Source organism: Lissotriton helveticus, chromosome 5_1 (assembly GCF_964261635.1).
Source record: "Lissotriton helveticus chromosome 5_1, aLisHel1.1, whole genome shotgun sequence".
NCBI lineage: Eukaryota > Metazoa > Chordata > Amphibia > Caudata > Salamandridae > Lissotriton > Lissotriton helveticus.
The window spans coordinates 1,500,942,824-1,501,014,912 of record NC_136065.1 but is presented as its reverse complement, the minus strand read 5'-3'; positions in this window follow the sequence as shown (position 1 = coordinate 1,501,014,912).

Here is a 72,089-nt window from a genome sequence, read left to right as displayed (position 1 = left end):
TCCAGCCCTCCGGAAGTCGTAGGGTGACTTACCCACAGACAAAACATGTGTTGGTCGGCAGAATAACTATTTTTCAACTAAAGCAAAGACTTGGAGAACATGAGGACTACTAGATGATATTTGCTAATATGTGATTGTGTGTGCTCAGAGATTTGTTCCATTGATTGACATTATAATTTAGGATGCAGAGTTGACATTCCTCCTCTATAGAGCACCGCACAGATATTACAAAATCGTATTAGTTTTAAGAGTCCACTTCTCAGTCCTAGGTGGAGTGGAAGCATACCCTGCCCTAAAGAGTCTTTTACAGGTTACAAAAGCAGGTGCAGTCCATCTTCTGTCTTCCACAGGTCCAGTGGTGTTCAGGAGAGGGTACTCAGGTACCCCATTGCTGCCTAGTGTTGACTTGTGGGATGGGGAAACTCCTGGCTACTCCATAAGCAACAGTGCAAACAGAACAGGGGTTTCTCTGCCCACTTTGGCAGCACTTGCTGTGTGTTTTACTATAAACTATCCCACTGTACTCTTCTCTACCTAAAGCCAAGATGCCAGAACTATTTTTCTCCGGTGCAGAGGCATGGCTTTGAGAATCGGCAAACCCTTCCTTGTGGTCTCTCCAAAAAAGTTCTGGGGACAGCTTCTCTCAAACTAGGATTGAAGCCTGGCTGGCTAACATGACAATATTCGGTGTCCTTGGTGTGCGTTACATCTGCCTGTGATAGGGTAGGCACCATTTGAAGATAATTAGCCTCCTTGGCACAATCTAGATGGACATTCTGTAAGAAGAAGGTCAACTAGTCCCCCTTTCTCTCAGCATCGGGAGCCACTTTACACCTAATCAAGGAACCATTCAGCTCCTGTGTGAGAGTGAACAGTGGCTTGAAGGACACACAGTAACACAGTGAAAACACTACAAAAGGACTCCAAATCAGTTTAGAACAGTAGCCAATATTTATCTGAGTAAAACAAGACCAAACAACAAAACTCCAAAATACACAAGTCAAGCTATGAATTTTCAAAGAGTAAATAAAGTTATAGCTCTAAAAGAAATCAATGGTTGCACTTGACCAGGACTAAGTACCTTAGATGCATCCTTACTCTTACTGGGGAAGTGATGCGTTGGTTTCTAACTGCTAGGCAGGGGAGGTCATGTGTCGCTTCCTTACTGGCACAGGGTAGATAATGCATAATTTTCGGGCAGGCGGCTTGAGTTCCTTACTATAGTGTGGTGTCAAAGAAGACATTGGCTCCCAGGAACGATGCATCAAAAGTCAAGTTGCACTGCTTCGATTCCACAGCGTTGAAGTAGGTACTGCATCAGAGTCAGGCACATGCATCATGGACATCGATTGTGCAGTGCTCGATATTCACACAGTAGCATTTCTTTGGAGGCACTACTCTGAAAAAGATGGGGCCAGTGTTGTAAGCCGATGTCAATGCATCAAGCGGGAACCACGATCCCGTGCACCAGCAGTAATGCGTCTAGTTTGGAAGTGCTGCACCAATTTCGAATGACACTTGGTGTCCATGAATGGATATTCTTCTTTGTATCACCTAAACTCACTCCAAGGACCCAGGAACTGGATTTGACACCACTTGGCCAGACAGGACTCTCAGGAGAAGAGCCCAGGTGCTGGTCGGGGAAGTCTTTGATGGCCCTGAGATTTCTTAACAGGAGTCAAGCTCAACTCAAGACCTTTGAGAACCTTAGAAGCAGGATGTAGAAAGCAAAACTTCAGTCCATTCACTCCAAGGACAGAAGAAGCAGGTCAGCACAGCCAATCAAACAGCAAAGTGGCTGTATCTCTTGACAGCCACCCTGCTCTTCTTTCTGGCTGAATGTCCTCAACATAGAAGTGTTCCGAGTATATAGTGTTACAGATCCAGTACTCATATCCATTTCAGCCTTTGAAGTAGGCAGACATCAAAGGAAAGTATTTGTAGTGCACATGACACTGACTTTCCCTGCCCTGACCCTGGCACATTACAGGGGTAGAGACTTTTTTGTGTGAGGACAGGCACACCCTGTTCAGGTGTCAGTGTCAACTCCTCTCACCACTCCAGCTCAGGAAGGCCCATCAGCCCGGTGATGAGCCATCAGGATATGCAGGGCACACCTCATCTCCCTTTGTGTGACTGTCTAGAGTGAATGCACAAACAGCACAACTGTCATTCTGACCCAGACATGTGTTCAGAGACAGGCAGAGGCAGGGAATGATTAAAGTATGACAATGCCAACTTTCTGAAAGTGGCATTTTCAGACCTGCAATTAAAAAAACAGTTTCGCTAAAATATGTTTTTTTAATGGCGAGTCCTGGGACACCAAACCCCAATTTTTTATCAGCTTCCAATTGGCATATACACATGCAAGATGTTACAAGGCTATGGGAGAGATAGGCCTTGCAGTAGTGAAAAACCAAATTAGCAGTATTTCACTACCAGGACATGTAAAACATAATAGTACATGCCCTTCCTTTACAATTCAATGCACACTGCCCTAGGGGCTACCTTGGGCCTAACTTAGGAGAAATTTGTATGTAATAAAAGGAAAGGTTGGCCCTGGAAAGTGGGTACACTTGCAAGGTTGAAATGACTGATTAAAACTCCATCAAAAACATAGGGGGGAGGTAGAGCCAATCGCTGGATTCGTGCTCCAAAGGTACATGAATAAACAAAAGAAATCCAACTAAGGTTGTGGAGGTTGAGTGTTCACAAGGATAATGAAACACTCATTGTTTGTAAAAATACCCCTCACACACCAACAGGCCCCTTGGTGTCATGCTTCATCATCGGGGTCTTCGCACCCCTCTATCGGGATGCGGCGTGCTGCGACCTACGGCTACGCGGGAGCACTACAGGTGTTGGCTATGTGTGGTGTTCAGTGTATGGGATATGTTTATAAGTGAGTAGGGTGTGCAGTGAAAGTTAAAAAGTACCTGGCGCTAGAGTGAAAAGAAAAATTTTTATTCTGTGCTCTGGCTGGTACTGTTAAAAGAAAGTGCAGGGTGAGGTCTGACCTGTTATGTTGATGAACAGGACCTCTAGTGTGCTAGTTGTGTCGACATGTTTCGGAGACAAGCTCCTTCTTCAGGACAGGGGCACAAACTCCCTTCCCTACTCACGTCTGTTTTACATAAAAAGTGTATTTACATAAAAAGTGAAAAGTTTTAAATTGGCTAAGTGTGCCTACAGCGGTCTGCTAGAGGCACAATGACCTGTAGAAAGACAAAAAAGACAAAAAATGTGTCACCTAATGGTTACCCATGTAGCGGGTAGTTCAAGCAGGTGCAATCACCTGGAACCTAACCATTTTGCTTATATTAAGCTTTGAAAATAAAATAACCGACTCACAACACAAACAACATAAAACACATAGGATACTAGGTTTTTACTGTGAGTTCTTTCATACTTCTGAAGCTTAATTTGCTGGTTTCATGAGCAAGTAGGACGTCGGGGTGTGGCATCAATGGCTTTAGACTCAGGACGCTCTGGTCACCGTCTTTCCCCGCACGCTGCTCCGCTGATGTGGAGGCAGGTAGCGGTGATCGTGTATTTATAGCCCAATGCGTTAATTAGGCGGAAGCAAAAGATCGTTCCATGTATGGGTATTCCGTCCTGTGGCCATACAGGGCGTCTGTATGTTCCAAGCAGGATAGCATGCGATCAGTGTCTGCGAGTGCCCCTGGTCAGTAGTGAGCATGCGCAGCCTCGTCACACTGATCTGAACAACATGCTTGTTTCTGGAGTTTGTCTCTGTTTCGCGCATGCGCTGTTCGTATGAGCGCGTTAGGCTAGGTGGCCACAGTGCGCTTCTGAGTAATATAGAGTCCCGATCTTGTAAACGGTTGGACGAAAGGACTGATTATTGGTCTCATACTGCTTGGTAGAGTCCAGGTTCGTAACAGCAAAGTCATGATGGGCAAATTACCCTTGATCATCCCAGTGTGCGTGGTACGATTGGGGTTCCGGTGGCTCGGTTAGATTCCGGAAAAAAGGACGATCGTCTATTTGAGTGTGTACCTAGACAGCGGACCATATTTTATAGGGTGTCAAATATTGAAAAAATGGTCCTGTTGTATCTGACCCACCAAAACAAACTGTTATTTTTGCCAAATCATTATTCAATGGTCTCATTATACAGATAATTGGCTCCATGGGACGTCATCATTAAGCCCATGTAGATGGGTGCCCAGACGGAACACCCAACGTTGTTCCTTTTGGAAAAGGCCCACATCAGTTGGTAGCTGTTCAATAATGGTCCAATTCAGATCGTTAACGCAATGTTGGGAGGTGAGGAAATGCGTAGCCATTTTGGTAGTGCTTTTTTTACACCGCACATTACTCTTGTGTTCGTTTATTCGTGTTTTTATGGCTCGTGTGGTCATGCCCACATATTCCAGATTGCATGGACATTTTATGAGATAGATTACATTCCTTGAATTACAATTGGTGAACCTCCTTTGTTCCCATGTGGAGCCATTGCTGAAGTTGAGTCTGGTACTTTTGGTGGTGAGATGGCAGCTACTGCAATTGCCACATGGGTAATGTCCTTGGATACTCATTGTTGGTTGTGTTGGTGCCATTGTTGTTCTAGGTCGGGTATTGACCAGAATGTCTTTGAGATTGCGTCCCCTACGGTGTGCGAACATCGGTTTTTCCAGGTTTAGTTCGCCGCACGTAAGTATTTTCCAATGCCTGTTCACCAATTTGGACACCTCATTTGACACCGTATTGTACGTTGTAATACAGATGGGTCGTTTATTTTCTGTAGGATCCTTGATTCGTTCCTCCAATAACGCCTCTCTGTTATTGTTTTTCGCCCTTTTGAACGCTTTGTTGATAATCCTGTTCGGGTATTCACGTGATTTGAGTTTCTCTTTCAAATCTTCCGCCTGTCTCTTAAATTGGCACAAGTCTGTACAGTTACGCCTTAGGCGTAAAAACTGCCCATAAGGCAAGTTTTCACGCAGGTGTCGGGGGTGAAAACTGTCGTACCTCAATAAACAGTTCCTAGAGGTTGGCTTGAAATGAGTCGTTGTTTTCAACATCCCTGCCTCTGCATAAATGTTGAGGTCCAGGAATACCAAGGATTGGTTTGAAATAGTGATAGTAAATTTCAAAAAAGCGTTCTGGTTATTGAGCCATTCCAAAAAAGTCATTGCGGACAGGTGATCACCTTCCCATATCACCAGGATGTCGTCTATGTACCTCTTCCAGCATTTTATCCTCGATCTGTGCGGATTTTGTTCATGCAAGATTTTGCTTGTCTCCAGGTGGTGCACATAGAGACCAGCCAGGCTGGGAGCAAATGTGCTTCCCATGCTGGTCCCATGGCATTGTTGGTAAATGGTGGTCTTATACTGAAAAAAGTTTTTTTGCAGTGCCAAGGAGATGCACTCCAAAACTAATCCTCGAGGAGTTTGATATTTCCACGGTGTGGAGAAAAGCACCTCCTCAATTATTAGTAGTGTTTCGTCATGAGGGAGGCTGGTGTACAGGCTCTCCACATCGAATGAAAGTAGTAGCTGTGTATTTGGATCAAAAGTTGTATCTTGTAGGAGTTGTAAGACGGCCTTGGTGTCTTTTAAATAAGTGCTGGTAGATTGCACCAGAGGTCTCAAAAAAGCGTCCGCGAACTTGGACAGAGGTTCCAATATTGACCCGATGCCTGAGACTATTGGTCGGCCCGGTGGGTGGTTCAGGTCCTTGTGTATTTTGGGAATGCTGTAGAAATAAGGGATGCGTGGTTTTTTCTGTATTAGGAATTCTCCTTCCTTCTTGCTTAACCAATCATGCGTTACGCCTTCCTCTACCATCCCACCAATTTTGATACGAATGCTCTCCGTGGGGTCTTGTTGCAGTACCATGTAATTCAGTCTGTCTGATAGTAGTCTCAGACACTCGTTGTCATAGTATTCTGTGGATTGTAACACAATGGCACCTCCCTTATCTGCTGGCTTAATGACTATACTAGCATCTTCCGCGAGGGTTCTCAAGGCAAGTTGTTCTTCTTTTGTTGTATTGTGGAAGGTGCGTATGGATGAAACATCCAGTTTGTTAACATCCGTTAGCACCGCTTTCTCAAAAGCCAGTAACTCGATAGGGAGTGCTGAGTCGGGAGGGGTAAAGGTCGACTTTGGTCTCAAACCTGTATCGGTTGTCATAGCTGGTGTCGGTTTGTCCATAAAAAATGCCTGAAGTTTCAGTTTTCGGACAAATTCCTTCATTTCCAGGTTTACTTTGAATATATCCGGTCTCTGTGTCGGTACAAAACCCAGCCCTTTGTTCAGTACTTGTTGTTCGATATTCGTTAGGGGTTTAGATGTTAAATTCACAACTAGGTCCCTCTCTGGTTGCTGGTCGATGCTTGGTTGGGCAGGGAGCCTGTCATGCTCCTGGTTTGTCGGGGGTTTCCTTGGTCTGTCTCTTCCCATGTCACATTGTGAATTTTTCTTTATCCTTAGCCAGTTTATTGAGCTTACTTTGTTTTAGTGTGAACTCGAACTCTGTCATTTGTTGGTTAAGTTCGTCTAGTCTGTTTTTGAGCTCGTCAGTTGACATATATGTGTTGAGTTTGACCTCAATCTTGCCAATTCACACCTGAAGGGACTTATCCATACACCAAAGCTGATTATGTCGCTACAAGAAATGACACAGATAGTGATGCATCTGACACTAGTACCACCAGTTCAAATTCCGGCGGAGGCAGAAAGAATCGCCAAAACCGAGGAGGTTGGAGACAGAGGAGACAACAGTTTCCGAGACAACGTGGGTGGAGAGGTTATCAACAGCAGTACCCACCATACATGGGACCATCACCATTCCAGCCATTCCAGTTCAATCACCCTACGGATGACCAAGGTTTCCCACAATGGAACCAGGACTTCAATGGAGCATTCTACGGCCAACAGCCTTTTTTAGGCTCCCGCCCGGGGACACGGGGGAGGAACCGGAAAGGCAACAATGTGACATGGGAAGAGACAGACCAAGGAAACCCCCGACAAACCAGGAGCATGACAGGCTCCCTGCCCAACCAAGCATCGACCAGCAACCAGAGAGGGACCTAGTTGTGAATTTAACATCTAAACCCCTAACGAATATCGAACAACAAGTACTGAACAAAGGGCTGGGTTTTGTACCGACACAGAGACCGGATATATTCAAAGTAAACCTGGAAATGAAGGAATTTGTCCGAAAACTGAAACTTCAGGCATTTTTTATGGACAAACCGACACCAGCTATGACAACCGATACAGGTTTGAGACCAAAGTCGACCTTTACCCCTCCCGACTCAGCACTCCCTATCGAGTTACTGGCTTTTGAGAAAGCGGTGCTAACGGATGTTAACAAACTGGATGTTTCATCCATACGCACCTTCCACAATACAACAAAAGAAGAACAACTTGCCTTGAGAACCCTAGCGGAAGATGCTAGTATAGTCATTAAGCCAGCAGATAAGGGAGGTGCCATTGTGTTACAATCCACAGAATACTATGACAACGAGTGTCTGAGACTACTATCAGACAGACGGAATTACATGGTACTGCAACAAGACCCCACGGAGAGCATTCGTATCAAAATTGGTGGGATGGTAGAGGAAGGCGTAACGCATGATTGGTTAAGCAAGAAGGAAGGAGAATTCCTAATACAGAAAAAACCACGCATCCCTTATTTCTACAGCATTCCCAAAATACACAAGGACCTGAACCACCCACCGGGCCGACCAATAGTCTCAGGCATCGGGTCAATATTGGAACCTCTGTCCAAGTTCGCGGACGCTTTTTTGAGACCTCTGGTGCAATCTACCAGCACTTATTTAAAAGACACCAAGGCCGTCTTACAACTCCTACAAGATACAACTTTTGATCCAAATACACAGCTACTACTTTCATTCGATGTGGAGAGCCTGTACACCAGCCTCCCTCATGACGAAACACTACTAATAATTGAGGAGGTGCTTTTCTCCACACCGTGGAAATATCAAACTCCTCGAGGATTAGTTTTGGAGTGCATCTCCTTGGCACTGCAAAAAAACTTTTTTCAGTATAAGACCACCATTTACCAACAATGCCATGGGACCAGCATGGGAAGGACATTTGCTCCCAGCCTGGCTGGTCTCTATGTGCACCACCTGGAGACAAGCAAAATCTTGCATGAACAAAATCCGCACAGATCGAGGATAAAATGCTGGAAGAGGTACATAGACGACATCCTGGTGATATGGGAAGGTGATCACCTGTCCGCAATGACTTTTTTGGAATGGCTCAATAACCAGAACGCTTTTTTGAAATTTACTATCACTATTTCAAACCAATCCTTGGTATTCCTGGACCTCAACATTTATGCAGAGGCAGGGATGTTGAAAACAACGACTCATTTCAAGCCAACCTCTAGGAACTGTTTATTGAGGTACGACAGTTTTCACCCCCGACACCTGCGTGAAAACTTGCCTTATGGGCAGTTTTTACGCCTAAGGCGTAACTGTACAGACTTGTGCCAATTTAAGAGACAGGCGGAAGATTTGAAAGAGAAACTCAAATCACGTGAATACCCGAACAGGATTATCAACAAAGCGTTCAAAAGGGCGAAAAACAATAACAGAGAGGCGTTATTGGAGGAACGAATCAAGGATCCTACAGAAAATAAACGACCCATCTGTATTACAACGTACAATACGGTGTCAAATGAGGTGTCCAAATTGGTGAACAGGCATTGGAAAATACTTACGTGCGGCGAACTAAACCTGGAAAAACCGATGTTCGCACACCGTAGGGGACGCAATCTCAAAGACATTCTGGTCAATACCCGACCTAGAACAACAATGGCACCAACACAACCAACAATGAGTATCCAAGGACATTACCCATGTGGCAATTGCAGTAGCTGCCATCTCACCACCAAAAGTACCAGACTCAACTTCAGCAATGGCTCCACATGGGAACAAAGGAGGTTCACCAATTGTAATTCAAGGAATGTAATCTATCTCATAAAATGTCCATGCAATCTGGAATATGTGGGCATGACCACACGAGCCATAAAAACACGAATAAACGAACACAAGAGTAATGTGCGGTGTAAAAAAAGCACTACCAAAATGGCTACGCATTTCCTCACCTCCCAACATTGCGTTAACGATCTGAATTGGACCATTATTGAACAGCTACCAACTGATGTGGGCCTTTTCCAAAAGGAACAACGTTGGGTGTTCCGTCTGGGCACCCATCTACATGGGCTTAATGATGACGTCCCATGGAGCCAATTATCTGTATAATGAGACCATTGAATAATGATTGGGCAAAAATAACAGTTTGTTTTGGTGGGTCAGATACAACAGGACCATTTTTTCAATATTTGACACCCTATAAAATATGGTCCGCTGTCTAGGTACACACTCAAATAGACGATCGTCCTTTTTTCCGGAATCTAACCGAGCCACCGGAACCCCAATCGTACCACGCACACTGGGATGATCAAGGGTAATTTGCCCATCATGACTTTGCTGTTACGAACCTGGACTCTACCAAGCAGTATGAGACCAATAATCAGTCCTTTCGTCCAACCGTTTACAAGATCGGGACTCTATATTACTCAGAAGCGCACTGTGGCCACCTAGCCTAACGCGCTCATACGAACAGCGCATGCGCGAAACAGAGACAAACTCCAGAAACAAGCATGTTGTTCAGATCAGTGTGACGAGGCTGCGCATGCTCACTACTGACCAGCGGCACTCGCAGACACTGATCGCATGCTATCCTGCTTGGAACATACAGACGCCCTGTATGGCCACAGGACGGAATACCCATACATGGAACGATCTTTTGCTTCCGCCTAATTAACGCATTGGGCTATAAATACACGATCACCGCTACCTGCCTCCACATCAGCGGAGCAGCGTGCGGGGAAAGACGGTGACCAGAGCGTCCTGAGTCTAAAGCCATTGATGCCACACCCCGACGTCCTACTTGCTCATGAAACCAGCAAATTAAGCTTCAGAAGTATGAAAGAACTCACAGTAAAAACCTAGTATCCTATGTGTTTTATGTTGTTTGTGTTGTGAGTCGGTTATTTTATTTTCAAAGCTTAATATAAGCAAAATGGTTAGGTTCCAGGTGATTGCACCTGCTTGAACTACCCGCTACATGGGTAACCATTAGGTGACACATTTTTTGTCTTTTTTGTCTTTCTACAGGTCATTGTGCCTCTAGCAGACCGCTGTAGGCACACTTAGCCAATTTAAAACTTTTCACTTTTTATGTAAATACACTTTTTATGTAAAACAGACGTGAGTAGGGAAGGGAGTTTGTGCCCCTGTCCTGAAGAAGGAGCTTGTCTCCGAAACATGTCGACACAACTAGCACACTAGAGGTCCTGTTCATCAACATAACAGGTCAGACCTCACCCTGCACTTTCTTTTAACAGTACCAGCCAGAGCACAGAATAAAAAAATTTCTTTTCACTCTAGCGCCAGGTACTTTTTAACTTTCACTGCACACCCTACTCACTTATAAACATATCCCATACACTGAACACCACACATAGCCAACACCTGTAGTGCTCCCGCGTAGCCGTAGGTCGCAGCACGCCGCATCCCGATAGAGGGGTGCGAAGACCCCGATGATGAAGCATGACACCAAGGGGCCTGTTGGTGTGTGAGGGGTATTTTTACAAACAATGAGTGTTTCATTATCCTTGTGAACACTCAACCTCCACAACCTTAGTTGGATTTCTTTTGTTTATTCATGATTAAAACTCCACACACAGACACTGCAGGGGCAGGCCTCAGTCATGTTTGTAGGGCTACTCATGTGGGTGGCTCAATCAGTCCTGCAGGCCCACTAGTAGCATTTGATTTACAGGGCCTGGGCACAAACAGTGCACTATACTAGGGACTTACTAGTAAATCAAACATGCTAATCGTGGAGAAACCAAATACCGTTATGTGTTATGGAGAGAGCATATGCACTATAGCACGTATTCTCAGGGGAAAAGTCGTAAAGCCTACAAAAAGAAGGTCAAAAAAGTAGGAAGAAGTTCAAACGTTTGGGGATAACACTGCAAAAAGGGCCAGGCCCAACAATTATTAAAAAATAAAGTTTAGGCCTAGCAAAAACTTTAGTTTGCCAAGTCCAATTGCTTGTTTTAAAGTTGCCTGCCCAATCTGCAGGGGTAAGCCTTGAGTCATGCTTTGCATTAACACTTTAGTGATGGCACAATATGTGTTGCAGTGCACTAGTGGCATTTAACTTACAGGCCCTTGGTATTCTTTGTACCATATACAAGGAACTTATAGGTAAGTTACATATGCCACTCAAGATTAAAACCAATTTCAACATGCTTTAGAGGGCAAAACACCAGTGGTGTAACAATAGCCCCCCGCCCCCAGCCCCCATGGTGTGGGGGACCCTGAGCTCAGGGGGCTCCCTCCAGCACTGTGAACAGGTGATGGTACCTTGGCTTTAAAGCTCCTGACTGAGTCCAGGGGCCCCTGTAAAGTTTTGTTATGCCACTGCTGAGCACTTGCACAGGGCCTTGTTAGCAGTGCCCCATTGCGCAGAGGGAAAAAAAACAGCAGCATCAGTCCAAAAAAACTGGGATGACCATACAAACAGAGGAATTTTCCTACTGCATGAAAAAAAAATTACTGGCTGATAGCAGGAACAGGAGCTGATTTAAAGTAATGTCTTGTCATGTCTACACAAACTGATCAAGCAGTAAACCATTCAGACATGGACCAGAAGTAGTTCCTATGTCAGTATTATCAGCACTGGCAGGCTATGGCCCAGTACACCCCATAAATTCATAACAGAGGCAGACTATGGCTCAGTACGTCCCCTAAATTCAGGTAAAGAAATTGGCTGTGGCAAGACCACAAGAACACCCACATTTCCCAAGTGAGACACAGGAGAGAAGAAATTACGTAGGCAGATGGCATTAGACATATCCAAGAGTGGAGTCCGATAGATGGCCAACAAACACACAGATTAATGTGATGAAAGAAGGATTTCAGAATTTAGCTTTTATCATATTAACATGCAACTGTTAAAGAGTGGCAAACTCGTCTGGGTTTTGAAAATGGTCTTCTGACAATCAAAACAGAATAAATGTCCATCGACCATTGTGGTTACCTCTAGCATCACCTTCTAGTTGTTTTCTTCTTTATTATTTTCAAGTTGCTCCCGTTGCATCGCATAGAACAAGAGCATATCTGCCTAACAGTGTAATATTTTTGAAACTGCTAATTTACATCTGTTTGAGTACTAAAAGAGGTATAATTAGTGTTAGAAATGGGAATTTCTGGCTGGCTGAAGCTTGCGCCAAAGCCAGGCAAAAACCACCACTCTAGTCAGGGCAAGGAAGTTACCCGCCAAGATAACCTCTGCTCACCCCCTTGGTAGCTTGGCATGAGCAGTCAGGTTTATCCCAGAGGCAATGTGTAAAGCGTTTGCGCGCGCACCCAGCAACAACACCCAAGGCCCACCACAAAGGAAACTCCACACAAGGGTATATATAAAAATTAGTCTTTGTATTATACCACAAACATTAGATAATAAACATATACTTTACAAGGTGCCATGGGCACAGACAGAATTTACAGGGGATATATGTACAGGACAGGGCCACATGGACCACTGCAAGGAATAATCACTTTTAGAATTAACACGTAGAACATAATCATACTGTAGTACCAGAACAGCACATATAGCACACAACCAGTGCTCCCTGGTAACAGTTAAACACCACCTACGTAATCCTAAAACACCTTAGGTAAATATCACGCAGGGCACCATGACCTCACTAGCATCACTCTTCTAGGGCAAACAACCTCCTAGGCATAAAAACACATATTCAGAGGCATGGGCAAAAGCATTGCATCAATCACATTAGGCAGGAAATCACATCTGCGCAAAAACACATAGGGCCAAACATGTACCCCCCACAAGGGGCACAACACAAGAACTGTCTCCCAGGCCAACTGGCCTCTCTGGGGCTGAAATGCCCTGTGTCCCAAACGTCAGGGTGGCTGCGCAGGCAGCCAAGGGAAGATTTCACAGAACCTAAACGTGGCAGCTGCCCACTAAGTGCTGGGCAGCTGTAGAACTCCTCTGGGCTTCCACAGGGACAAGGGGCCCAAAACAACGTGGGAACCTGGAGCCTCTCGTGGGCTCTGCAGCAAATGTGGCCCCAACATTGGAGTCCCCCCTCTGGGGACTCAAAATCAATAAATGTCCCTTGAGCCTCTCGTGGGCTCTAAATAACAAAATGCCCCCGAGCCTCGCAGGCTCCAAATAACCAAGAATGCCCCCGTAGATGTTGGAGTCCCTCTCGGGGGACTCGAGAACAAATGCAGCACCCAAGGGCCTCGGGGGCTCTAGAACGAAAATGCCGCCTTGAGCCTCTCGTGGGCTCAAAAACAAAGCAATGCCCCTGAGCCTCTCTGGGCTCTAAATACACAACTGGAGCCTCAGGAGCCTCGTGGGCCCGAATTGCGCAATGGCCTTGAAGGGGGAGCGGCCCGCTTCAAGCCGGGGCCGCTCTACCACCAACCAAATGCCCCCAACTCAAGTGGAGCCTCGTGGGCTCTTAGTAAACTGCGCCCCGACACGTAGGTGCGGCCCGCTGCCAAGTGGGGCCGCTCTGGGCAGGGGCACTGGCGGGGTGGGCGACCTCCCCCCCAGCCGGCTTCCACTCACCGGCTTTGTGGATGCTCCCTCGGTCTTGCGGCGGCTCTGCGGTGCGGCGGGGCTTGGGCGAGCCTCCCGGGCTTCGAGGGGGTGGGGGCACTCCGGTCTCTGGGTTTCCGTCGCGGGTCTCCTGCGGCTCAGCCTTGCCTCGGGGGAAGCTTCACCGGCTTGAGGGGCAGGCTGGGTTCTCCAATAGCGGTGCGGCCCTTAAGGCAAGCCTCCAAGCTCAGGGGCGCGCCAGCCAATCACACTGCAGCTCTTGCGACGAGCTTCTACGCTCAGAACCGCTTCAGCCAACCACTGCGCGGCCCTTTCCCGGGAGCACCCCGGGCCGGCGGCGGTGTTTTCCTTCGTACCGCGGCAATGATGGGTAGGCTCCCTCGCTCTTACCTAAACACAGGCCCAAGGTCAACCTAAAGGGCAAGGTACGGGGTGGGCACCCGTTAGGATCAGCAATCTTGGGCAAATGCCGGGTGGGCACCGGCTTGGAAGTACAGCGAACAAAAGGGGGATCCACATGCCGGTAATCCCTCGGGGAAAAAAAGTGGATTGCAGCCCCGGGATGTAGCTGGAGACAATAGCGCTCCCCTGGAGGAGAAAGCCAGCGCTCCTGGGGGGACAATCCAGAGCTCCCAGGTGCTGCAGGAACCAGGAAATAGGGGCAAAGCGCTACCAAGCGCTAGGGGAAAAATAAAGCGCTCCCAGGCGCTGGAGGAAAAATAAAGCGGTCCCAGGCGCTAGAGTTCACACATGTCCCATAAAAGTCCTTTAGGAGGTAGGGAGGGGCAAGTGCTGGGCCCAGGCAGGCCAGCTCACAGGGCCCTCCAAGCAGGGAGGCAGTCCCAGTGGCGGTTCCTCCTGGGGCCCAGCAGCAGCAGCAGGCCCCCCTCAAATTAGGATCAGCAAGATAACCCCTTGTAAGGGGACGCAGTCCCTTTTTATACAGTGAAAACCTTTGTGTGGGTGCAGGGTGGGAATGAAACCAGTCGCAGCTGGTTTTGGAGCACTCTTGATGTGCTCAGCCACCCTTCCTATTCACTAGTTAGGCTAGGGTCATCAGTCGCACCACCGGGGGCGGAGCCAGCATTGTGTGGGGAAAGCCCAGCCCTATTCATGTCCCAGGTGCACCCCTCCCTCACATCAGCATGCTAATATCTTCATTCACCACCGGGGCAGACCCATCCAGACTCCTGGAGCCAGGCTCACCAGCCAGCTCCAGCCAATCACATGCCAGCGCACTCACTGCACACGCACACCCATGTCTAGAAGTGGCACTTCCACACTAGACACATTCACGCCGCACACATCATTGCACAGCATTCAATCTCACGAGTCCGCACATACCAAACTCGAGCCTGCACTCCCCACACATCAGGAACTAACATGGTCACATACATTCCCCATGCATTCCTATGGGAGGGCAGGCCAAGCTCACTACATGCAAACACTTTACCCTGGGACACAGGGAAAAGGTGCGCCAAGCCAGAAATCACGAATGCCAGGTCACTATCAAAAGCAAAAAGTTCATGGGTGAACCAGCCAAAAAGGCCCGGGTCCAACAATCAGCAGTAGCAAAAGTGTCCACCCAAGGCAAATGAATTGTCCAATCAAGTATTTAGGCATGAAAATGAGAGCAAATATAACTGTAACCAAAATTAGAAGATCTCTCGCAGACTTCTGCTTTAGATCCTCTACCAACCAAGACACTAATTGACTTGTCTACTCAGATCCATGGTGCTGGGAGCACCATGGATTTGATTCGTTTCCATCAAGAGATTTCAGCTCTAGAAAGCAGGTGAAGTCTCTGGGTGAAAGCCCAGGAGGAAAAGACTACTGCGGCGGATGACTTTTGGAAAGCAGTGCACCACACAAGAATGAATTTACCAACAGCTGAGTGACCTGTCCCTGCCACTCCCCATGAGGCTACTAATCTATACAAGTGAGGATTTTTCTAGGAATAAATTAATAGGGCAGAAGACAGCTGTAATAAGTATGTGTGCCATTTATTTCCTGCACACTGTAATGACGAACTATAAATTATAAAATCAAGTGGTAGGTTTTTTGTCAAATGACCTTGGTCCTGATGAACTACCACTGACCCTGAATTGGGCATTCAAGGTAAGCAACATGTTAGCTTAGAAGATATGAAGGATCATGGCACTAGTCGGCAAACAGTAACTTTGCAAATATGGAACATTTCTGCTCTCTCAATCTCATGCAAAACAGTGCTGCAAATTTACTTGCTTTACTTTCCTGAAAGATTAGTAAATATGCCCCTTGATTTTTTTAAATTTGCCATGCAAAGACATGAGTGAGGACTTTTACAAGGTTTACAACCTGAAATTTTAACTGAGGCCACTTTCTTTACCAATATAAAATTGTTACTAGAACAACATTCATGGACATCACCTCAGGGTCGAGCCCACCTCGAAGATAGATGCAAACCTTGAATAAGGAGCAAACATTCACTGATGAATATGCCAAGTTAGGCTGGTTTGGGTTTTACGTCCTTTCAATAGGGAAGCTAAACTATGTCAAAAATAATACTGCCTAGGGACCTCTTGTCAAATATTCTATACATCTTATTGGTACACATACATAAACATAACAGGCGTTTTACTGCATAAATGGGGCCTTACCACAAATAATAATTCCAGTGTTAAAGACTTCCCTGTAAATTCCTAAAGTCTCTGGGATTTCCGGTGTTCAATAGGAATCATTGTTAGTCTGACACCCTACTAGTTAACTGGACCACTGCTATTGGTGACTCTTGGCATGCAGAATTAGCCTGTGAGCTCAAGTGCTTCTAAACACTACACTACTGGTGCATCTGGAGGGTCCGGAGGCTGTGATGAGTTTATCTGGAACTAAATAAGGTGTGCAACGCCCATAGGCCTAAAAGGGCTTCATCACCCCCAGCCCCCCCACCCCTCGTCGTGTGTCTCAGCCCAGGCTGCTGCAGCTTGAGCTGCTGTGGGCTTGGCTGGGCAGTGTCTGGATTCTTATCTACAGCACGCCCAACTTTTTCACAGGTCTTTGAAAGACCATTTGCATATTTGCGTACCTTTGTAAACTGTTTAACAAGGTTTAGTGTTTTTTCTGGTTCCAGCTCTGCCTTTTCCTTACATTTGGATTTTACTTTTACTGCCCTAGTGTAAGAATGCATTTCATGCAAACAAATATAAAGTAGGGTTGCCAAAAGAAAAATGCCAGCCCTTTGTTGTTTAAAGAGCTTGCAAAGGCCTCGTTTTGACACTAAACAGGATTAGAAATAAAATCATATGTATTCATTTGTAATTAAGCCTGGGCAAAGCATTACGCTACGCTTGCGTAGTTTTTTAAGTTTGCGCTACTTCGCACTACGCAAATTGCACGTAGCACAGTGCAAACACGCTTAGTGTAGCGTAGTGCAGCGGTCATTTTTTGCTTGTTCACGGTCCTCAATGTCAAGTTGGCAACCGCGAGCAAGCAAAATGAAATCCCAGCGAGACTTTTTCCTCGTTCGCGATCAGCAACATCAAGTTGCCGATCACAAGCGTGGAAAATAAACCTCCTGGCGAGCTTCTCAATGCGAGGAGGTCAGGTTTCTCATTGCGAGTGGTTGTATATTCTCATGACTGCTCGCGATGAGAAGCTACCAGTCCACGTTGAGAAAGCTGCCGCTCGAGTAAAAATGCACTCGAGCGGCAGTAAAAGACAGCTTGCACTGTGCAAGATGCCATTTTCAATGATTGCACAGTGCAGACAAGCATCCGGCACAGTGCAATCATCGCGAACAGCGCACTATGCAGGTGACGTAGTGCTAAGCGTAGCTCGCGTAGTGCAAAGTGCACTTCGCATAGCTACGTGTAGCGCTACTTCGCGAACTACACCCAGGATTATTTGTAATGCGACTTTCCTATCTTTGTTCCCTTTAATTATCAGTCATGGATCATTCAGGCAGCCCTAAAACACAATTTAAAATGCTTTCTATTTATATTTGCTGTTCCAAATATACACAGATAAGTGCTGAAAATAGGCTTTAGGTGACTGCTTCTTTTTGTAATGTCTTGAACATCAATATAATGAGCTGGAAAACCTAATCACAAGATTGAAAGTTTGTTGCAGGATGTTCACAATATTTATTTCCTCCACCCTCGGTCCACAAACAGGGCCAGACTGGGAATGCAAACTGGCCTTGGCAATGGAGTCGGATCAGCGGTGGAGGAGGGGTTGGGGCTGGCTGTGGTGGGGTGTGTATGGAAAACACCAGCTGCTTTTGGTACTAGGGGCTGCTAAACCAGGCCCCTGTACCAAATACGGCACCTACCAGTCCAAAACCAGCCCCCACCTTTCTGGCCCACCGATAAAACACCCAGTACCTGCTTCAGCCAGTCCAGCCCTGTCCCTGAATAATTCCATAATAGCAATAGTTTAACTGATATCAGAAACCATACGCCAGCACTCAATAACATGTTGAGTTACTTCAAGTGTCTGGGAACGCACCCTGCATTCAGACAACTCACACCTCATTCTCACCCTTCACTTTCAAACTCACCCTGCACTCATTATGATCACAATGCACTCACACTGATCACCATGCACTCGCACTATTTACCCTGCACTCACAAAGACCGCACAGCACTTATGCCAATCTCAAGAACTCACACCGTTCTCCATCCACTAATGCTGCAGTCACATGAGCACATTGCTCACTCTGCACTCAGAGTGATCACTTTGCACTCACAATGCACTTGCGCTGCTCACCCTGTACATCACCCTGCATTCACACGAGCACATCTACTCACCGTGCACTCATGGGACACTTCACTCACCTGTCCATCTCACTGCTCACTCTGCAATCTCACTCAAACAAGCCCATCACTAACTATACATTAATTCGTCCACTCTGCACTTATATCTGCATCCAAATTCATATAATCACCTCACTCACCCTGCAGGTCACTCCTCACATCCTACTTTCACATTGTTGCATCGTTCACGATGCACTCACTCACATGGGCACTCGTGTCACCCGCACAGTGCAGAGGGTTAATGTGCCTGCTACAAAGAACGTGTACCATGCAGATCACAGAAGTGAGTGTGCATAAACTATGAGTAGCCATATTAAAAAAATGAAATATTTGTCAAAAAGGGGCTATAGAGAGATGAGGTGCATTGTTGGCGGGTGGTAGTGAAGGAATTCATGGAGAAGGAAGAAATGGGGGAGGGGCGACCAAAAAGACAGTTGCACAGTGCGCAACCAGTGTTAGGGCCAGCCCTGGTGGAGAGTCTTAGCCTTCAACCCCCACCCCCAGCCCCCTCCCCGAAATTTGGGTCTAGTTGTGCACCTGGACTAAAAGGATTACAAACTTACTGATGTTGAAAATTGTGGTAGAGTATGAATGACACTGTCAAACATGGGTGACTGAGGGACTCGGGTGTCACATCATTAAAAAGATGAATACATTCCGCTGTAGAGGAGCAGTCACACCGGTCCCATCAGCACACGACAAAGGCGCAGCAGGTTTACGTCTGGAATATTCGTCTCCAAAGTGATTTCCAGAGAACAACACGCTGAAGGCTGCAGCCACGTCCATTTGCCTCGGCGGCAACGCTTTCTTGTTTCATATAGGTAACTGTATGCCTGGCATTATTTTTATGTACACTCTAAATATTTAAGGGTGTTTGCCTCGGAAGGGCTGATCTGCCGCTCTCCTCATCCTCAGAGGTAACAAGCAGTAAGAAGATAAGTGATGAATGCACTTCCTCTAATGGACGCCGGCCAGGCGGTGCCATAGGACAAAGCCACTGCCTGGCATCTGCCTCTCACTTATGACTTATTGCAAGGAGAAGAGAATGCTGGAAGCAGACAAGGCCGCGGGCTGCGCCACAAGCTGCTTTTAAGACTGCACGGCCTGAAAGGAACAGTAGAGAACATGTTCGCAACGTAGATGTGGAAATAAAAGAAAAGAGCTTCATCCCAGATCTAACCTGGAAAGCTTTCTCAGGCTCAAGCATTAGAAATACTTGTGGGTGCGCCAGACATACAGACCAAAATAAAATGCTAATAACGAATGGATGATTTTTAAAAAGAGGAATTGCTCACTATACTAGTATTTATTTTCGCTATCTGCTTTCCTCCCCCTGTTTTAAATTCATAACCTAAACCAAAAGAAAAAAAAAATGTCAAACCATTCGTTTCCCGATGTCCTTGTAGTTACCTCGCTATGGATTGGCCTCGCAAATACCTCGTTTTAAACTTCACATGTCTCTGGACTTATTTTTCCGGAAATGCCAAGGGCAGTGCGAGCGACATCACGTGCCATTTGATCACTAGCTACCCATTGGCCCTAGTTGACACTTTGTCCCACCACTCATTGCCGCTCAACAGCCTCCTATTGGTTTCTGAGAGGCTATGGAAGAGACAAGGAGTGGAATGCACAAAAAGAAAACAGGGCTGTCAAGGCAGTTTACTTTCTCTTCCTGTCCCTGTCTTCGGTAGTCAGTGGCATAACTTAAAATGTTGCACCCCTCCCCTTCAGAATGGGGCGTAGACCCTTCAGTCTTCCATATCACACATATATTCATATTACTTGAGCTAAATCGGTGCCCCCAAAAAGGTGCTGGGGCCTACATTACATTCCAGTCTGTACTCCTTGATTAGGAGTAGCAAGGGTAGCAAAGGAGCGGTCATAAAGCAGCCGCTCCGTGTTTTACTGTGCAGGCAGCAACCCACCTGCACTTTTAAAGGGAATTAGAGATTCCCTTGGAGGTGGGTGTGGTGAGTGACTGCACCTACCCACAAGGGGCTGTCTAGAAGGTCTATTGGACCCCCTTTCCCCTCCTCCAGAGGGCTGCTCTCAGGGGGCGCACTTGTCAGTGTGGCTCCTGAGAGCTTCTTTGCCTCTGCACCTGTCTCTGTAATACAGAGAGAAAGGTATTCCCTCATTTGCATGGAACAACCCCCCCATTCAAATGAGGGCATGCCCCCTTTAGCTGGTGCTATATGTGCACCAGCGCTTTCAGCAATACAGAAGGGGCCGCACAAGCGTCTGCAGTCCCTTTTGTAATACCAAAGTGCCCCTGGGTTGCGCAAAGCAGGTGCAAACGCCCATTGCATCCCAGGAGCATTTAGTGTAATATGGCCCCTGGTGTCCATGGCAACCCCCAATAAATATTACAGGATATGACTTGGGAAATCTCTCAGGGTTCAGGTCATGTATGTTTTGGTTTCCAGTTACATCCCTTTAATGGAATGGTACAGATGAGCGAGAAATTGGGTATAAACAAACCTATTGCCTGGAGAATGGCTGATCACTAGTCAATTTGTTTATCCGCATTGTAGTTATTCCATTTCCACATATGAGGCCACTTCACCCTAAACCCCATTGGATAAGCTCTCCGTTCAGCGTTCTAGCAACACTGTGAAATGACTGAATGTGGGCCGACCGACACTCATAAGAGGGCGGCCCCCTTAGTGCCACAAGATGGCACACGGGGCAGCCCAGTGTTCCTCGACCCTAAAGGGTCCTGCTCGTCACTTCCGGCCGGGGTGGGGCGGGGAGAGGTATATAATCCTCCCCCGCCCACCTGGCGGCCTCGTTGTCCCCTCACCCTGTCGCCGTGTGGTCGCCGTTTGGACGTCGCTGTCCTGGAGCTGTGCGGTGAGTGCAATCCCCCTCCCCACCCCATCGGGGCAAGGCTGCTAGCCCGGCCATTGCCGGGGCTGCGGCCGCCTTGGGGGGCAAGACAGCTCCAGGTGATAGTCTGGATGGGGGGGAATACAGCTGTTGTGCGGGCACCCCCGTCTTCCGTTAGCCCATAGCCGTGTGGTGGGATCAGAGAGCACCCCCTAGGTAGGGTCCCTAGCTGGCGTGGCTACGGGGCCTCTGCCCACGTGGGTTGTGGTGCCAAGGCCCGAGGGGGCCTGTCGTGTGACCGTGGGAGTGACCACTGTGCCTCTCGAGGCCGTGTCACCCCCTCACTCGCCTGCTGCCCTGCTAGCCAGCCTCCTTGCCAGCCTCCTGCCTGCCTGCCTGCCTGCCGCCTGCCTGCCGCCACCGCCGCCCCCCCAGCACCCCTGAGCGGCCCAGCCACAGCTGAGCCGGCCGCTCGCCACTTTTCCCGCCGCTGGCCCCTGCGGCCCCGCCCACCACCGGCCCATTGGCCCGGACGCTCGCCCAGCCCAGCAGACCTGCCCTCCCGTCCCCCTTCTTATGACGCCCCCTGAGCGACCGCGCAGCGGACGCGCGCAGCGGGAGCACCAATTGAGCGCCAAAGGTGCGCCAAAGGTAAGCCCGTCTGCGCCCGTCCGCGCCTGGACCGCGCCCAGTGCCAGGACCCCTGGCCCCCACCGCCGGAAGCCGACCAGACGAACCTACGACTCCACCGAACTCAACGCTCTCAACACCGGCCGAACCCCGCGCTGCTACCGAGCCACACACCGAGACGCACCCACGGACCCTTCAGCTGCCACTCCTGCAAGTTCACCTGCAACCGGACCCACGCTACACCAGCACCCACCAAGCCGAACTCCAGCAGCACCCACCTGAAGTGCATCCTGCTCAACACCCGCTCCGTCCACAGACACGCCGTCGAGCTTTGGAACCTGCTCGACACCACAGACCCAGACGTCGCCTTCCTCACGGAAACCTGGATGAACGCCTCCTCAGCGCCCGACATCGCCATCGCCATCCCGGACGGCTACAAGATCATCCGGAGGGACCGCGTCAACCAGACAGGAGGAGGCATCGCCATCATCCACAGGAACACCATCCGCATCACGACCAACACCGACGACAACCTCGCACCCGCCGAACACCTGCACTTCCAGATCCACGTCAACCCCAAGACCACCCTCAGAGGCACCCTCATCTACAGACCCCCGGGACCACGCGCACAATTCAGCGAGGACATCGCCGACTTCGTCAGCCCGCTCGCCCTCCCCTCAACCGACTACATCCTCCTCGGAGACCTCAACTTCCACCTGGAGAACAACAACGACCGCAACACCACCACCCTGCTGGACAACCTCGCCAACCTCGGACTCAAGCAACTGGTGACCACCCCCACCCACTACGCCGGACACACACTCGACCCGATCTTCTCTTCCAGCAAGGACATCGCCTTCAGCCACGCCACGGGACTCCAATGGACGGACCACAGCTGCGTCCACTTCAGCTACAGAAGGACCACGCTCCACCATCACCAGCAACAGGCTCCCCGCAGAAGCTGGAACAAGATCACTGCAGACCAGCTCACTACTTCCCTGGGCAAGAACCCTCCCACCAGCACAACGAACCCCAGCCAAGCGGCCACCAACCTCACGAAATGGATCAGCGTTTGCGCAGGTGACCTCGCCCCTCTGAAGACCCAGCCGAGCAGACCCGGCAGCAAGAAAGCCCCATGGTTTAACGACGAACTCAAGAGCTCCAAGAAGAACTGCAGAGCACTCGAGAAAACCTGGCGCAGAGACCCAACACCGGACAACATGACTGCCCTCAAGCTCGCCACCCGAAAACACCACCAGCTGATCCGCGCCACCAAGAAAACCGCATTCAAGGAACGACTGGACAACAACGCACACAACAGCAAGGAACTCTTCAACATCGTGAAAGAGCTCTCCAACCCCAACGCCGGAAACAACGACATCACCCCTTCGCTAAGCATGGGTGGATTTTGCGGATCCACGATTCACGAATTTGCGGATTCACGGATCGTGGATCCGCAAAATCCGCGGATTTAGCGGATCTGCGGATTTGGGGGCGGGGCTTCCTCGAGTGTGTGGGCGGGGCCAAACGGACAGGGCTTCCATGCGAGCGCACATGCCTCTTGTGTGTATTAAAGGTCAGAGATCGATCAGAGCAGCAGATTAAGAGACAGAAGCCCCCTGGTCACAGGAACAGCACGGGGGTTGCGCTCGTGAAAGTCAAAGATGCAAATGCATCTGGGCAGCATCACAGCGGATTTTCGATGGTATATTTGTGAAGAAGGCACATCTGCCCAGCCTCCCAACGCTCACAATTTTTTTTGGGCTGATGAATGAGTCACTGCATTTGCACTTCAACTAGTTCCAGCGACCAAGTGTGTGTTACTATGCAATCGCGCTGAAGTGCGCAGGGGTCCCTGGAGTGAAATGGCCATCATAGTGGGTAAATGGCGGGAAGACGGTGCACACCTCGAGTGTGTGGGCGGGGCCAAACGGACGGGGGCGCTCACGATTATTTTTGGGCTGATGAATGAGTCACTGAATTTAAGCTTCAACTAGGGCACATGCGTTATTGATATCTGCAAGTGTTTCCTGTTGAGGTTTTTTTTTTGTGCCAGGACCGTCGTGCCAGAATGAACCCTGCCCTTCATATTTATTCAAGAAGAAGACACCATGTAAATAATTTACGATGGCGCCGGCAAGCTGCCAGCGCCATCCTGCAAAAGTTACTTAATTAGCTTCAACAGGAAGCTCCAACTGATAAAATAAAGCAGGCGCTCGAGCCCCTGCTTTATCTTATCTGTTAGAGCTTCCTGTCGAAGCTAATTAAGTAACCATTTGAGGATGGCGCTGGCAGCTTGCCGGCGCCATCGTAAATTATTTACATGGGGCTTGAACTTTTGACCGCAAAATCCGCTCCGATCGCGGATTGCGGATTCTCGGTAAATTCGCGAGAGTTCGCGGATCGCGGATTTACCGAAAATCCGAAAAATCCGCGATCGGAGCGGATTTTGCGCTCATGCTTACCCTTCGCAAGACCTCTGCAACTCCCTCGCCTCCTACTTCCACAACAAGATCGCGGACATACACAACAGCTTCAGCACTCAACCAACGCACGCCACGACCGAACCACCGCCCCCCACCGCCACCCTCCGCGCCTGGACCCCGATCAGCACCGAAGACACCATCCGCACGATGAACTCCATCCACTCCGGATCTCCAACAGACCCCTGCCCTCACCACGTCTTCAACAAGGCCGACGCTGTCATCGCACCCTACCTGCGGGACATCATCAACACCTCCTTCGACATCGCCACCTTCCCGGAGAGCTGGAAGCACGCCGAACTCAGCGCTCTACTCAAGAAACCATCAGCAGACCCCACCGACCTCAAGAACTACCGCCCCATCTCGCTGCTCCCGTTTCCAGCCAAAGTCATCGAGAAGACCGTCAACAAGCAACTGGCCGCCTTCCTCGAGACGAACGGCTCCCTCGACCTCTCGCAGTCTGGCTTCCGGGCCAACCACGGCACCGAGACCGCCCTGATCGCAGCTACAGATGACATCCGAGCCCTGCTCGACAACGGAGAAACAGCGGCCCTCATCCTCCTGGACCTCTCCGCGGCCTTCGACACTGTCTGCCACCGCACCCTAGTACAGCGCCTCAGCAACGTCGGAATCCAGGAGAAGGCACTGGAGTGGATCACCTCCTTCCTCGCCGGAAGGACACAGAGAGTCCGCCTCCCCCCGTTCAGATCGGAGGCCACCGAAGTCATCTGCGGCGTCCCTCAAGGCTCCTCGCTCAGCCCAACTCTCTTCAACGTCTACATGAGCCCCCTCGCAGCCATCGCACGCCAGCACAACCTGAACATCATCTCCTACGCAGACGACACCCAGCTGATCCTCTCCCTCACCAACGACCCCGCCACCGCCAGAACCAACCTGCACGAAGGGATGACAGACGTAGCCAAATGGATGTCGAACAGCCGCCTGAAACTGAACTCGGACAAGACGGAAGTCCTCATCCTGGGATCCTCACCCTCCGCCTGGGACGACTCCTGGTGGCCCCCCGCCCTGGGCAGCGCACCCAAACCAACTGACCACGCACGCAACCTGGGCTTCATCCTGGACTCCTCCCTCTCCATGACCAGACAAGTCAACGCCGTCTCCTCGTCGTGCTTCAACATCCTGCGAATGCTACGCAAGATCTTCCGATGGATCCCCACCGAAACCAGGAAGACGGTCACCCAGGCCCTCGTCACCAGCCGGCTGGACTACGGCAACTCCCTCTACGCCGGTACCACCGCCAAACTCCAGAAGAGACTCCAGCAGATCCAGAACACCTCAGCACAACTCATCCTGGCCATCCGCCGCCGCAGCCACATCTCCGGACACCTGAGAGACCTGCACTGGCTCCCGGTCAACAAGAGAATCACCTTCCGGCTCCTCACCCACGCACACAAAGCCCTACACAACCAAGGACCAGGATACCTCAACAGCCGCCTCAACTTCTACGCTCCCACGCGCCAGCTTCGATCGACCAGCCACGCCCTCGCCGCCGTCCCCCGCATCCGAGGAGCGACCACAGGAGGAAGGGCCTTCTCCTACCTGGCCGCCAAGACTTGGAACTCCCTCCCGACCCACCTCCGCCTGACCCAGGACCACCTCGCCTTCAGGAAGCAGCTCAAGACCTGGCTGTTCGAGCAGTAGCGGACCCCCCCCAGCGCCTTGAGACCCTCCGGGTGAGTAGTGCGCTATACAAATGTTCTGATTGATTGATTGATTGGTGTTGTCAGAAAGCGCCGAGAGGCTGCCCCTCTCGCCCGCGGCTATCCTGTGGGATTCCTTTGATTATAGTCAGCCCTCCCCCAGCTATCCCTTAGCTCGTCTTGCACGATTGCCCAGGGATTCAGCCGGCCGGGGGGGGGGCAGCGCCTCCCGCGTGCAAAGCATCCTGCACATGTGGGGAGGGCGGGCTAGCGGTCTCGGGGGTTTAGAGGCGGGTCCGTGTGGGTGACCATGGCGTGTGGCTCAATGTTGAGCACATGTGTTGCGGGGGGGATGCCCCCGCATCCTCGCTGTTCCCATTTCTCTGCATGTCCGCTGCAGCATTGGTCAAGGATTAATCCGTTGGTTTGGGGGTCGCGGAGAACGAAGTGAGGCCTGGGCATCTGGTTCGCTTGTTTGTGCAGCGGGCCAGGTCCCATGGGCATCGAGGTCACCAGGCCATGAGAGGACTCACAACCCCCCCACTCCGTTTCGTTTGCGTCCCCACGAGATCCTTGCAGGCGGGTTGTATGCACCCGAGTGCAGCCACTGTGCCATGCACTTCGGGGCTCGAGTGCGGTGGTTGTGCCCCGGAGGTCATGGGCTTCTCCCAGGGTGGCCGGTGATGGGGGGGCTGCACCGCAGGGGTGAGGTGAGCTCATGGGTCTGGTCGGTGCGGTGCTCTATCCCGCTGACTGCATGCGGCCTCTACGCGAACCCTGCCTGTTGTCGTTGGCTGTAGGGGCTCACTAATTAACCTGCAACTATTTTCACAGGTGTGCCTGCTGCCACCCATTTTTGGTCGCTGTCCCCTGATCCTCAACGCGAGCTCCCCCCTCCCCCCCATCCGGTTATCCTGGGTGGTAAACAGGTTTTCACCTAGTAGGTCGATTTCCTGGGTTGTGGGGTGTGTGAAGCAGTCGTTGCCCTGGTGAGTGCGGGCCCCTGTATTGCCGGGGGAGCATCAGGTGTCACTGGCCGGGTAAAGACATTTTTTCTTGCAGCGTGTCTAACCCGATGGCTGCAGGAGCTGAACTGATGGTGCTTCATCCGCCGCATGCAGCTCATCACCCTTTCTTGGCATTCTTGGCGCGGAGCTCTCAGGCGTACTTAGTTCTGCTCAATGTGTCAGTAGCCAGGGCTGTGGCGCGATTCTAGGTAACATTGGTTGCACTGAGGTAATTGTAAAAGGAATGACAATGGTGTCTAAGAATGCACTCAGAACCAGCTCTGGTATGCTTCCAATGCCGCTTTCGCTTGCGCGCCTTTTGTATCACAGTTGGCAGAGTGTCAGTTTCGCAACCTCAGGTACTGAGTTCGATCCTCCAGAGTGTTTGTCGATGCTCTTTTTAATTCTGCCACCCATCAGGTGTAGCACACAGCCTAGCGTCTTAGACAGTGAGGGGGGCATTACCGGCCTAGCCTCCCCTCACGTGAGAGTCCTTAGAGGTAGCTGTCTGCAACGCTTCTTGGTTAGGTTGAACGTGAGTGAGTTGGTTACGGGCTTGATTTTGACTGTGTCCTAGCTCCTGTTAACTGGTGGGTGACCTGCGGCATCTGCTTATCACCCACGGATGCTCTCTGTGTGGTGGAACTGTAAGCAGCATGGGGGATGGCCCGCAGCCCCGTGGTACTGGACCCCCCATGGCTGCCACAGAATTGCAGTGTCTGGGAGGAGAGTAGCACACTGTGCTCGCGGCGACGTTCGGCTTGCAGTATCTTTTAGGATTGCTGTGACCTTGGTATGTCAGCGTCTGACACCTACAGCGATATCCGGTGCGTGGGGGGTGCAGCGCATACGGTGGAGGCTCTTCCTTCCAGGAGCGAATTTTCGGCGGTGGACGCGCTTTCTGTTGTGACTTCTGCTGCTTTGTTTTTGCCCGTTGTCCCTGTTTTGGACATCTCGCCCCACCTTCTGGCCACTCTCGTGTCGGGCGGCCTTGTGTGCAGGTACAGCCGCTCCATTCTCTGGAACGGCACATCTTCCAGCTTTCAGCGGCGGTGGCATTCCAGCACACTGCGGGTGCTGGGGCTTGTGGGGCGGCGACTCCGGCCTTTAGGCGGTGGAGCAGTGTGTCTCACTTGAGTTCCCCGTTGTGCACGATTTTCTTTCAATACGGGGGAACCGGGTTCCAGTCTTAGATGGAAGCTCCGCAGACATCCTAACACACTTTATGTCCTAGAATCCTTTGCAAATGTCAGAGTACGAGTACAATCATCACAATATCTTTACTTTTCTGTTGCAGAATACTCTGGACCTACAAGTAAATGGCAAAAGTCCCAGTATCTAATGTTACTGCACTTCACCTGATTAAAACAGTATCTCATGTGAGTGGGTGGGCCTGTTGCATGAGACGGAACAGTGCTGTTGACTTAACACAGTCACAGTTTTAGCCATTCACATCAGTTACATTAATCCATCAACAAATTGAGGTACTGTTTCTGTCACAGAAATCTGTTTAACCTGCACGGGTAACCCTTGGCAGGAATAAGTGGTGGTATTCGCACAAGTCACACCACCCAGAACTCCTCCAGGTGTCTACTGTTCAGAAATACATAGGGTTGGTATGTTTTCTTGGTGGCATCAACCCAAGGCTCAAATACTGCAACTATCTGCCTCCCAAAATCAACCTAATCCCTAACTTCTTTCCTCTGCTTTCCACAGTAATGCTCTTAGGCATTGCCTGTCCAGGGCAATGCACCTGTGGGCACACTCCTTTGGCCCTTATTTAGCGCGGACGTTACCCGTGGTGTCAGAGCGCTTCTCAATGGGAACAGAGCTGATGCATGAAGTGCACCACAAGTGAACACCTCACAAAAGAAAAGGCTAAGTGACACGAAAAAAAAAAAGTGACAAACATGAGAAAACAATACAAGAAGTAGCAAAGGGTGCATTACAGGAGGAAAAAGTGACATGAATGCTAACTACATAGGCGTACAAGTAGAGGTAAAATACTGCAATACATGACAGGCATTCAAAGACAAGTACTGAAGATTGAGTAGGCAATGGTGGCACTGGTGCAAGTACCGGAAGCATAAACAATGTTATGAGGTAGCATACAGTGTGTTACAAGAGAAAAGTGACGTGCGCATTGCACATAATGAGTACCTAACAGAGGTAGAAGGATATTATGGCAAGCTTTGACACACACTCAAACACAAGAACACACTAGGAAAACACTCCCATAGTCAAGGATAATAGAATTTTCTATATTAAAGGTCTTCTTTCAGTTAATAGAGAGGGCATGACAATTTGGAAGTGTCTTTGAAGGAGGAGAACGTTGAGGTAAGTTTTGAAGGCCTGGGAGGCAGAGGTGGTTATGGGATGAAAAGTAAACAACGTGCATCGGTCATTTCAACTTAGCTTTTGAACAATTAACTTAGCATTCGCCTCACCCAACTCCTTACGAGAATGTATGTGGTCGACCTAGCTCTCGTAACTGACAAACAAGCTTGGCCTTGGTTGCGAGATGCATTGATGGCCCCTGTACCATTGCAGTGAATTCATATTGTTATTGAGGAGGGGGCAGGGCTTTTAATGGATGTTTTGTTTCAAATGCAGGAACAACAATGGAGAACCACCCTACTCATTGGGGGCCACCTGAAGTATCAACAGGTATAAGGGCCATAACACACTGGGGTTGTGTGGGGCTGTGAACACAGCGGGGGCTGTGCGTAGGTCACCATAGGGGGTGTTGCATGTCTTCAAGTCTCAAAACAAGGGGCAGTTACTTGGGCATGCTCCTTGCTATATTCAGCGCGCAAATATCATGCATGTGTATGTAAGGGCATGGTATTTCACAAGAACTGCATATTACATACGTTCACCAGTACCTCCAGGATACAGGCATGCCCATTTTACACACTTCGGTGGAGGGCTAGCATTTCCGGGGGCTATTAAGCGAACCAGGGCATGGTTGGTTCTACATCAAGGGTCACTTTTGGGCAGCAGGTAGGGTTACCTGGGATAGGACTACAGCAATTAAGCTTGAGGGGATTTGTAGGGGTCACCCACAGGGGATGCAGTGACTGCGTCTTACTTTTTCGACATTGGTACATTGGGACTACAGGACGACTATTTCATTCTTGTAGCACCACATTAGACCTTGATTGCAACATGATTTTGAATGTGGCAGGGGAGAGGCCCAAACACACTTTACCCTGCCTTAATAAGACCCAGCAATACACAATTTGGTTACTTGGAAACATGCATTTTGTTCCAGCCTCCTGGATAGCAAAAATGTTTTGCTTTTGCCCGGATGCACCAGGGAGCCTCACAACGATGGCGGGATAAAAGCTTATCGCAATATAGTGTTATGGGGCATGTTGCTTTTGACATGTACTAAGGGTAGTTACATGTATACAAGTGGCAAATTGTCTCAAGCTGTATAAATCTTTATTCGGTAAAATTCTCATCATAAAATAATTCATTTTATACAATTATACATTACTTTTGTTAAAAGAGAAAAGATAATTGGGATACAACATTAGATAAAACCTATCAACAGTAAAATTCCCATTATTAAAAGTTAAAACCTGCACATTATACAATACATTGGATGATTAGTATTAGGACCCAGCCAAATCATTCTCGTCAATACATAATGTTAGAAATTGCTTCAGATCTATACAATCATCATCATTGCGTCCTACCAATAAGGGCCTGCTAGCTATTTAGTGGGGTAAGCTGTAACTTCATCCTCCTAGTACGAGTCATCCAAGCACTACTCAGATATTTAGCCACCCCACATACCATGGCAGAAGAGGACGGGTCAGTGGTGAGAACCCAACCCCATGCAAACTGGTTTCAGCGAAACCTTCCTAGCCACTTTGTAAGCAGGGCAGGTAAAAAGTAAATGCGCCACAGACTCCTTTGGAGCCGCGCAGCCGGGACAGGGCCGCTGGGGTCCACCAGCGTTAGTCCACCCCGCGGTGAACTCGTGCACCGGAAGGGTCCCATACCTGAGTTTTAGATATTGTCTCAAGCACATGTTACTAGCAGGCGACGCGTATGCATCCACTTGATAGGGATCGTAGGAGTGCTTACAGTACTAATTGCAGCTAGTAGAATTGTGTTAATAGCTATTGTAAATGTTCAAATCAGCTACTGTTGTACTCCTTTAACTTGCTGTGCGAAAATATACCTGGACACACTAAAATATTATAATTATATATTTTCTGTCATGGCATCCACCTGTGTCGCACAAGGGGGAGGGGCCCTCACATTTTTCCAATCCTAGTTAGTTGCAGGAGACACATTTGTCAAATTGGTAACTTTTATCCCCGCAAGGTGTGAGAGTCAAGCCTGGACTTCCAGAAGTGCGGCTATGGCCCGCCACTGCTATTTTCAGCAGCAAGTTCATCGGCGCTCTATTTTACAGGGTGGTTGTTTCTGGTGTGCGGCACCATCCCTCAATTGTCACTAACAGCACTGTCTGGCTTTCAGGGAGGACCGCTACAACAGCCACGAAGTAGGTCAAGATCATTGGTGACTTTTGCCTTTAGATTTATCGGTTGCTTAATTTCTGGTGCCCAGATTAAATGGGACACTTATTGGCACGTTTACGCCCAGATAGGGTTGTGTCTTAGCAGGAGGGCCTGCATTGATTTTGCTGGGTTTTACTTGTAGGGTCCAGTGGTGGGCAGGTAATAACAGTCTTAAAATAAACTGCAGGGGTTCACACGCAGTGGAGGGCCCTTGGCTAGAAGCACTACTAATCGTTCGGCCTGAGTCAGATTGATTTGGTGGTTATTGAGGATCTAAGGTGGGGAGTTCTTAGGCAGTATTTCCCTTCCGGGAAGTACATAGTGAGAAAGTAATAGTGTCCCAAGTTGCCCAACTGGATATATACATTTGGATGGGGTGCTTGTTTATAGCCGCCTTCGGTCCAATGAGTGCCCAATCAGGGTGACTGGTCAAGACACAGACATTAATAGTTATTCTGCACGGTATACTAAAAGGGAGTTTTTTAAGCAGGTCTCAACTAGCCTTAGACGCATGATGGGAACAATTAGTGACATGCCTATAGAGGTAAGCCTGGTGTTATAGGGTCGGGAGGCCAAGGGAAGTAGCTTGAGCGGCTTACACAGGCAGGTGATTTCCGCTGGGGCTTAGCTAAGCTTGCGGCCAGGCAGGGGCTTGCACAACCAAGGTGATTACATTATGGGCAAGCATGCACAAGTGTTGGATGCTCAAGTCCATTCAAGACAGACACTAGCACCTGCGCGAGTGCCATGGAGCTAGGCAGCGTGGTAGCTGCCAGTTGACTTGTGTGTTGCGGTGCAATAACCTGAGGAGAACGTGGGGTCAACCTAATTTGGCTACAATGATTGAAGAAGGGTTTTTTGGGCGTTCTGACTGCCCAAAAAGTGACAAGTGTTTTGTGTCCAAGTGCTTCCCCCTTGTATACGGCAAGGACACATGGACTCACGTTTCTATGTCACTTATCCCATGGCAGGATAGTCCCCAAGGTGGGAAATGGCCATTGATATGCCTCGCCAGGACAGGGATTGCCGCTCACACGAGCTGGAGCGTGCAAGGGAGATATAGGTTAGAAACATAGACGGGGTGTGCTGGGCCCTTACCCCCTCACAAAGTCAGCGGGGGATATCAGGCTGGAAGGTGTCTTTAAGGGATGGCTAGGGCATTATAGTGCTGAAGTGGGTGACACAGCTTTGGCAGGGACACTGTTGGACCCCAACAAATCCACCAAAAAGGACTATAGCAAAACAAGTGACACACTACCTTGTAGTTCGACACCATTTCTGGTGCAAGTTTCAAGGGTCACAAGGGATAACAGGGTCTGGGCATCTGTAGGTTGGCACTTCACGTAATGGTGCAGTGTCTATTGACGGGCACCATGCAGTTATTCCCGCAAACCTGTTGTGACACCTTTGTTTGTGCACCAGGGATAATTTGAAAATACGAGGAAATTGTCTGGTCAATGTGGCTAAGTGTTAACCTGAGTAGAAGACCACAATGACCACACGGTGCAACTTAGCAACCAGGGGGGACAGGTAAATGTCGGTGGTCGGAAATCACCCCTGGCTCCTGTGGCAGGGAGCTTGGCAGGGGAGGCGATGGAGCCTGCGCGCAGGAAGTTCTGAGCTATGCGTAAATTCACTGGGCGGAGGAGACTTGGCCTCATTGGACTTGGGTGCTACACTCCAAATTCACAGGGTGTTTTGAGAACGAGGGGTACATCTGCCCAGTATAAGCATGGACCGATTCTTGCTGGTTAGGGGAGAGGCCCTAGTAATAGCAGGATGTAAGTAGGAATGCCGGCCTTGGTGGGGGGCCCTGGCTGCGACGGTCACCACACCCAGGGCTGTGGCGGAGTTACAGGGCGATCCAGAGGCGGAAAAGTACTCAGGGGTACCCTCTTCAGGAGCACAAAGGGTGCTGAGGCCTAATATCCCCAGGAAGTCTGTGCGGTGGACCCTGGGGTGCGACGGCGCCCCGTCTATCCTACAGGCGGATGGAAACCTGTACAATCGGGGGTCGCTTGAACACTCCGCCCCTCGTAGGGGGAGGGGGGGCAAGAGGGTGGACCGATGGTTCACCGGAAGTGGGAGTGGCTATTCCCTCACCACAACCGCTAAGCACCGATTGGCTAAGGCCACAATGCAAGTTGGCCCATCAGGTAGTAGGCCGCGAGGGGCGGCTTGCCTTTGGATCATCTGTAAGATAGCCCACCATGTTGGCATATGTGTATGCTAATAAACCTGCAGCAATTTTATCCCAACAAAAAGTTGTCTTGTCTGCTTATTTATAATACATGCATGTTGCTGCGGGAGGACTGGTGAGTGGGCCGATATTGGCACTAAAGGAAGTGCCAGCTACCCAGCTAGATCACCTCGGGTGTGCTGCGAAATATTGTGTATTCTACTCTTATGCGTGCTGTGCTATACGGACTGCTTACCGGTATTTATGTGAATGGTGAACTAGCAGGCTGGGGCTGTGACAGAAAATAGCCCCAGAACCAATTTTAAAGAGACGCTCGTTAGCGAATCAGAAAGATAAAACTGTGGCCCACATTAGCAAATAAGGGAAGTAATGCATTTGTAAAGACACCTCGTGTAGGTTTTTTGCAAGGTATGGGAGATTGTGTCCCTTTGTGCTTGCTACTGCCAGGCTTGTGGCAATATCAATTAAACCAACAGTAAAAACCGGCCCACCAGCCATAAAAGAGGTCCACAAAGTGCCAGAAAAACAGCCAATATACTGATCTGTCAGACCGGTCCTCGGAGCACTGCAGATTGACCTATAGCCAGTCCGACCCTGCGAACTACTATCTGGCAGAGGAAACACCCCAGCAAAGGAGTAACAGGACCAGGATATAGTTGGCATGAATTAAAAAAAAACTTACAATGCGGAAAAGTTCTGAATTGCCATGAAATATTCTTTAATTCTTTAATAAAGCCAGCAGGAAAGTTAGCCAATACAAGGCTGTGTCACATCTGAGAAGCACTGTAAAGGTAATCCCCGCCTCCTAATCAACCAAATCCAAAACCGAGAACACTCGTGCATTTATTGAGTCCTGCGCGCTCTGCGAGGCTTCATAAAACTGTGCAGGGCAGCGCGTAGGTAGGAATTCCAAATCCACCCAGACGGTGTAGCACATTCCAAAACCATACACCTGCTCCTTTTGGACCAGTTCCCAGAAATCAAGATGGATTGGCCTAGCAACCGGCAAAGCTGTGCTCTCCCCGGGAAGCAGAGCTGATTCCACACTGAACGGATGCTGCTGCTCAGAAGCATGCACGCCTTCTGTTCTAAAAGGGTGCAGGGAGGGAGGGGGCGCAGATAAGGATTCGTAAAAAGTATCAGGGTGTCCTCAGATAGCTTGTGATTGGAAATAGGTGCGGGGAGGGAGGGGGTGGCAGATAGGAATTCGTAAAAAAGTATCAGGGTGTCCTCAGATAGCTTGTGATTGGAAGTAGTGTTTACGTGTCTGTGCAAAAGGAGGGGAGAAAAGTGAAGACGTCAATGAACAAGCCCCACGTTTCAGAATGTAGCTAATTGGGGTGTTCGCAGTTTAAACAACAGAAGGAAACAGAGTGAAGAGGCTGAGAAATTTAAAATAAAATGTATCAGTCATCATGTTGGAAACGCAGATAATTCTATAAAATCGACCAATTGCATGGCACACAACTTCCTTGAATCATTTTATTTGACTGCCCATCACCAATACACTCTGGTGTCTCCCTCAAACGTGTGAAAGGATGTCACCTGCTGAAGGCCTAACATAGAGCTGTAACATAAGGTTCATAAGGATTAATGCAACCTTGGAATTTATTTCCTCAGATTAGTACATGGCATCGTTATTTTCTGTTGTGTACAAGGCACGAGTTGTCCATGGTCTTGAGGTACAATCAGTAGGTGTATATTGTAAACATAATAACAAGACCATTTTGGAGATTTTCAAGATGTGTATTCATTTAAATACATTTAAAATATTTAATATAATGTAAGTAAATTACAGTGCCGATGGCGCAGTGCCCATTGAATGAGGTCCTCAAATTAGTGAATAGCATAAAGTGTAATAAAGTTCTTCTCAAATGCCCTTTCAGAGAGCCAAGGCACAAGCTTGTATTAATGTACTGGGGCTGACCGTGGAGGATGTGGCCTTTTACTTCTTCTGTCCCCGGCCTAACCAACTATGTGCCCTGAATAACTGTGTCAAGTTCTTCTCTTTTCAGTACTTGACTCTCAATGGTAGCGCAGGTGGAGCAGTCCACGGCTCTTTGAAGAGGTGGTAGGTCTGAGGCATGCACAGATACAATCCTCAAAGTGCAAATAGTAACCTCAATATGTAGATTGTCCAGTCAAATAGATGCTTTTATAAAAAAGTCACATTTTAATGTAAGCACCCAGTGCATAGAGGCAACACACAAACACTTTCAACAGTCTCTAAAGGACAGTTTGCTAGCATCATCCTGGCCCTTTCGCCAAGTCACTCTTTCCCTTCTAGTGAGAATGGTTAGTCCTTATCCGATACTGGACTTGAATTTCAAATGTGGCATTTTGCCTAGAATCTTATGTAACATAGTCTAGAGGCCAATTTATATTTTGGAGGTTGGGCCGTCCTCCGCCAGGGCAACGGAGTAATAACCCCCTTGTACTGGTCAATCAATCAATCAATCAATCATAGCACTTGTATAGCGCGCTACTCACCCAGAAGGGTCTCAAGGCGCTTGGGGGAGGGGGGCCGCTACTGCTCGAACAGCCAGGTCTTGAGTTGTCTCCTGAAGGCGAGGTGGTCCTTGGTCAGCCGAAGGTGGATGGGGAGGGAGTTCCATGTCTTGGCCGCCAGGTAGGAGAAGGATCTGCCTCCGGTGGTGGCTCTTCGGATGCGTGGAACGGCGGCGAGGGCGAGGCTAGCAGACCGTAGCTGGCGGGTGGGCATGTGGAAGGTCAGGCGGTCGTTGGGGTACTTGGGGCCCAGGTTGTGGAGAGACTTGTGTGCGTGGGTGAGGAGCCTGAACGTGATCCTCTTGTTGACGGGGAGCCAGTGCAGGTTTCTCAGGTGGCCGGAGATGTGGCTGCGTCGAGGGATGTCCAGGATGAGTCGGGCGGAGGCGTTCTGGATGCGTTGGAGTCTTTTCTGTAGCTTGGCTGTGGTTCCGGCGTAGAGGGTGTTTCCGTAGTCCAGACGGCTGGTGACGAGAGTCTGGGTGACCGTCTTCCTGGTTTCGACCGGGATACATCGGAAGATCTTGCGGAGCATGCGGAGGGTGTGAAAGCATGAAGAGGAGACGGCGTTGACTTGTCTGGTCATCGAGAGGGAGGAGTCCAGGATGAAGCCCAGGTTGCGTGCGTGGTCTGTTGGCTTGGGGGCGGTGCCCAGGGCTGGGGGCCACCAGGAGTCATCCCAGGCGGTGGGAGATGTTCCTAGGATGAGGACTTCCGTCTTGTCTGAGTTCCGTTTCAGGCGGCTGTTCTTCATCCACTTGGCGACGTCTTTCATCCCTTCGTGTAGGCTGGCTCTGGCGGTGTCGGGGTCTCTGGTGAGGGAGAGGATCAGCTGGGTGTCGTCGGCGTAGGAGATGATGTTGAGGTTGTGTTGGCGTGCGATGGCTGCGAGAAGTCTCATGTAGACGTTAAAGAGGGTGGGGCTGAGTGATGATCCTTGCGGGACGCCGCAGGTGATTTCAGTGGCCTCGGAGCGAAACGGGGGGAGGCGGACTCTCTGTGTTCTTCCAGCGAGGAACGAGATGATCCACTTCAGTGCCTTCTCTTGGATGCCGGTGTTGCTGAGGCGTTGGACTAGGGTGCGGTGGCAGACAGTGTCGAACGCGGCGGAGAGGTCCAGGAGGATGAGTGCCGCTGTTTCACCGGTGTCGAGAAGGGTTCGGATGTCATCGGTGGCTGCGATGAGGGCGGTCTCGGTGCTGTGGTTGGCTCTGAAACCGGACTGCGAGGGGTCGAGGGATCCGTTCGTCTCGAGGAAGGCGGCAAGCTGTCTGTTGGCGATCTTCTCGATGACTTTGGCAGGAAAAGGGAGGAGCGAGATGGGGCAGAAGTTTTTGAGGTCGGTGGGGTCCGCTGTTGGTTTCTTCAGTAGGGTGCTGAGCTCGGCATGCTTCCAGCTCTCCGGGAAGGTGGCGGTGTCGAAGGAGGTGTTGATGACGTCTCAGAGTTGGGGTGCGATGGTGGAGTCGGCCTTGTTGAAGACGTGGTGGGGGCAGGGGTCGGTTGGAGATCCGGAGTGGATGGTGGCTGTGTCTTCGGTGGTCACCGCGGTCCAGGTGCAGAGGGTAGCGGTGGGGTGCGTTGGTTCGACGGTAGGGTGCAAGGATGGTGCGCCGAAGCTGTTGTGGATGTCGGCAATATTGCGGTGGAAGAAGGAGGCGAGGGAGTCTTAGAGATCTTGTGATGGGGTGATGTCGTTGTTGCCGGTGCTGGGGTTGGAGAACTCCTTGACGATGCTGAAGACTTCCTTGCTGTCGTGGGCGTTGTTGTCCAGTCGCTCCTTCAGTGATTTCCTCTTGGTGGTGCGGATGAGCTGGTGGTGCTTGCGGGTGGCGTGTTTGAGGGCGGTCATGTTGTCAGTGGTCTGGTCGGGGAGCCAGGCTTTCTCGAGGGTGCGGCAGGTCTTCTTGGAGTGCTTGAGTTCGTCGGTGAACCAGGGGGCCTTCTTGCTTCTGGGTTGGCTGGGGGTGTTCTTCAGTGGTGCGAGGTCGCCGGCGCAGGCGGTCAGCCACTGCGTGAGGTTGCGGGCTGCTTCGTTGGGGTCCGGTGTGCTGGCAGGTGGGTTCTGATTGAGGGAGGTGGTGAGTTGGTCGGCGGTGATCTTGCTCCAGCTTCTGTGAGGAGCCTGTTGCGGGTGGTGGTGGGTGGTGGTTTTTCTGAAGCTGAAGTGGACGCAGCTGTGGTCTGTCCAGTGAAGTCCGGTGGAGTGGCTGAAGGCGATGTGCTTGCTGGATGAGAAGACGGGATCAAGCGTGTGGCCGGGGTAGTGGGTGGGAGTGTTGACCAGTTGCTTGAGTCCGAGGTTGGCGAGGTTGTCCAGCAGAGTGACGGTGTTGCGGTCCTTGTTGTTCTCCAGGTGGAAGTTGAGGTCCCCTAGGAGGATGTAGTCGGCGGAGGGGAGGGCGTGTGGGCTGATGAAGTCTGTGATGTCTTCGCTGAATTGTGTGCGTGGTCCCGGGGGTCTGTAGATGAGGGTGCCTCTGAGGGTCGTCTTTGGGTTGGTGTGAATCTGGAAGTGGAGGTGTTCGGCGGCGGTGAAGGTGTTGTCGGCGTCGGTCGTGATGCGGATGGTGTTCTTGTGGACGATGGTGATGCCTCCCCCAGTCTGGTTGACGCGGTCCCTCCATGTTAGAAATGGGATCCCTGGCTGGCCAGGGCTTTCGCCAAGGTCAGTCAGAGACCACCACTCCTAAGTCAGGGCAAGGGAGTTACACGCCAAGATAACCCCTGCTCACCCTCTAGGTAACGTGGCGCGAGCAGGTTGCGTGCGTGGTCTGTTGGCTAAACTTGGAGGCGATGTGAGTTAAGTATTTGCGCACGCACCCCAGCAACAACCCCCAAGGCCCACCACAAAGGAAACTCCACACAAGGTTATATAAAAATAGCCTTTGTATTACACCAAAACACATTAGATAAAAACACACACTTTACAATGGGCCATAGGCACGGGCAGAATTTACAGGGGATATGTACAAGACAGGGCCACCTGGACCACTGTCAGGAATCAGCACTTTTAGAAGTAACACTTTTAGAACATAGCACATAGAATGTAAAATCACTGTAGCATAAAATAGAACATAAAGCACACAACCAGTAACTACTGGTAACCAGGACCTCACTAGCACCACCTGCACTAGGAGAAAAACAACCACCTAAGTATCACAATACCCGTAGGGGTGTAAGCACATAACACATGATGCATAAACATACATTCAGCGGTGTAAGGAAGGGAAACACATGATGCATCAACAATACATTCAGAGGTGTAAGAACAAGGCACATGACGCATAAAAACACATTCAGAGGTGCAGAAAATGAACAATTGCGCCAAACTCACATAAGTCACCACCTGTGACTGTCCATAGGCCAACTGGCCTCTCTAGGTGGTGGAGCTCCTTCCACCCAAATTCATAAATGTCCGTCAGGACAGTGGATATTTGATGCAAAGTTGGATTTTGAATTGAAAATAAAAAAATGTGCCACCTTCATCATGGGAGTTATCTCCCATGGAGAAGGGGGCACCATGCAGTTTTCACTGCTCCTTAGCCTCTGGGTTTTCCTGGCAGTGACAGGCAGTGAAAATTGACCTGTATGTTTGACTGTCTATATTCAGTGGGCGGACATATAGGTCAACCTCTGACACCCTCATTCCATCAGGTCATTAGAGGAGCCTAACCAATGTGGTGGTTACACTAAAGGTTCACCCACATCTAAATCTTGTACTACACACAATCAACATGCAGGCCAAGGATGAGATAAAGTACACTGCAGCAGAACTCTGCATGAGTGGACCAGTAGGTAGCGTACCAGTGACACAGGTAAAAAAGTCTGTTCACATTAGTGTTTCTTTCTAAACTTAAAACGGGTATGCTGCCACCACTGCACCCATGTCACTTAACACCTAGCTAGGGCAGTAGCACCTAACCACTAAGAGGGTAGAGCTTAGTGCATATCAGAATATGTTGCAGCAAATATATAGAATGAAGAAGCAGGAGCACCGTGAATCTGCCATCCAAGATGATGCAGAGTTTTTTGGCGTGATCAGTGGAGGTAGGCGTAGGTCTCTGGTCTGTTGGCCACCAGGAGTAGTACCATGAAGAGCTCTTGTTCCTGATGATCAGGATATCTGTTTCACCTATGTTGAGTTTAAAGCAGTTCTGTTTCATTCAGTTTGCTACATCAGGCAAGCAGGTAAAGAAGTTTGTCCGGGTGTTGTGGTTGTTGTTTGTGAGAGTGAGGATGAGCTGAGTGTTGTCTGTGTTATCCCACGGAATGTTGATTCCGTGGGATCTTATAACGTGGGTGAGTGGTGCTATGTAGACTTTGAAGATGGTAGGGCTCAGCAATGATCCCTGAGGGACTCCGCTGATGAGGTTCTTGGGTTCAGAAGTTTTATTGAGGGAATCTGATCTGCTGAGTCTTGTCAGAGAGAAAGGGGGCCATCCATCTCATAGAGGGTCTATGTGCTCCTGAGCTGCAGAGTCTTGCGGAGAGGTCGAGTAGTATTACTGCTACCATTTCCCCTTTGTCCATGATGGTCCAGATGTCATTCATTGCTGCAATGAGAGTGATTTCCATGCTGTGGTTGTGGCAGAATCCAGACTGCGAGATGTCTAGTTAGTGGTGTTGTTCAAGATGGTTGGGGAGTTGCTTGTGATAGCTTTCTCCACGACTTGGATGGGAAGGTCATGTAGCCGGGCACTTAGGGCAAGGGTGCACATCCATTACCATGCAACAGGCTTTTCTGACCCAACAGTGCTGGTAGCTAAATTGGAACTTAGAACCTCAGGGCATGATTCACAAAGGGACTTACATGTAGTACATTTATGAGTGTGGTGTCTCCACACTCATAGTGGAGTCTCCACACTCATGGTGGAATATGCACATGGCACACTTTAGAGAGTGCACCGTATGCAGATTCTGCAAGAGTGCAGAGATTCTGCACACGTAACTTTACTACACATAAGTCCCTTTGTGAATCGGGCCCTCAACATCCAGGCAATGAAGTGTAATTTCAATGAAGTTCTGCTCCCACACAGTTCAGTGAGAATTATTCAGCTCAATGGATTATACATGACTGAGTTTTTCTAATATAGTAGTCTTAAGTGCCTGGCCTGGGGAGAACATCGGATTCATTTCCATTTTGGCAATATGATGTTGCTGAGAATATGTTGCATGAACAAAACAAACACAAGGAGATGATGGGCAGACCGCTGAGACATTACAGACACTCACTCCCAGTCACAGATCTGGGTTGATGGAGGGATATGATGGACGGAGCGTCAAACTGCCAAGCCATGTCTTCTCTGGACGAGAAACAAGCATCCTGGGACCGGTTTCGGGCTAACCTAGGATGCTTGAGTCTCTGAAAAGTTTCAGCACTCCGTCCATCATCTCCTTGTGTTTGCTTTGTTGGCCTTAAGTTGGCAAGGTATGGCCAGACGTGGGTCCCTGCTCACTTTGCCACTGGATTCAAGTTAGCCTGGCTGATGAGTACTGTTAGCCAGAAACCGGTCCCACGATGCTTGTTTCCAGTCCAGGGAAGTCCTGGCTTGGCAGTTCAGGCTGGACTGTTCCAATGAGGCACAGGGTCAAGACTGATTTGCATATAGCTGTGTCTGAACTGGGGTGGCGAAGTGAGCTAAAGGACGATGATGGATTCAACCGAGATCTGTGACGGGGGTGAGTGTCTAAAAAGTTTCAGCGCTCCGTCCATCATCTCTTTGTGTTTGCTGTGCTGCATGAACAGTCAACTAACAGCGTTTTTCTCCTAATCAGTGCATACTTTAAGCATTAAATAAAAGAAGAAAAGACTTTGAATAGTATTCTAGGGCTGCTTCAACAATCAATAACTTAAGTAAACAGAGGCATAAAAGCCATACTGCACATGAATGTAGGTGATTTTATGTAAAGTTCTATTTGAGTGTTATATATGGGCTTATGCAGAATCTTAAAAAAAAACGCATTGCCAGTATTTTTCCCTGCGGAAGGTGGCAATCCCTATTATCAACAACACCATTTTCTTTCTGTACATCTGCTTCAAAATAGCTTACTGCAGCACCAGCGTTGGTGAACCCATATGTCATATTATTCATTTATTTGCATTTTTTTGTTTTGGGATTTTTCCATGTTTACTTTTCTTTTCTGCGAGAGCTGGGCAGCTTCCCTCAAATCATTGCTAACGAGGCTCTCATTATTCGCCCTGCTCCAATCCTCTTTCTTACAGTGCTGGAGTGGGACTTGTTTCTTTTAATGCCATTTCAGCGGAGAAGGACAAAAGTGGATTTCTGTCTAGTGTGTGCTGTGAAATAACTTACATAGATAACTCAATTTTCAAACGTCTTAATGATCGTATTTGCTTTTGATGTCTGGTGAACAGACTGATGATGCGACATTTTGACATGGCTGTCCTAATTACAATCATTGGGTAGAACTAACAGATGCTGCTGAGTGGTGTTTTTTTCTGTTTTTGGACGGCTTATGTCTGCGTGAGTGCTATTGAGAAGATTGCCTTACTTTTTCCAGAGTCTGAAAGTTGTTTAAAATATTCATTAGTCCATATTTGGGAAGTTCTGACTGTCGGTCGAAGATATTTGACGTCTTGTCTAAGACAGCAAATGTTTATTTACAGGAGACTTACAACCAATGTTCCCTCTAATTTTTTTCCTCTGTGTGCAGCAGTGTAGGGTCTCTGTGCGCTGCAGTCATGGCTATGTGCGCCAGGAACCAGACCGCGCATGTGGGTTCAGCGCCAAATATCACTCCAAACATTTGCTAAAAAAAGTACAAAGATGGTGCATTTCCACAAATACAGCACCATGTTAAGGGTCTTTAGGCAGGTTTGTAATTTGGATACACACACCATGACATGAATTGGTGACACAGGCAAGTACACTTCGAGTTTAGAAAAACCCACAAGACTTCATTGGTGGTACCATCATAAGATTTTACTGCTGTAGGTGTAATGTTACTTGTTGTATTATAAATCTGGATGCAAAGACAAAAAGATGCAGCAAAATACCAATTTCCACTCTTGCTGTCTCTGCTTTCTCCTGTTGTGCCTGTTTTCCTGTCTTTCTCTTCCTTCTTCTTTCCAGTTGGTGTATTTCTCTCTCTCTTGCTGGCGGTCAATACGAGATGAGGAAAATAAATGCCAGTCCCCAAAAAACGAGTGAGGGTGAGACCACCGCCTCAAATTACCCACTGGGCACATGTAACGAAGAAAAACATGTAAAATGTAATGGGTGTTATCATCTTCCTTTAAAGACAGTGAAGGGTTGTAGTGACAGGATAGTACATTACGGAGCCCCAAGGAGGAGTAGTTTGCCCGTCACCTAAATCCTGCGATGGCTTTGTAGCACCACAACACAACATGGATAAAAATCAGTAGTTTCCGTTGGTTGAAATGTTTAATTACCAAAAATACAAGTGGCTGCCTGTGTCTCTACCTCTATTGGTCTCTGACTCTGTCAGTCTGTCCCTGCCTCTGCCTCTATCTAGCTCTATCTGCCCCTGCCTCTATTTTTCTCCACCTCTATCTGACTCGGTCTCTGCCTCTATCTGTCTCTGCCTCTATCTGTCTGTCTCTATCAGTCAGTCTGTCTCTGTCTCTGTCTGTCTCTGTTTCTGTCTGGGTCCCTGTGCCTCGGGCAGTGCACAGTACTGTGTCTACACGTCCCCCGTCACCGACCCAAAAAAAACAGTAATCCAATGTATTTAAAACCCAACATGCTCCTTTGTATATGTCCTGTTTTAAAACTAACTCCCAAAATGTATCTATGTATTAAGTAGGTTAACTACTATGATCCTCAATCCAATTCCTCCGATGTGGGGGTGGGCGGGAGGAACCAACAGGGGATGAAAGACTGTTGTGCTACATACAACACACAGGCCATTACAGGCCATCTTAAAAGAGAACATATATCTTTTATAAATAAACTAGGGTTCTTGAATGACTCCCTTATCAATAGCCTACCAATTTAAAAGAAAGAGCCTAAGCAATTCTGGTAAAATTCCATTCAGCACTAAACGTTTTGCAATACTTAACACTGTGATCTGAACTCAGTACAGGCATCAAAGTCCCAATTAAAGTATTTGGCAAAAGTATGTTAAGAGATCATATTGCTGCCCTGCCAATCTCCTCACAGTCATTAATGGTATTTCCATTGTGGCAACACACCCTTGTCTGCACAGAAAACACTGAATGAGTGAAAAAGAATTTAAATCGTTTCTCAATTTCTACCACTTGTAAGCTACAAAGCAGAGCAAGCTGCATAAGGTCTCCTCTCACATCGCTCTTAACCTCCAAGGCTAATGTTTGTTAAAGAAACTTAAGATCTAATTCACTATTTTTCATATGTTGCGTTGCCAGTTTAGTGTCATCAGATTTGCCACATGCTAAATTGTCAATGTTATTGAAAAACCTGAATTTTCATATTAAAAGCAATAAAATACTCACCGTCTGTGGTCTCCAGTAGGAAAATTAGAATGTTTTGGATACTTCAAAAGGAGGAGCTGTCACATAAGCAAACAACTACCGACAATGTGCTTTTAATTATCAGATCCTTAAAAAACTAACAAAAAAATATGCTAGCTTTCCTGGCCAAATAAAACTGTCATGAGTCCTTTTAGGAACACCGCTGAAAAAGACTTAGTCCAACCGTACCCACATATCACAAACGCTTTAGTCAGGATTTGGATGTTGAATATGAGGACAGCATTGCCAGGTCAGTGACCCAATATAATTATTGATGAATGCATGATTTAGTGCCACTGATCCGTTCTTTAATCAAATACAATATTCTTTTGTGCTGTTAGGAGATACAATCCATGAGTATAGCAATTGATGGCAACATATTTTATTTTGTTGCTTTATAGATTTTCATAGTCGCCTCTTGCTCCAATCATTTGTTCTCCTGGAAAGCACCTGGTACAATGTATAACTAGGAATTTATGGACCTGAGGTGATAATATACAATATGGGTAGCCGAGTCAACATTACACTTCTTTTCAGGGAACTTCAGATATGCATCTCAGAAGATTCTGCTTTGTGTGCATTACACTTACATGAAATGTCACATCATGAACTGCAAAAACGTACAAGTAAAAATGCTGGATTCAAATCTGGTCTGTTAGTAGTGAAATCTCAAAACAAGCAGCTGCTGCAGTACTACATTCAATGTTGGACTAAAGCAACCCTCTCCATGAAGTTAAGATTTCAAGGCTGCTCTTTAGACATTGGTGACTCAAGATTCTGGCACCACCAAACCAGCAGCCTCTGTGGCGCACTCACTGAAGAGCCAAACAGAGCGTGGCTGAGGGCTAATTGTGTGCCATTGTGAAAATATTCTTGTTAATTGCAGCGCAGTAGGGTGCTGCACTTAACAGGAATATATTCACAAGTGCCCACAATCAGCCCGCAGCCGCCCTCTATTAAGAAAAGGCATGCATCAAGTTCAAAAGCACGACGTGTAAAGCGCACGTCATGCTTTTGAACTTGCTGCATTTCTTCTCTTAATGGAGCGTGACTGAGGGCTGATTGTGGGCACTTGTGAATATATTCCTGTTAATTGCAGCACCCTACTGCGCTGCAATTAACAGGAATATTTTCACAATGACCCACAATCAGCTGGCAGCCATGGCCCATTAATAAAGAAAAGTAGCAAGTGCAGGAGACACTCCAGGGACGTGTGCGCGCGCTTCACTCTGAACACTGCGCGCTCTGGGTCACTGACTTGGGCAGGCTCCCAGGCGCGCAGGTTACAGGGAACACTGCTTACAACTAGCCTGTAGATCCGGCCATTTCTGGGGGGTCACCCCAGATTTTTGCCATCTTTTGCTGAAACCATTTTTGTTGGCAGCACACCTTAATTTTTCCAACCAGTGGTAAAGTGCTTGTGCTCTCCCTTCTCAATATGGTAACATTGGTAAACACTTGATTGTGCATGTAATTTATTTGTAAGTCCCAAGAAAATGGTACTACATGTAGTCAGGGCCTGGGAAGTAAATGCTACAATTGGGTGGCATAACAAGTGTTGCAGCCCACTTGTAGCATTTATTTCTTATTATGCCACCCACTAAAGTAGCTCAGTAAAACATGTCTCAGGCCTGCCACTGCACCCTGTAGTGCAGTTGTAAACTGTAATTCTGATTTAGGAAAAAACACCTTTTGCCAGGCTTACACCTTCCTTTTTAATACTTATAAGTTACCTCTATGGTAAGGCCTAAAGGATCATAGTGCAGTGTGCATGGTATTTAAAAAGTAGGACATGTTTACTTAAGTTTTACATGCCCTGACAGTGAAAAACCCTAAAGTCGTTTTTCACTGCAGCAAGGATAGCTCTCCCATAGACTAACTCTAGGTTACCTTATTCCAATTAATATGTGATAACATCAGTTTGGGATCAGATAGAGAAATATTTTTTCCATTCTAATATTTAATTGTAAAGTAGGATTTAAAATTGCCATTCTGAAACGATCCTTATAGAAAGTTGGCAATTTTCTACCTAAACTAAATATGACTTTCTGCCAGTGTCCAGCGCCACATGGGTAATAGTAGCTCTATTGGAGACAAACCCGGGGAAAGGGAAATATTGACGAAAACTATTTTTGTGTCAAACAAAGCAATGACCCCTACACACAGACTGGCAATGGGTATAAAAGTGGCACCATCAGAACCTCTCATCAGAAGACTCCTGGACCTGTGGAGACTCGGAAGAGTGACTAACATCCTGCCTGAATCTTGAAGATAGACTTGACCTGCTTTCCTTGAACCCACGACCAGAGACGTGGCTCCAAGGGTCAGTTGGCTGACCTCATTTTTGGGCTAGAGAGACACAACAAGCTACCAGATGTCTTGGCTTGCAACTGCTTAGGTGACAGTACCAATTCAATCAATCAATCAATCAATCAAATAATTTGTAAAGCGCACTACATACCCGCGAGGGTTCCAAGGCGCTGAGGGTGGGGAAGGGGGGGTGCTGTTGCTGCTGGCCGAACAGCCAGATCTTGAGTCGTCTCTTGAAGGTTAGAAGGTCTTTGGTTTATCGTAGGTTGAGGGGGAGGGTGTTCCAGGTCTTGGCGGCGCAATGGGAGAAGGATCTGCCTCCGGCTGTGGTTCTACGGGTGCGTGGGACGGTAGCCAGGGAAAGGTCTGCGGAGCGGAGTTTCCTGTTGGGTAAGTAGAAGGAGAGTCGACTGTTGAGATAGGCTGGGCCGGTCTTGTGGAGTGCCTTGTGTGCCTGGATCAGGATCTTGAAGGAGATTCTTTTGTCGACGGGGAGCCAGTGCAGGTTCCTCAGGTGGGGGGTGATGTGGTCGTGGCGCGAGATGTTGAGGATCAGCCGTGCAGAGGCATTCTGGATTCTTTGCAGTCTGTTGATGAGCCTGGTCGGGGCTCCGGCATAGAGGGCATTTCCGTAGTCGAGTCTTCTGCTGACTAGACCCTGGGTGACTGTTTTCCTTGTGTCTGTTGGGATCCATCTGTAGATCTTGCGGAGCATCCGGAGGGTGTTGAAGCAGGTGGAGGAGACAGCGTTAACTTGTTTGGTCATGGTGAGTTTCGAGTCGAGGATGACTCCCAGGTTGCGTGCGTGGTTGGTAGGTGCGGGGGGTGTCCCCAGAAATGCGGGCCACCAGGAGTCGTCCCATGCTGAGGGGTTGGGCCTGAGGATGAGGATCTCCGTCTTGTCTGTGTTCAGCTTAAGGCGGCTATCCTCCATCCAGTCAGTGACGGCCTTCATTCCATGGTGGGGGTTGGATTTGGCGGTGAGGGAGTCCTTGGTGAGGGAGAGGATCAGTTGCTTGTCATCGGCATAGGAGATTATGCTGAGGTCGTGATGTCGGGCGATGCGTGCGAGAGGCGCCATGTAGACGTTGAACAGTGTCGGGCTGAGGGAGGATCCCTGCGGGACGCTGCAGATGATCTCGGAGGCTTCGGATCGGAACAGGGGAGGCGGACTCTCTGGGTCCTGCCGGAGAGGAAGGAGGAGGTCCAGTCCAGGGCCTTGTCTCAGATCCCTGCGTCGTGGAGTCGTGTGCGTAGTGTGCGGTGGCAGACGGTGTCGAAGGGGGCGGAGAGGACCAGAAGAATGGGGTCCGTCGTCTCTCCATTGTCCAGTAGGATCCTGATGTCGTCTGTGGCGGCGATGAGGGCGGTCTCAGTGTTGTGGTTGCTGTGGAATCCTGACTTGGAGGGGTCCAGGATGCTGTTGTCTTTGAGGTAGCGGGTGAGCTGGATGTTTACTATCTTCTCGATGACCTTAACCCTGCTGGTGGGAACTTCCGATCAATACAACAAAACAACTGCCAATACCAATGATTATTCAACACTTCACTCTTTAGCAATCACAAGTGACTCTCATTGTGATTCAAAAAATAAATCAGTGTTTTATTTCCCTCTTTGTATTTTTTTAATCTTTTTAAAGGAATTATTTCAAGGAGAAGCAGTTCATGTTATTATTTCAATGAACATTTCAAAAATATTTTAGAACCACAAGAGACAATACAACCATTTAACACATACGTTATACAATTACAAATACAACAATACATTAAATTTCACAATTAAAAGCATTTTTACTGAATGTGAGCAAGGTCAGATTCCATCACACACTAGAAAAGTAAAGAAAGAAATGAAAGAAACCCAAGGGAAAGGTTAAAAAGGGTACACCACAAAAGTAATATAGAATGTAACACAGACCAAGGGAAAAAGCTTCCGATCATCAGCCAGCTCTTCACATCAACTTTGACTACACTGCTCACTCAAAGTTCTAACTGAGGACTGAAACTTCAGCAACTCATTATGCACTGTGGCTAAAAGACATTGAGAAAGCCAATATCTCTTGTGTAGGGGAGACCTATTTGCTTTGCTAATTCTTGTTTTAGTTGAAATGGCCATTGCCTCGGGTCCTTTAGGTTTCAGTAAATGGAGTAATGCCCAACTAAGTATCAAAGGAATAATGGACATTATTTTTATTGTGTTTATGTCTAATGAAACACGCATCCAGATTTTGGAATGGTGAGAAATCTCTGTCTCATTGATGTATGGTTTAATAGTATTAATTTTCCATCCTACTCATATCAAACTGCTGAAAGCAATCTTCATTCTATGAGAGCAGGAGCAGCATTTGTCCTGTCAGCTCGTTGCCTAATATGTTTTTGTCAGTTTTTTTTAACTTAAATACTTTGCTATGCATAGATGTGGCTTCAGTCAGTGGTCAACGTTTCTATACATGGATACAGGTGGTGGTCCTTCATTTGTTTCCATTGAGTAATCTGCAAAGCCCCATATTTCTGCATCAGATTGTAATGGTGAGGTGACAGCTCGGTTTCTGGTAGAAACATAAACTCAAGAGCTCAGCAGGGTACGTAAACGAACAGGGGAAGAGAGGGCAGAGCAACACCTGAAGAAAATGTCCCATATGAATATGAATATTGTGCTAGTACCTAGTGAGTAGTATCTGAGTTCCGAGTCCTAAGCTGATGTGTTGCTCTTTTTGGTCTTGGGGAAGAAGTGAAGAGAGAGACCTTCACTGGTTTCACCAGATGCCAACACTACTCAATCCCTTGCTTTTGTTGTGTGGTGCTCCTTTTTAAATGTCAAACTACTGTTTGCTAGCACGGTCAGCTGTTAATAGTATTCCAGTGTTTGTTAAAACAGTCAATTCGTATGTCAATACATTTTTGTTGGTAGTGCTTGCTGCTTATATTACTAGAGCATGTTCACATGTGCTAGTACTTTCATGTGGCAGTCATAAGTATTTCACTAGCCATGAGATTTTCTTTCAGGTATATGTAATGATAGAGTGCGAATCATAAAAACATATACATGATCAAGCAAAATGAAAACACAAATTTAGAAATCAAACGTTGCACAAATTAGATAGAAAAAATCATGGAAAGTGAAGTTTGGAGCAGTAGAAGCATTGTAAAAGAGAGCTTTTAATATATGAGAGAAGTATTCAGGCAAATTTATACATTTCCATATAATACGTGAAAGAGAAAACATGGGCTAATCTCATTGAAGAGTGCTATGGGGAGATAACATAGAGAAAAAGATGTGGCGGAATTACTACTAAACACAAACTAGAAGTTTGAAATTTTAGGGAATTATATTAGAAGTGACACAGTTTATGAACATGTTGAACTTAATTTTGTATCTTGAAAATAGAAAAATTTGAAGTTACAAAGAATTAATACATTTTGCAGTAAACATGCATACTTGGGCATGAGTAGTGCATTATGATAATAGTTCATGAAAAATTAATACTGATTTATGATTTTTATTATGAATTTATATCATTGTAAAAATACTTGTAAAAGCATTAGATGAAAAGAATGTAAAGTCAAGTTAAAGACTTTGTGTTAGGACATGTCTAGCTTTAACCTTTGCTCTAAATTTTAACAATGGCTTAGTGACTATGAAATATGTTGCCTTTTTGTGTTAGAAACGGCACATTCTGTGATATCTGCATAATTCCATTCACGTGGGAATGGTAAGACCATGAACTGAGTTACCCAGGACGATGTGACAGCCTATGTGGACTTGTGAATCTTTCTGTTCTCATGGCACTCGTGAAACCTGCAAAAGTTTCTATTATTTGGATGGCTAAATGTGCCTCATGAACTGACAATGGTCTTTCAAAGGTGGTGTGACACCATCTGACTTAAACATTTCATTATGAACTTATAAATGAAGAAACCCCGGAAGAGGGGCTATGCACTAAAAAAGTTTTTGTTGGGAGCTCACTCAATTTATTTTGCTTACGGGCACACTTTATTTCCTATGATGACTGATTCAATGAGGATTTTAGAATTATTTTCTTTTGGATTTATGGCTCGATGCTCCATTTGGTAGCCGATGGACTGACATCCTTTCTTGCCGAACTTGAACTATAACTTTTCCCCTTTTTCTTAGCTTTATGGACAATGCCCCTAAGTAATTTTAAAATGTACTTTCCCCAAGTCAGAGTAGGATATTTCTGTTACGGGGAGTACCGTCCTACTATCCTATGGGTAGCATGGCTTTGTGATTCTGCAATTTGATTTCAGCTACTTCTGTACAAATGCTGAGTGCTTTTATTAAAACTGCTATATTTTCAACTGAAATGCTAAAGAGATTGCTTATACTACTGAATTTTGATTCTTTAATACAATAATTTAAAATTCTAAAATCAATTGAGATTTTCTTTGTGTCTATGTTTTTTCATTGAAACTATGCAATTGGGTGGGAACTGGTCCTAATGAAGTAAGTAATGGTGAGGTTTGGTAATTTCTAGAATCACCCATCCTGTCATCAGAAAAAGATTAATTGAAAGAGATTTATGCATTTGAGTTTACTGTAATCGTAGAAGGGCCAAGTGCGGCTGGGGTAAACAAAGGATAATAAATATATGCGTCCATACATGAGATAATATAGCGAGCAGAGAGACATATAAAATGCTCCAGCAGTAGCTTTACTTATCTGAATCAAAAATAAACTGAAGACTTCAACCAGACTATAAAGCTAATGTCTGAACCTAAACATGATTATCGCACCTGCCAAGAGAAAACATGGGCTCCATACACAGGCTTTTGCAGTTCATAACATGCATAGCTGCTGACAATGTTGCTGATAATGTTATAGCATGTATGAAATGTTGAAACTTCCTGAGGAGAAGATGACATCATCAAGAGGAGTGTGGCTAACTCAATATATCTTAACCTCTCTTATGGAAAATGAGCATAGAGGCTTCTGTTACATGTAGTTATGAATTCCCTAACTTACTAATGTATTATGCATTATGTGCATACTTGTTGGATGTTTCAATTAGCAGCATGTGTCCCTGGAGATTAGTTATGCCTCAGATACTTACCTGGTAAGTGCATTACTCTGAGTCCTATGCCCTCGCTTCAATGATCAAAATCTGAGGCAGTCCTGATATGATAGACACCCCACCTGCTTCACTTAAGAATGTATGATGTTACATTGCATACATTCTCAACGCATGGCTTTACAACGCGTGTCATTACATCGCAAGTTGTTTCAACGACTTGCTGTAGGGGGCGCCCTGGACTTAGGAATAGTATTAATTACTCTTCCTACTCCAGTTTGCGCAGCAGCAGGGACGTGTTGGATTTAAAATCCAACAGATTCCCTGGTTTTGCATGCCCGCTACAGCACGTCGCTGATACGACTTGCGAGGTAGTGGCACACGTGGTTACAACCCGGTCGTTGTAACGACTGCGATGTAAAGCCATTGTGTTGTGGAAATAGCGTTGTAAATGCTATTTCCCTTCACTTAATAGTATGAAAGCTCCTTTCTCCCAAAGCTCCTCCTGTTTAGTAGACAAACTCAACACAAGTCCAGACTTGAAAAAATGGGTGGGAGGCTTGTTTGAATTGAAGCAACCGAGTAGGACTTGGAGTAATGCATTTACCATGTATGTGTGGCATCACTCCTTCTTCAATGCCTCGCTTAAATTCATCACAATTTTGGAAGTAGCAAGCAATACCACAGACAACTGAGGATGTAATACAATGCCACACTCTGTGTTTAATATTTGCAGCAATGCAACATAGAACATATAATTTGATAGCACAAAGAACCTTGGCTCCCAACACATCCTCCAACTTCATCCTCTGTGGAATCCTATACTGATTTAAGAAATTGGATGGAAATGACCAAGTTGCTGCATGGCAAATATCCGAAAAGGAGTCTCCCTGAAGCTCAGCCATCAAAGAAGACATACTCTGGGTTGATTTACCCTGAATTGGCTGATTGGATGGCTGGATGGCAGAATGGATGGATGTATGGAAGAGTAGTTGATGGATTTCAGAGTGGATGAATGGAGGGACAGCAGAATGAGTGGATTGATGGATGAATGGCAGAATGGATGGATGGATGGTAGACTAGAAGGATGTGAGAGTGGATGGATACCAGAGTGGGTGGATAAATGGATGGCTGAATGGATGGATGGCAGAACTCATGGATGAATGGCAGTGGATGGATGGGTGGCAGAGTGGACAGATACGTGGATGGTAGAGTAGATGGATGGCAGAGTGAATGGATGGATGGCAGAATGGATGGATATATGGCAACGATGATTGATGGGTGGCTAGATGAAAGAGATCAGAAAGCTGTTCTATGGAGGGTTTGGTTGCTATTTGCTTGGTAGCATTAGTGCTTTAGTTTAAAGTGTGGGCTAATTTAACTGTCTAGCAGCTCTCTTGTTAAGGGGCGTAGGAACAATTAATACAGTAACAACAGGGCCCACGGTGTGTGGGACACATTTCACTTGTGTTTTATAAACCAAATATGGAATATGGCAGCTCATTTTCATGTTCTTTGATTGTATTATGGCCAGAGGCATAATTGCTAGGCTGCTGAGCAACTTTTAAGTAAAGGGCAGTGGGGCAACAAGGAGGTAAACTGCTCACTGAGAGAGAAGGGGACCAGCACAAATCTAGTTTGTTAAATGGAAATGTGGCGCTCTCAATTGTATGATTGAGTGCTTCCCCATAAATGTATTTAGTGCTCTGCTGTTGAATCAAAAATATACATTCTAAAGATAACAATCAACTTCAGCACAAATTACCATAACTGTAGCCTGATCGTAATGGTATGCGAAACAGGTAGCTGCCATGCCCCAATGCTTTTGATTTACAGGGAAAACTCTTGCATTTATGAGGCGGCCAGATTATTACCATGCTCTTTGAGTGCCGTCGGGGTGAATATGATAGCCTGAGCCACCATGCTTCAGGACCTTGGACTCTGTACCCTCCACTAACCACCCCCACTCCCAGGTCTGGACGAAACCTGCTTCTCGAAGCTCTGAGGAACATGTGCTATTCAAGCAAGCCGGGCCAAAGACGCCTGAAATGGCAGAAACCGGTCCCCGGAAGCTTGTTTCCTTCCCAGTACAAGAATTGGCTTGGTAGTTTGGTTTGCCCTGTTCCCATCATGCACTGGGACAGGAACAGACTAATTTGCATATAGCCAAGTTCTGAGCTGGGATGGTGCAGTGAGCTAAAAAACGGTGATGGATCAAGCCCTGATCTTTGGACTGGGTAAGAGTGGTCTGCTTAATTCAGGCACTCTGTTCATCACCACCCCCTTTTCTGAATCATGGACAGCAGCAGCGAACATGAAACTAACTCTGCGTGCTGTGCTGTCTAGGTCATTGCTAGGTCTCAGACCCACTCCCAAGGGGGCCAACAGCTCCTCCCAAGAGGCCTGTTCCTGCACTGAAAACGCACACCAAGGCCTGTTTTCACCCAGCAGAAGAGCCTGCAGTTTCAGCAGCACCGCTGCTTGGGAGCTGCTTCTTTTTAAAATTACTTTATGTTTTTTCAGAGTAGAGGGGGCCTCATCAACATGAGGCCCCCCGCAGTGAGTGGGCTGCGGGGGTGTTTGCTAACCCCACGACGAGGCATTCGCATTTTGGAGATATTCTCGACTTTGCAGGTTATTTTTAGAGTAATCTTGTAATCTGACTCAGAGGTATTATTAAGAGGTGGATGTAGGTGGTATGATGATCTATACAGACTCTTGAAGCTTGATTTATTAAGATGTGTAGCCTTTCGATTTCTTCCATTGGCTCTCACAGTAGAGTAGGCTACAGCAATCTCTTGTTGGTTTGACCGTATGATAGTCTAGTAGAGTATGAGAAGCCACTCAGCATCACAAGTTACCAAATGTATTTCTCATCTTTAATTTAATTTGAAAATGTTGAAGGGCAGTGGTATGTTGCCTCAACCATCAAGGAATTTTCTTTTCTGCGTGGGGCGTGGGCTTCCTCTTACTTCCCCCGATACAGCAGAGGCAAAGAACGGTAAAGTACTCTTAGTGAATTCATTGCCGATTTTCAGGTTGGTCCTACACAGCGGGTCACGATCAGCTTCTTTGTATGTTTCTATTGTGTTTTGTTGTGACGTTTGACCCTGCTGTTTCAGAGCTCTACTAAAGAGACATGTGTGCTTTTTCTTAATAAATGGTGCCACACAGAACTGAACCATGCTAATTTAACAACAACAAGGTTGTCAGTCTGGCAATTACTGCACATTGTGCGGTGGAGGCATAAGACACGCTGATAGAGAAAGAGATTTATTAAAATCTAGTACAATGCAGCACAATAACAAAGGTTTGGTGCTAGGAAGAGAGAGCAGGAAAGCGTCATATCTAATAACATCTGGTGCTATTGCTTCTTGTTCAGCGCTTGTGCATTTTAGGTCGAGCCTAGCAGCAGCGCGCATGTACTGCTCACTCAGCGAGACTGCTATAGTAGAGTAGGGGAGAGAAGCAGCGCTCACTCTCCTCCCATATTTTTCATTGGCTTGTGACATTGTCTTTCATAAATGCTGCCTTCAGATTCGTTAATAGGCTTGTTAGTCCCTCCGTAGTACCCCCTTGTCTTCATTTGTAACCACCCGTGGCTACTGGCCCCTTTACTTTGGTTGTTACACTGGACCTGTTTTTTAGTTTGTAAGCACTATTTACTTTATTGAGTTTCTTTTACTGCAGGTCTGACATGCGCTGCTTCAGCTGAAACCACTTGTCTTTTTTTAAGCAGCTCGGCTGCTCCCTAACATGGGCACCCACTTTCAATCACTTTAACCCTGCATTATCTCATGTCTGTTTCAACCCCCCACCCCTAGAATGGATTTAGAAATGATTAGAGAATTAAGTCATGTGAATTCCAGATATCACATATTTGTGTGCTAATGGGCTGAAGCTGACAACTGCACATCTGTGTTGCATGTCATCTGTATTAAGCCACGCGACAGCCTGTTTTATTAACAACAACAACACCACCACCACTAATACAACCACCACCACCAATACCACCACTTCCACCACCACCACCAATACCACCACCACCACCACCAACACCACCAATACCACCACCAATACTACTGCCACGAATACCACCACCACCAATATCACCACCACCACCAATAGCCCCACCACCAGTACCACCGCCACCACTACCACCACCAATACCACTATCACAACCAATACCACCACTAATACCACCACCAATGCCACCACCACCACCAATATCACCTTCACCAATACCACCACCACCAATACAACCACCAATACCACCAGCACCAGTACCACCACCAATACCAATACCACCGTCAATATCACCACCACTAATACCATCACCAATACCACCACCAACACCACCATCACCACCAATACCACCAATACCTCCAACACCACCACCAATATCACTACCACCACCAATAACCCACCACCAATACCACCACTGCCACCAATACCCCCAAAACCACCAATACCACAAATACCAATACCGCCACCAATACCACCACCACCAATACCAGGACCACCACCACCAATTCCAATTCATATACCACCATCAATACCACCACCACCATTGCCACCAATGCCACCACCACCAATGCCACCACCACCAATACCACAATACCAGCACCACCAATAACACCACCACCAATACCACCACCACCAATACCACCAATACCACTAATACCACCACCACCTCCAACCAATTACAATACCACCACCACCAATAGGAAAACTACCACCTCAGCACCTCTCACTCACTAGTAATAGCAGGGACACTATATGAGGCCTGAGCTACAGCCTAGACAATCCCTTCCTCCCTCCGTCCCTCCGTCCATGCCTGCCATAAAGCAAAGCCTGCCCTGCATCAGGAGGTGAAGCCAGCAATGACATTACGCAATGCCACACTGCACACTCAAATCACGGAGAAGGCAGGAACCGTAGTGCAATGGTGCATGCTTGACGTCTAGAATAGATTTTGTATTGGAAAGGTATCTTTCTAGTAGACAAAAGATATGCTTGGACAAACTTTAAATATTTTTCATCATTGTAGAGAGTGCTAGTGATAGGAATCGGTGTTGTGTTTTCTCGGTTTTCCGTCTACGAAAAATTCCGAGTGCGCATGCCTCCCATGTGTTCATGGTGGCAATGGTCGTGGCCTCTTCTAGGGTTCGGTGGACTGTGTCCCAGTAACAGCGGAGGGTGGGGCAATCCCAGAACATATGTCTGAAATCCGCTCCCGGGGTTCGACAACGGGGACATTCGAAGTGGGTGTCCGGGAAGTACCGTTGGAGGCGGCCCGGTGTGAGATAGGCCCTATGGAGGATGTTGAATTGGATATTGCGGAACCTTGCGTTTCTGGAGACTTTTTTAGGAAATTCCAAGGCCGAGCTCCATTCCCCGTCATGGACCACTCTGCCGAAGTCTGTCTCCCACTTCTGGCGTAGAGATTGGAGGGATGGGAGGAGTAAAGAACGCACCGCTCTGTAGAGCCACGTGACTAGGTGTCTCCCCACCCCCATGTGCATGACCGCGTGAATCACTGGATGTGTCGTGGGTTCACCGGCATCTGGGTTCCAGTGTGTGCGGCTGCTATCTAGTAATTGTCTATGGAGTAAAAACTGTCCCGGGGGTAGGTCATACTGGTCCATCATCTGCGCAAACGTTTTTAGCTGTCCATCTTCGAACAAGGATTCGATCTCCGTGACCGCTAGCTCTGTCCAGACTCGAAGCGCGCCCGGGGAATAATATGAATCCCTGCGAGGGAAACCCACCAGCGGCAACAAAGGCGAATATGGTGGCTGTGTTTTGGACATGCGGTGGATGCGCATCATGCAAGCACGGGCAATGGATACTTGCATGGGTCGGGTCCGTAAGGGTTTAGTGCCTGCCAGCAAAAGTCTGACGATCGCGGCCTGTGACATAGGACCATTAGCTGTGATGGTTTCCCCTGTGTGATGTCCCGCCGTCCAGTAGGACAGCCACTGGAGCTGGGCCGCCAGGAAGTATGCTTCAAAGGCCGGCGCACCCAGTTCCCCCTCCGTGGGAGGCAGGTAGAGTGTGGAAAGCGCCACCCGTCGCCGGCCCCCTCCCCATATCAGGTCTATCAGGAGAGTGTTCAGTTCTCCGAAGAATGATCGTGGTGGGATCACTGGGAGGTTCGCGAAGTTATACAACAGTCGGGGGACCATAATCATTTTTGCTAGGGCCACTCGGCCTATAGGCGCCAGTGGGAGTGTCTTCCAGAAGCTAACCGCTGATCGTAGACCAGCCAGAGTTCTACGATGATTACCTGCGTATAAGTCCTCTGGGGTGTGAAACAACCGTACTCCCAGGTAACGGGGGGCCTCGGCATTCCAGGCGAGTGATTGGGCACCCACCCGGGCTTTGAAGGGGGCCATATGGGGGCTCAGCTGGTATATGGAGGATTTCCCCCAGTTGACCTTGAGGCCCGACACATTCGCGAACTCCTCCAGCATCTTCCAAATGCATGTCAGGTCGCTCGTGGCGTCGCTAACATAGATTAGAAGGTCATCTGCGTACAGAGATACACAGTGCCATGTGTGTGCTAGAGGAATACCCCAGTCCTCGCCCTCTTGTCGTAGGCGGATCGCTAGGGGTTCAACCGCTGGGGCGAACAAGAGGGGTGACAACGGGCATCCTTGTCTAGTCCCCCTGTCCACGGTGAATTCCGGGGAAATGTAGGTACCTATCCGGACCCTGGACTTGAGCTGTGAGTAGAGGAGCCTGGTGTAAGCAGTTAGGCGTGAGCCAAAGTCGTTCTGCGCGAGGACTTCAAACAGATATGGCCACAGGAGGGTATCGAACGCCTTCTCGAGGTCTAATATGAGGCAAGCTGCATTCGGGAACTGGTCACGCGCTATGTCTTGGACGTGGAATAGCCTCCGGAGATTGTTGGATGTGTTGCGGTTTGGCACGAATCCGTTTTGGTCAGGATGGACCAAATGAGGTACGACCTGGGCATATCTCATCGCTAACATTTTACCTAGGATTTTACAGTCTGAGTTGAGTAGTGCGATCGGCCTGTAGGACGACGGGAGCTGGGGGTCCCTGTGTGGTTTCGGGAACGAAACTATTCGCGATTCCCTAAGGGAACATGGGAGGACTCCCACCTTGAGCGCGTCTTCGAACATGGTCGTTAATCGTGGGGCAAGATGGATTGAGAATGTCTGGTAATATTCGAGGGGGAAGCCGTCCATGCCTGGGGCCTTGTTCCTGGCAAGCGCCCCTATCGCTGCTTTAATCTCGGTTTGTGTTATTTTCCGGTCTAGGTCCATCCGGACCGCTGGTGAGACCCGGGGAATAGGTAACGGGAGGAAGAAGTCGGACATCGCAAGGGGGTCGCCTTGACAGGGAGTCTGATATATGTGTGAGTAATATGTGTAAAAAACTTGCATGATCGCTATCTGGGAGGTCTGGAGTTGATCGGATCGGTCTGTAATTTCCGTGATAGGTTTCAAGTCAGGATCCTGTCTGACTAACCAGGCTAAGAGTGTGCCCCCCCTGTTGCCCTCCCGGTGTACCCTGCTGGCGTATTTTCTGAAGTTATATTTACGCAGGTCCCTCAGTGTCTCAGCGTATTTTGTCTTAGCCTCGGCTACTTGCAGCTGGGTCACCTCGCCGCGGTAATCGGCTCGTAGCAGGGTCGCCAGCGCCTGTTCTGTAGTGCGTAATGCGCGTTCTAGTACCATTCGTACCCCTAGCATCATTTCGGGTATCACCTGACTCCCCCTGAAGCGCTAGAGCCCCCACCACAGACGATCAAGGTCTGGTTGGGTTGAACTACTTGGGCGCCATCTTGTGTGAGGCGAGGAGGCGGCGAGCGGTCTAGTGCTCTGCCCCTCCCGCCCCACAAGCTTAAAACCACTGGCGTTCGGCTCACTCGGCGATTGACAGCTGAGTGAGTAAGTCCTGAGGCGGAAAGCCGGGACTCTGCTTGTGGGATCTCTGTTGCTCGCGCTCTTGCGCTCTGATGCTCATAATTTTAAAATTGCTATAAATTGCATTTAATGTTTATGCTTTACTTTCGTTCACAATTTTAAGAACAATTTTTACTGTCTTTGCGCACTCGGCACTTACATTTTGGGTATCACCTGACTCCCCCTGAAGCGCTGTAGCCCCCACCACAGACGATCAAGGTCTGGTTGGGTTGAACTACTTGGGCGCCATCTTGTGTGAGGCGAGGAGGCGGCGAGCGGTCTAGTGCTCTGCCCCTCCCGCCCCACAAGCTTAAATGGTTCTTTTGTACCGGAAGCGCAGCGGACGAGCGCAGCGGGAGTGCCGACTTCGCGCCGAAGTCGCGCCAAAGTCCTGCCCGTCTGCGCCCGTCCGCGCCAGGCCGGGACCAGGGGCCACTCGTTCTGCTTCCGAACACATTAGTTATTCGCGCTCAGCCCTATTGAGTCTACAGCCACCCCCCTGCACTTTTGCCCCTAGTCTGAACTGTCAAGATGCACCGTTAAAATGTCCCAAATGTGCTCTTATACTAGACTCTGTTGCCTCGGTCACAGATTCTCCCTCATCCACTTTTTGGGACACTCCGCCTATTATACATCAGGCTTCCTTTTCTAAGTCGAAATGCCCTGAGTTGAACTTTCTTAGCATCAATTGCCGATCTCTCCCTAAACACAGGAGAGATATCTTTGACCTCCTTGAGTCATCCAGCCCGGCAGCCATGTTTGTTACAGAAACATGGCTTAACGAGAGCTCCGGCCCTGACATCGCCATGGCCCTCCCCAACAACTACACCTTTGTGGGGAGAAACCGTGTTCTCAAGGAGGGCGGAGGGATTGCTGTTATTTTTAAAAGAGATTTTTCCTGCTCATGGGAAGACCTTGATTTTCCGGGTTGCGAAGCAGGTATTTTTAAACTTCTTCTCTCTCCTTCTTTCACTCTGACAGGAATCCTTATTTACCGTCCCCCTGGGTCAGCCTCTGCATGGGCCTCTGCTCTTCCTGAGCTTATTGCCCCTCTGATTGTACAATCCACTAATCTCCTTATAGTGGGAGATTTAAATATCCACTTTAATCAAGCTTCTTGCCCCATAAGTACACGCCTATTATTGGATTTAGCTGCCTTGGACCTTCACTTACTTAATACAGGCCCTACCCATAAAGCAGGTAATTTATTAGATCCCCTTATTTCAAATCTTAAGTGTATTACTTACCACTCCTCTTCTCCTGTTATCTGGTCTGATCATTTTATTATTGATTTTTCAATTAGGATATCCACGTACAACTCTTCCACGAGTTCAGACCCTCACAAGGCTAGTAGGAATTGGAAACGTCTAGACAAGGATAAGTTGAACATCTGCCTTGACATTTCCAAACCTACGTGTTCCAACATCACCACGAAGGAAGTGTCCATCGTCAGCTCTTGGTTGACATTAGCCCTAGATTCTTGCCTTCCTATTCAGAGAAATAAATCTCAGATTCATCACCCTCCGGCCCCTTGGTTTAATGACTCACTTCGCTCTGAAAAATCTTGTTGCAAAAAATTGGAACGCATTTGGCGCTCCAACTATTGTACGACCAATAAAACAAGATATAAGGACGCCTTGCGGGCTTACCATTCCGCTTGTGATACCGCCAGAGCTAATCATGCCAACATGACCATACTCAATGCCCAAAATCGACCAAAGGCCTTGTTTAAGGTGGTAAAAGATCTTTCAGGCATGTCTTCTGCACCTAAAGATCCCTGTCTGGACTTAATCCAATGCAATGCCCTGGCAAAATTTTTCCTGGAGAAAATAGATAAAATGTATGCTATTTTCGATGCTACTCCTACCGTTTCTTCCACTTCCGTGTCCTATTTACCCAATCTTGGTCCTAGCGATACACTTGATCCAACTCCCACGGCCCCTTTTCTTCATTCTTGGGAGCCGATTTCGCTTTCACTTTTACAAAACTATCTTAAAGAAATAAAGTCTGTCTCTCCCCTGGATCCTATGCCTCCACAAATACTGCGTACTGTGGCTCCAACCATACTCCAAATCATTCTGAACCTTTTAAATGCTTCTTTGATTGAAGCTACGGTTCCCAACGAATGGAAGCATGCGATGGTGGTCCCATTGATAAAAAAGGCCAACGCGGACCCTAATAACCCTGCCAACTTTCGTCCCATTTCTCTTCTTCCCTGTTACTCTAAGATTCTTGAGAAACACGTTAATTCTCTTCTCACCTCCTATGTTGAATCTTCCAATCTTTTACACTTCTCTCAATCTGGGTTCAGGGCTGGCTTCTCTACCGAGACCACTTTACTTGGTGTGTCTGAGACCATCAGAAGACAGGTGGACTGCGGGGAGACTGTGGCACTCATTCTGTTAGATTTGAGTGCCGCGTTTGACACCGTCTCCCGTTCCATCCTGCTGTCCACCCTGAAATCTGTGGGTATTGATGGTGCCGCCCTGGCCTGGATTGCTAGTTTTCTTTCTAATCGTACTTTTCAAGTCTTTTCTTCCTCGTCTGCCTCCTCCATCTTTTCCTCCCCTCACGGTGTGCCCCAGGGGTCTATTCTCAGCCCTCTTTTTTTCAATCTTTACGTGAGACCTCTTGCTTTTCTGGCAGAGCAAGCAGGCCTCACAATCTATTCTTACGCAGACGACACACAAATCGTCTATTCGCTATCCACCAACAAACATCTCCCTACGTCCTCCTTACAGTCCGGGCTGGAGCAAATTGCCAACTGGATGCACAGCCATAAATTAAAATTGAATGGCGACAAGACTGAGTTACTTCTATTCGGCCCTCTCACTTCGCTTTGGGGCCCTCAACATTGGCCTCATCAGATGGGTCCCACTCCTACCCCTTCAGCCTCAGTTCGCAACCTCGGGGTCACTTTTGACAACCAGCTGTCTTTTAAGCAACATGTGGTAAAAATCTCTGCCACCTGTACTACCATCTTAAGGTGGCTGAGAAAAATCCGGTGGATGCTTCCAGCTGATACCCTGAGGATAGTGGTCCAGGCCCTTGTCACCTCACGCTTGGACTATGGGAACATTCTGCTTCTGGGTGCCTGTAAAGAGGTAACAAAGAAATTTCAGGTGGTCCAGAATATGGCAGTCCGCCTTCTTTGTAACTTGCCTGCCAGGTCATCGGCTTCTATCCATCTGCGCAAGCTGCATTGGTTGCGCATTGAGAGCCGAGTAAAATTTAAAGCTCTCTGCATAATGCACCATATTAAAATGGGTAAAGATCCTAAATATCTATCTACCTTAGTCCAGCAGTATGTTCCGTCCCGTACACTGAGATCCTCTACACAAAACAAGTTTCTGACCCCGCGGGTCAACAGAGCTAAAATGGGCGGCCGCTCGTTTGCTCTATTGGCACCCTCTCTATGGAATTCCATGCCCCAGTCCCTGCGATCTGAAATATGTTACTTGACATTCCGCAAGGGAATAAAGACCTGGCTTTTTAATACTTAATTTTGTATCCTGATTCCCTCTTAACTCACTCATTCTCTGTTTTTCTTTAGCGCCGGGAAACCTCCGGGTAGCTGTGCGCTCAATAAATGTAATTATAATAATAATAATAATAGCACTTGCTGTATGCAGTGGCCCCTCGCCGTCACTTTGTGTGCATCCCACTCCACGAGACTGGAGGACGCTGAACCCGTGTTGAGTCTGAAATGTTCCTGCAGGTGTTCCCCGTGGTCATGTGTGAATACCTGGTCTGTGAGGCACTCCCGAGGGAGCTTCCATGTCGGTACTGGAGGGTGAGGCGGTTTCCATCTGAGGGTCAGGGTATGGGCGTTGTGATCTGATAGTACTCTGCCAAGGTAGTCTGTGTGTCTAGCCTTGGCGTGTATGGCAGGTGAGCACAGGAATCTATCAAGTCTCACACGACGGTCTTGTGGAATTGAGTGAAATGAGTACAGTTTCGTCGTGGGGTTCAGTGCCCTCCATGTGTCCGTCAATGTCCAGTGTTGAACCCACGTATTGAAGAGCTCCGTCTGTTTGTAAAGTGGTGAGCGTGCGGTGGGGGGCGGGATCGGTCGAGGGTCGTGTCTAAGACACAGTTATAATCCCCTCCCAGTAGCCAAGGGGAGTGGGTGTGGTGTGCTAGCGTGTTCGTGAGGCCAGACCAAAAGACGTTCTGCTCCACGTTGGGGGCATAGATACTACCTATCATGATAGACTGTCCATCCAGTTGCCATTCCAGTAGTACATAGCGTCCCTCCTTATCCACCACCCTGGACTGTTCACGGAAGGGAACTCCCGGTCTGACCCAAATCAGTGTGCCCCTGGCAAATGCAGAGTACCCCGTGGCGCAGACTATGCCCCTCCACTTTTTCTGTAACCTGCCGGCTTCCGTCGTCGTCAAGTGAGTCTCTTGTAAGAGAGCTATATGGGCCTGCTGCCTCTTTAGATAGGCATAGACTGCATAACGTTTGCTCGCTGTGTGCAGCCCTCTGACATTTAGTGTGATAAAGGTAACGTCCGTGTTAGGGGATTTTGTCATGTGAGATTGTCAGTTGTGTTGGTCGGTTTACCCACCACCAATCGTCTGTACCTAGAGTTTCTCTCGCCCGTTCTACTTCCCTCCGTACATGTTTCCATTGTGACCAAACGTCCTCTCCCGTGTAGGTATCAGGGTGAAAAGGGAAGGGATGTAACATGGAAACAACATTCGGGGAACAGTCCCAACTGAGGGGGCCTATTGCATGGCACAAAAAGCCCAAACTGTACATCTCGTACTGTCTCTAGTTCGTTTGGTGTGAGGGGGTGGTGTAACGGTGGTGCCGTGGGCTCAGGTCTAGGCCACCCGCCGCATCGTGTCTCTGCATGTGTGTATGCTACCACCAGTACCTTAGGCGTGGCTCCCCGACGTCCCTCGCCGGCGAGCATGTTCTGCCATCTCAGTCTTATCGCTGTCTGTGTCAGTAGCCATCAGATGAGTGTGTCCGCCGTCTGCGGAGTCACCAGTGGCGGAGAAGCGGAGCCGTCCCTGGAGGTGCGGACGTCGCTCTGACCTTCGTCCTCGGATGTAAAGATGTGAGGGCCTTGATCTTCCTCCCGTTCGGTGTCCGGTTGCCCGACCTCCGCCGCTGCCTGTATGGCCCTCCGTCGGTCCGCTATGATTTGTTCCAAGTCTGGGACGCGTTTGGTGCTGGGCGTCGGCGGTCGATTCATCTGTGTGAGAGTGACCTTTTTGGATCGGAGTCGCCGCCGTTTGTTAGACGCGGAACTCAACGGTGTATCTTCGCGGTCTGATCGGGACTGATTGCGATGATCCAACCAGTGTCTCGCCTCCGCGGGGTCCATGAAGAAGTGTGTTGAGTCTTCATAGATAATTTTGAGGTGGGCTGGGAAAAGGAGGGCATATTGTATCTTGTGTTGACGTAGGGTTTGCTTCACCGCCTGGAATGTGGCGCGTTGGCGCTGTACTGCCTGGGAATAGTCCGGGAACACCATCACATTTTTGTCTTCCACTCTGAGGACTTTCGCTTGCCTGGCCGCTCGTAGGATCGTGTCTCTGTCGTGATAGTGCAGAAGCTTTAGCAGGAATGGTCTGGACGGGAGGCCAGCCTGAGGTCGTCCAGTCGGGACCCTGTGTGCTCTCTCCACGGAAAAGAACGGCGTGAGGTCTTGGGCCCGGGTGAACGTTTTTATCCATGTCTCGATGTATTGAATTGGGTCTTCCCTCTCCACTCCCTCCGGCAAGTTGATCAGACGTATGTTGCTCCGGCGGGAGCGCCCCTCCAAATCGTCCGTCTTGCGTTCCAGGAAATTGACCTTCTCCTGCAGGTCCTTGATGGCTTTTTGATTGAGCTGGACCTGCGGTTACAGTTCATGGAGCGTGTGACTCTCTTGTTTCACCTTATCTGCCAACTTCCTATGGTCGTCGCGTAGCAGGGTTATGTCCGAGGCCAGTTCCCCGAATTTGGTTTCCATGGACACTCGGGAGTGTTCGATGGCCGCTAGGACTTTGTCAAGCTTTGTGGACATGTCCGATCCCTGTGGCGGTCCCCCGGTCTTCGAGCCGCGCTAGGGACCCGGGGAGGGTGATCGTCTCTGGGCCGGCGTCGTGGTCACCGTCCTCTGTGATCATCCCATGGGTGGCTTGGATGACCTGTCGGTCCGACACGGCCAGCCAGAAATGGCTCGAACCACCGCTTGTGGCGACGCTGGGTAGACAGAGCTTCCGGGGCCCCCTCCGTGCCGTCCTTCTCGACCGGGTGGGCCGATCGTCACCGGGCCCCAAGGACTCTGTGGCGCGCCCTCGCCAAGGGGTCTGGGAGGCTCCCGGTGTGGTCTCACTGTGTCTCGCACTTCCTGCTTCTCCGCCGCGTTGCCGGGTTGGCTGGGGGTTGGGGAGGCCCCCGGGGTGTCACCTCACCGTCACTCGCCACTCCACGTCCCACCGCTGCTCAAGAGAGTAGTTGCATCGGGTCAGCAACTCCCAGCGGGCCTCAGACAGGTCGCCGGGGGGCCCGGGCCAGGCAATGGAGTATGGGGCTCCCCGACCTCGGGGCGCATGGGCTGTCGCACCTTGGTGCCCTCCGCAGCCGCGGGGTCACTCGATGGCAGTGCATTGATGCTGGCTTTGGGCGTCAGCCTCAGGGGCCCCCGCAGGTCGCAAGGGCTGCACTGCTCCGCTTCCTCGCAGGATCACTCGGGCGGCGCCATTTTGAATTGGGGAATCCCCGGGGGCACCTACGCATTACCGCTCCAGTTTCCAGCGCCTGATCGTAGGGTCAGCACCGGCGCACTCATGTGCCTGCCTTGACGTGCCATTCGGGGTCACGCTCATTTGGACCTCCGGTCACGGTGAAGTCACGTGTTGCTCCGGTCCGTTGGGTCTCCTCGGTGAGTCAGGGAGTCGCGACTCCGCCGGGGGATCTCCCCCGATGTTACCGCTGCGCCTGGTGTCTGGGCGGCAGCGCACTCCGGGCGATGAGGATGGCCGCCGGGGTGTGCGGAGCGCTCCGGATCCCGTCAACAGGGGGTCCGCGCTAGCCGCTCGGGACCTCCAGCGTTAGTCCCTGGGCGCCGCCATTTTGGGAGAGGCTCGGCGGCGATCGTTTCAAGTCAGTGCGAATGCTTCGCAGTCACACCGTCGCTCTCAGAGGCTCCCAGGGTGGTCTCGGGGGTCTCTCACACCAGCTGGGGGTGACACATGTGTGTGGTGGTGGTCGTTATCGTCGGCGCGGCGGGCAGCCGACCGGAGCTCTAAGGAAGCCCGTCCGCCATCTTGGCCGGCTTAGCCACACCACCTTGGGATGTGATCTTTGCGGCTGTCTATACTAGGTGCTTTGGCACCCCATCAATGACTGTCCTGCCCTATGTGATCAAGCATGTTCAGGATGGACACGGGCCAGAAGCGGGTGTGGAGTTGGGAATGCGACTCGTGGGAGCATTTGACATGGTACGCGATCTCGCCCTTGCTAATGTCAAGGGGGATGCGGTAAGTTTCCAGGTCTCTGATGCTTTGCACGATGTCCCCGACGCCGACAAACCCTGTCAGTTACCGGAAATTATTATGGAGACTTATAAGGCCGCTGGCCGTAATAGTTTGGGTGTTAAGCCTTTCGCTAAAAAAGAAAAACCGCAGCAAACTCAACAAGCGTCATCGGATAAAGATGACCGCCCTAAAATTCTGAAACAAAATTGGAGTAAGAACAAAAAACAGGGGAAGCAACAGAAACAGGGGTTCTGTTCTACTTCACCTACACCTACCCCTGTTGAGCGTACATATGAGTTGCATGACCGCAGTACTATTAAGACACCTGATAGATTTCAGGTTCCTGAACAACGTTCTCCTCGCTCTTTGCAGAAAACATCGGTCTCAGCCACCGGTGGAGGAGGCGGCGGCAGAGGTCAAGGTGCCCAACAGAGACACGAGCAGCCTCGTAAGGCTGACTGAAAAGACAAGCAGGACAGAGCCCCGCGTCAAAGGCCCCAGTTTCAAAAGGAGAAAGTTGCTGCGGTAACGGCAAGATATGCCACAGATAGTGAAAACACAGCTTCGGAATCTGACATTGGCGCTGACGCTGCTGAACAGCCCAACAGAGATTACCATCGTTCGAGAGGCACTGCGTCCACTACTGAGGGTGACAGCGACTGACACCTTCGTTGTAGTAGAGACAGCTGACACTAGAGTGGCTCCTCCTGACAGGCTTTATGAAATTGTCCTTGTAATTGAAGGTGACATAGAACGTACCATAAAAGGGGTCTTTTGGGAAAATCTAACAACTACCTATGATATTTTGTTGGCAGAGGTCGATTGGCCCCCACCCTTTGTCTTAACTGCTCCGCAAGGGGAGGAGGTGATCCTCCCCACTTTCGCGCACACAGTGCCGAAGGAGCAGGCTCCACAGTTTGCAGAAGATTGTACTAAGGCGCTTGCGCCGGCGTTGTACCTTACTCACTGTGGATGGGAAAAATTTTCCCCTCGACATGAGATTCCTTTGTGGTCGATGCCACAGCCTCAGCCCCAACACCCCATGCGGTGTGAGGCTGAAGCCTCCATTGCAGAGATCCTTGAACAATTGGAATATCAAGGTGTAATTGAAATGTCTGTGTCTCCGATGAATAACCCACTTTTTACTGTGACCAAGCCAGATGGCTCGTACCGTTTGGTATTGGATTACCGCCATTTAAATTCTCGTTGTAGTACGTGCGCAGTGCAGAATACTCAGTTCTGCGCTTTTGGATAGTCTTGTGCGTAAACGGTTCAAAACCACACTTGACATATCCAATGGTTTTTTTACCCACAATCTGTCCCCTCTTAGTAGTCAACGGATGGCTTTTACAAGTGCTGGCAAACAGCGCCAATTCCTTCGTTTGGCTATGGGCTACAAGAATAGTCCAGGCGTATTTGCCGCCCGCATTGTTTCCCTCCTGGAGAGGGTCGACGCAGATGCATGTTTGTATGTGGATGACATTTATCTCACAGAAGACGAGTTATGGCCGCATCTGTGCCGTGTTGACCGCATAATTTGCCTTTTTGCGGACATAGGCTATAAATCTAACACAGTGTTGTTCCTGGGCTATGAGCTCAACAATGAAGGTCGAGGTTTAGCTCCTCACGTCTTGGAGAAATGCGCACTTTTGCGGTCTCCCACAACGCTGAAAAAGCTACAATCTTTACTGGGCTTTTTAAATTTCGGTCGTACCTACATTCCAGAATATGCCCAGCGTATCAAGCCGCTTTATGCGTTGATAAAACCTACTTTTTCCAAAATCATGCTGGCTGCCAGAACATTCAGCCATCTTGCAATCTTTGCAGGCTGATCTTCTTGAATCTAAATTCTTGTTGACTCGTGATAACCTCATCAACCTGGAGATAAGAATCGTCCCAGGGGCGGTGGGTTTCACATACCTTACTTTTAATGAGGGTAACACAGTCCCTATCGCTTACAAGTCACACTTGTACACTTCAGCTGAGTTCCTATTTTCCACTATGGAGAAAGTTTTGGCAGCAGTGCAAATAGCGATTCTTAAGGAACGTGCACTGTCGCAGAAAAAACGCATTTTGGTTGTTACTCTGTATCCTGCCTTAGAGGCAGTGACGAAAGCCAGTGTACCGAATTCAAAAGCTTTGCACCCACGGTGGATGCAGTGGGCTACATCCTTGACATCCCCGGATGTCACGTTTATTTTTTATTCCTCCCTGCAGACTCAAGAGTACTTGCAGTATGAATTTGTTCATCCTGCTCCTTTGACTATGCGCCCACTTGAGGATTTCCGAAGTATCATCTACACTGATGGTAGTGCGCAAGCAGCTACGGTTTCAAAACACGCATATTCTTCGGCCTGCGCAATCGTGGTTGGTACTATGGTGGATGGTGAATTCAAGTCCGATGTCGTCCATACACAGACATTAGAGGACTGTACCGCTCAGTTGGCAGAACTTCGTGCTCTGATGCTTGCATTGGAGTACGCCGATCCCAGTGTGACTACTCTTATTGTGAGTGACTCTTATTACTGTGTTAAGTCTTACAATGACAATCTGCCCTTTTGGACTCAAAATGATTATAGTGACTCTAAGGGTCACACAATAAAACATAAAATGATCTGGGTTCGAGTGGCTGAGCTCAAAGAACGACTCCCACTTGTTTTTGTAATTCATACTCTTGGTCATCAGCGTGTAGGAGTTCACGCTGTTGGCAACTGTCTCACGGACGAGGCTGCGAAGAAAGCAGTTGCAACATTTGTTGTGGCAGCGGTTACACGTTCCAAAAGTAAGATTGATGTTGACATCTTGGCAGCTATTGCCGCAACAGTGAAGGAAAGTAATTATGCTAGGGGTTACCCTTCCAAATACTCTTATCATTTAAGTCCTGATAAAGTTCCTTATGTGAGAATTAACGATGTTGGTGACAGGTTGAATCCCAACGCGGACCGCAGACCTTGATTACAGCAGCCCACTCCGGGATGGCTTCGGCGTGTGCCAGTGTGTCAGCTACTGTGTCTCTTCTCCAGCAATGATGGTGGTGGCGGGATTTGTACAAACAGACACGTGATTTTGTCCTTCAATATCGCCAAAATCAGAAACCCACTCCTGTGCAGGTCAAAAATACCACCTTATTTATCCTTTACCTTAACACACGCTCCCTTGTCAAACATTAGTTAGACATCTTTCTCCTTCTTCTATCAGATTAGCCAGACATCTTTTTTATTACTGAGACATGGTTAAACCTTGATCTGCCCCTGACATTCTGGCAGCCCTTCCCCACAACTATTACATTTTACTAGTCAACCGGGTCCCAGGAAAAGCAGGTGGCGGAGTGGCGGCCATCATCCATAAAGGCCTCATTTTCACTTCTATGTCCTCCTTAAATCTCCCTGCTGCTGACAACATGATAGCATTTCCTTTTCAATTAGGTTCTCCCCTAGCCGCATCTGGTCTAAACTGTCTGTGGAAAACTGGGTAGTAAATCTCAATACCGCCACCCCTGAACTATGCTCTGATCCTATAAGGGTAAATGCCTCCTTCAACAGCTGGGTGGAGTCTTCATTGGACCTTACTCTCCCTAAAATTAAACTTTGTCCATCGCACAGGGACTAATAAAAAACCTTGGTGTTCGTCTGAATTAAGACTGCTCAAGCAAACTTGTAAACAGGCTGAGAGGAAATGGAGGAAGGATTTTTCTGAGACCAGTAAAGGCAATTATAGAGCTGCTATGCAGATTTATAAAAAGGCAATAAAATCGACACAATCCAGTTACTTTCAGGAGAAAATTGCCTCTGCCTCTAATTCCCCTAGGGAAATTTTTAAAATTTTTAAATCACTAGTTTCCCCCGCTTGTACTTCCATAAAACCATTAAATATACAGAAACGTCGTAACGAGCTAGCTAAGTTCTTTGCCACTAAGGTTGCAAATATCTACTCACTCTTCACACAACCAGAGCCCCAACTACGACCCCCGGTATCCATTCCTTATGCGGAGCTGAAGGAATTAGATCTTCTTGATCTAACAACTTTGCAACGACTCCTGGGAAATTTGAAATCCGGCTCCCCGGTGGATGCTGCACCTCCTTCTATTCTTAAACTTGCTACAGAAACTGTTTCTCCAGTTATTTTGGATGTCATTAATTCCTCTTTGGCTTCCGAGTTGGTCCCGCCGTTAGGGAAACAGGCAAAAGTGAAGGCACTGCTAAAAAAACCTAACCTGGACCCTGAAGAATGGACAAATTACAGTCTTACCTCGCTGTTATCGGGCATAGGTAAATTGGGTGAGAAGCATGTTAACTCCATACTTGCTACATTCTTGGAGAGCAAAAATGCCCTGCATCCCACACAGACGGGCTTTAGAAGCAAGCAGGGTACGGAGACTGCTCTCATTACCGTAGTTGAAGAAGCAAGGAAAATTGTGGATTCCGGAAGCTGCGCTGTTATTATTTTATTAGACCTAAGCGCAGCCTTCGACACGGTAAATCATTCCATCATGATTCAGAGACTGTGTGACATGGGAGTTTCAGGTAC